We start from the raw sequence: 60948 nt of genomic DNA on the forward strand, positions 1-60948 counted from the left end.
CGGAGCCAAAGCGAGCAACAATGCCCAGGCCGTAGAAACACATCCTGCAGGCTCGGGGGTAGTTCTGGTCCCTGGAGCTCACGCCCGCAGGCAGGACAAACTGGACAGGCTGCTCCTCCAAAGCTGCAGCCCCGGACTCCCCGACACGGGGCTGCGCAGGGCTCAGCCAGCCATGGCCCTCGCCGTCCTCAGTCCCGTCTTCTTGCTGCTGCTGCTGCTGCTGCTCCTGGATCACCTGCTCGTGAACCTCCTGGACCAGGCGGGAGTACTTGTTGAAGTTGCTGAAGATATCATCGGGCAGCTGGATGCGGCGGCTGAGGTGGATGTCTATCATCTGCTGCCCAGCAGGGACGTGGTGGTCACCCGTGATCTTCGTGGCCCTGGCATGCTTCCCATGGAAGCTGAGCATGACAACCTCTAGGCTGTTGTAGGCATTGTGGGTGCCTTTGAATAGGCCTGGCCTGATGAGGTCCTCCGGGTGGCTCGGGGAGAGGTAGATGCGGCGGTAGTTCCGGCAGTCGTCATACTGATGGTCGATGAGCTTCATCAGGACGAACCGCAGCCTGTCCTCCAGGAAAATGTGCTCGAGCGTCTGCCCCCATTCTTCCCGCAGCCACGCGCGTAAATCCTCTCGGCTCCCACCAGGCATCCTGTGGTGGTGCGTCAGGTTGCACTGGGTGGAGAGCCCGTCCGAATCTGCACGTGGCAGCTGTGGGGCCCTCGGCAGCTGTACGTGCACTCCACTGTGGGCGATTTCCCCCCTGCCAGGCGAATTCTAAACGCGGGCTTGAACTGCATGGAGTCATCCACACGGGGGTCATGGAGAGGCAGGTACGTGCGACCCACAATGCATGGGCCGTCCACCACTACATACAGCAGTCCTCCATAGGGCCAGTTATCTGGCTGCCACAATCCCAAAATGTGCCTGCATGGGTGGAGCAAGTTGGCATAGAGTTCTCGACAAGACACAGCCATCGTCCCTGGGCTCCTCAAGTTTTCAACGGCGCCGTACTCCTCCTGGCAGCGCCGTCTCCAGAGGCTGTCGGTGTGCAGGATGCTGCGGAATCTGGTGCAGGCCTGGGCCAGGCTGGGCAGGTCGGTGCCGGGGAGCGAGGCGAAGATCTCCACCAGCAGCTCGGGAGGCAGGTGCTGCAGGGAGCAGCGTGGGGGCAGCCGGGGTGGCATGGGGCTCCTGATCCCTCCACTCCCCGCGGAGGACCGAGCCGCCCTGTCCGCCTCCACGTGCTGCCCTTCAGGGACCGGGGCTGGCTTGCTGTCGGCCGCCACCATCGCAGCTGGTCCCAGGCTCTGCTGGCGACACTGGCATCCTCGAGAAGGGCCCGGGCTGCAGAGGCAAGCGCACTCCTCCTCCATGCCTGGCGCAGTAAGCAGCGCGGACCTCTGCAGTCCTGCTTTAAGCTGGCACCTTCCCGCCCAAGAGCCCAGCCACGCCCCCTCAGAGAGGAGCCGATTATAGGATTTGAGCAACACTGGAGACACCCATCCCATTAATATTCGCCTCCTGCCAGAAGCAGGTCTATCCTTGCTGCATGACACAGTCGCTGCAGGGAAGAAACATCTGCACAGCATATGTTTCAAGGGACCTGGCATATATGGCATACTGTCCTTAATATGTTTGCTCCCCTTCTTAATGCTATGTGTTTTAACCAAGGTTACCTCTCTGAGAAAGGTTGTTTCCCCAGGTAGGGATTTTTCCCTGAAGTTAGGGTGGGAATAAAACCCCTTAACTAAATGCCAGGCGGGTAGTTAATCACTTTAACTACAAACAATCACGCTTAAGCTACATAATCTTTACTCCCTGGAATGGAGATAAGAAACCCCCTAACCTTTGGAATAGAAATTGACAGGATTAAAATCAACTGGTATAAATACAGATGTAACAAGACAATAACACACAGAACTTGGCTGGAGATCCTGGCTAGGCTGCTGATCAACTGAACGCTGTCTCCCTGTCATTCCTTCTTCGCCGACTCCGTCCACACCTTTGGGAACCCCTGGACCTGCTGGGGCTGGACTCCAACAGCCTCCCTTTCCCAGGGCTCCCTCCCTGTCCTCCCACCCTAGCCTTAGGCCCGTGCAGTCACTAATCTGCTTTCTGTATGGATATGCCTCCAGGGATATGGCAATGGGGACATTGCACATAAATGCAGTTATAATATCCTGTCATTTGTGACTGGTTTCTTTCACTTAACATAACATTTTATTTTATTTTTTTATTAAATCTTTATTGTTCAGATTATTATATTTGTTCCTCTTTCCCCCCCCCCCCATACTCCCCTAGTTCCCGCCCCACCCTCAGCCCTCACTCCCCACCCACTGTCCTCATCCATAGAGGCACGATTTTTGTCCAGTCTCTTCCCCCATCTCCCACACCCCTTTCCCCCCAAGAATAGTCAGTCCAATCCCTTTCTATGTCCCTGATTCTATTATGATCACCAGATTATTTATTCACTTGATTCTTAGATTCAATTGTTGATAGATGCATGTTTGTTGTTCATAATTTGTATCTTTACCTTTTTCTTCTTCTTCCTCTTCTTAAAGGATACCTTTCAGCATTTCATATAATCCTGGTTTGGTGGTGATGAACTCCTTTAGCTTTTCCTTATCTGTGAAGCTCTTTATCTGACCTTCAATTCTGAATGATAGCTTTGCTGGATAAAGTAATCTTGGTTGTAGGTTCTTGGTATTCATCACTTTGAATATTTCTTGCCACTCCCTTCTGGCCTGCAAAGTTTCTGTTGAGAAATCAGCTGACAGTCGTATGGGTATTCCCTTGTAGGTAACTGATTTTCTTTCTCTTGCTGCTTTTAAGATTCTCTCTTTGTCTTTTGCTCTTGGCATTTTAATTATGATGTGCCTTGGTGTGGTCCTCTTTGGATTCCTTTTGTTTGGGGTTCTGTGCGCTTCCTGGACTTGTAAGTCTATTTCTTTCACCAGGTGGGGGAAGTTTTCTGTCATTATTTCTTCAAATAGGTTTTCAATATCTTGCTCTCTCTCTTCTTCTGGCACCCCTATAATTCTGATGTTGGTACACTTGAAGCTGTCCCAGAGGCTCCTTACACTATCTTCGTATTTTTGGATTCTTTTTTCATTTTGCTTTTCCAGTTGGGTGTTTTTTGCTTCTTCGCACTTCAAATCATTGACTTGATTCTTGCGCTCCTCTGGTCTGCTGTTGGGAGTCTGTATAATATTCTTTATTTCAGTCGGTGTATGTTTAGTTTCTAGTTGGTTCTTTATCATAGCATCGAGGGTCTCATTAGATTTCTTGTAGATCTCATTAAGTTTATCGGTGGCTTCTAGACAGTTCTTGAGAGCCCTTAAAAGTGTGGTTCTGAACTCTATATCCTCCATGGACAATTTTGTCCTGTTTCTTTGTCTCCGCATTTTTTATGTTTTCTTGGTGTACCCCCTAGTGGTCTTTGTGTGCAGTCTTGTTGTAGTTAAGCCTTGATTGTTGTCGTTGATACTGGGGGGATTTGACCTCCAGGCCAATTGGCTGTGAGAATCAGCTGTGTCTGCAGTGGGAAAACTTCTGTCCTCTGGGGAGGTGCTAATCTAGCCTTTGCCCGAGGCTATCCGGCAAATGGCTCTGGGCAGGGCTTGGGCGGGGCGGGTCGCACGGGATCAAACAGGGCGGTTGGAGTGAGCAGTTATGGCTGCTCTCAGTTCCGTCCCTAGGTGCTCTGCCTCACCGAGTCCCAGCAACCGCTGCAAACCTCGGAGAGAAAGCTGCCTTCGAGTTCCGACCGAAGCCAGACAGTCCCGCTTCTTCCGTTTGAGTCTGGGTCCCTAAAGACTCGCCTGCATCTGGAGCTCAGAGTCTGAAGCTCCCTCCCAATTGAAAACAACAACTGCGCCCTCCGCCGCCAGCCCGCTCTGCGAGCACTCCGCACCTGAGAATTTCACTTCAGCACTGCGCCTCCTCTGAGTATGGGTATGATATTCTCTTTCCTCCTAGTTGTAGAATTTCCACTCAGCCAGCCTTCCTGTGGTTCTGGATGATGTCCATTCTGTCTTTTAGGTGTAATTTGAATTGGTTGTTCGAGGCAGCAATCTCCGGCGTTAACCTATGCCGCCATCTTGGTTCTCCAGCATGGTTTTTATTGATTCAGTTTTGTATCAAGGTAAAAGATCTTGCAGAAGATCATGAGTTCAGGTTTGGCTTATTGAGGATGAGATATGTTGTGACATCCAAGAAGCAATGTCAAATAAACAATTGACATCCGGATCTTAGGGCTAGACGTGTAAAATTAGTGTCATTTCTGGATAGATGGTAATTGATGGCATGAGTGGGGGTGAGACTACAGACAGATAAAAATAGAGAAAATAGTTAAAGGAGAGGGTATTGAGCCTTGGAGGAAGAACTTAAACTAGTCAGTCAGGGAAAGCCTTTTAGGGAGGGAGCTATAAATCTTGGCCATGAGTTGACCAAGGTAATACAGGATGCAAAACTAGGATTTTTTGTTTTGTTGCAACTTCTTCTGTAATCATTGCTATCATAAGTGAATTATAAGTATCATGTCAATCCTCGCCACAATACTATATGATAGACTTTATTATATCCTAATTTATTGAAACTGAAAGATGGCACAGCTAAACTTCAAGCTCAGATCACTTCATATTTGTTCCACAGCTACTTACTCAATGCTACAAGATTCAGAGGATTATTGGTAAGATATGACAGAATGGTGGAACGATGTGTGCCATGAATTGTTTGTGAAGGGATTGGAAGTTTGAAAATCCTATATAATAAAAGGCTAATATGCAAATTGTCCTCTCGGGAGTTCGACTGCCCGCTATGATGTGTGCTGACCACCAGGGGGCGGTGCGGAACGAAGGAAGGCCCTGGCCGGCCCTGGTGGCTGGCCAGGCCTAGGGACCCTACTGTGCATGAATTTTGTGCACCGGGCTTCTAGTCATATATAACTAGCTAGGTATAATAAAAAATTTAACTTGGAAGTATTGTCATTAAATATGCTCAAACATGGTCTTCAGCCAATTAAGAGTGCATGGAAATGAAAAATGCAATAAATACAAGTGTGAATACCAGCCTTCCTTTCATACCTCTGGTAGGTATGAAATTTCTTACCATGTTTTCAAAGGTCCAAGGAAACCCATACATTGCTCTCTAACTCAGTGGTTCTCAACCTGTGGGTTGCAACCCCTTTGGGGGTCCAATGACCCTTTCACAGGGGTGGCCTAAGACCATCAGAAAACACATATATAATTACATATTGTTTTTATGATTAATCACTATGCTTTAATTATGTTCAATTTGTAACAATGAAATTGGGGGTCACCACAACATGAGGAACTGTATTAAAGGGTCGCGGCATTAGGAAGGTTGAGAACCACTGCAACTGAACAAGGGTCATTTTCAGGTTTCAGTCAATTCACTGAAGGTCCAGCTATTTTTATGGCACAACTTTACAAGTTTTCTATTTTTTAAAAAAAGGTATAATTTATTAAGATTTTAATGTCTGTGGCTTTTCTCATGAGAAACAATAGAGGCCAGAAGACAGTGAAATATCACCTTTAACATGCTGAAGGAAATAAATTCTTATCAAGCCAGAATTGGTGTAACGTTAACTCTAAGCAGGTTGAAAATGTTAAAGCTGTTTATTGTAATCTCTAGAGAACCACTAAAAAAGATATGGTTGTCACTGTGAAGATAAAGGACTCCCAACCCTTCTGGAACTAGATCCTTACGATGCACAGACTTGTTTGTTACAAACTCCATTCCCTTCTATCATCATGAAATTCAGCTTCTCTGATTTATTGATTCACTTATTATTAACTAACCTGTCTGTATTTTTTAATTACTTAAGCCAACACTTTTTTCTAGACCACTTCTATATTCATTCAGCAAACTTACATAGAGAATCTGATATGTGGCAGATACTGTACCAGCAATTGGGAATATACTAGTAAACACAGTCAGATGAGGACTACCTTAATATCCTCTCCTTCTCCCTCACCCTCTGCCTCTCCTGCTCCCTGGTCCTGCACTGATCGTCTTGGCAGTGTGAAGTGTGCCATCTAGTGCTGAGTAGCAGTACTGTGAGATGGTTTGGGTCTATGATTGTGGCTGCAGGACAAGAATTACATTCATTTCAATATTAGTTCTTTTAGTTTTTATCATGCATAGTCAGTTTTTGTTACTTGAAATTAAGGCCCATGAGAGACACATCATATTAATTATTATCTTGGGGGGAGTTTACTAAATATTTTTTTCTTTAGGAGCTTTCTGGCCCTTTATTGCCTTTCTCCCTCCATAGACTGAGAAGTAGTAGTTTCAAGCAGACAGCTCTTCACTGGTAGTGAAAAAGGCCCACTGGCATCTGTTTTGATGGAATAAACGGGAGCATGATTCTCTTAGGGATTCAGTTATCCATTGCTGCATAACAAACCATCTTAAAACGTAGTGCCTTAAAACAGTAAGCATTTCATTTTGTTCAGGATTCGGTGGGTTCAGAATTTGGACAGTGGGGATAGCAGTTATGTTAGATAAAGGAATCTTAAAAAGTGGGTGGTTGTGTGATAACTAATTTGGGGTAAATATACTAGTAGAAACTAGTATATTTAGTGAGTTGTGGTATGGAAGGATAATAAAAATGTTTAGGAGTAAAACTAGAAAAAGTGGGTTGAAGATTCAAGAAAGTTGGTTTTAACCTGCCATGAAGAACATATTTATAATAGAAAAACTATCTATATATGAAGGAGGATAATCCAAGAGAGTAACTAACTATATCATTCTTGTTTAGGCAAATGCTAGGCAGTTGATTCAATAAAGATATTATGGGGTGGTTTAAGCCTCAGACATATGGTTGGATTAGATGACTGTTGAATTTTTTTTACTCTGATACCCATGATTATATGAAATGTGGATTGATGATATAAAAATCTTTTTTTTTTTGGAGCTTTCAGAGAGAACATTATGAATTAGAAAATATTATTGCTGCTAGTACCTTTCTACAAGCTGAAATCCTCTTGTCCATCATCCCAGTATTAAAGACTTCCAGATATTTTTAATGTTTTAATTAGAGCCTATTCCTAGGTTTGCATTCCTGGGACATCCAAATTTGATATTAGAATATTCTTTGATATTAGAATCATGCATGCAATTCATATTAGAGATTATTTCAACATAGTTCAATTTGGATCATGCTTAAAACATCTTCATGTTAGATGAATTAACCACAAGCTCCTTTTAAATAACACGATGCGATGCCCTGCCGATGTAGCTCAGCGGCTGAGCCTTGACCCAGGAACCGAGAAGTAGCCAGTTTGATTCCAGTCAGGACACATGGCAGGGTTGCAGGCTCCACACCCTCCCCCCAGTACAGGAGGCAGCCAATCCATGAATGTTTCTATCTATCCCTCTCCCTTCCTCTCTCTCTAAAAAATCAATAAATAAACATATTAAAATAACACAAGGGTTCTCATATTCAGGATGTAACCTAACTGTTCATCCTTTCACTTCTTCCCTATGTCCTAGCTTAGGGTGCAGTGTTCACAGTTCCTAGAACATGTCCTTCACGTTCATGCTTCTCCCTGAAATGACCTAATTCATAGCTGCCTATCGAAGTCCTGCTCCTTCTGTAAGGATGTTACCAGAGCTCTAAAAGTCACACCCAGAGGTCACTCCCTCTGAGAAAGAGACTTTCTTCCAATTAGTTTCCCGAGAGCCCCTTTGACATCCTTGTTTCTCAGGCTATAAATTATGGGGTTCAACATTGGTGTGACCACTGTATAGAACACAGATATCATCTTATCCCGCTCTTTTATGGTCTTGGAGTTTGGCCGCATGTAGGTGAATATTCCGGATCCATAGAAGAGGACAACGACAATGAGATGGGAGCCACAGGTGGAGAAGGCCTTGAGCCTCCCCTCCCCAGACTGCATCTGGACCACAGTGGCGATAATATGCCAGTAGGAGACAAGGATCAGGGAGACAGGCGCCAGGAGGATGACCACGCCCATGGCAAAGATGGCCATTTCCGTGCTGTAGGTATCTGCTGACGCCAGCTTCAGGAGCGCAGGAGGCTCGCAAAAGTAGTGATTGATAATGTTCTGTCCTCGATAGGGGAGTTGGAAAGTAAAGGTGGTGTCCACCAGAGACACTAATGCCCCGCTGGCCCAGGATGCCACCGCCAGCTGGAGACACACCTGTTGCGTCATGATGGTGGAGTAGTGCAGGGGCTTGCAGACAGCCACGTACCGGTCATAGGACATCACTGCCAGCAGAGCACACTCTGTACACCCAACCAGAAGGAAGACAATTACCTGTGTCATACACCCCAGGAAAGAAATCGCCTTCCTATTTACCAGGAAGTGGACCAACACCTGGGGGACAATGCTAGTAGAAAAACAAAGGTCTGCGAAAGAGAGGTTTCTAAGAAAAAAGTACATGGGCGTGTGCAGTCGAGAGTCCACGAAGATGAGAATGATAATCAGCAAATTGCCAAGCACGGTCAACAGATAGATGATGAGAAAAAGAATAAACAGCAGGATCTGGGTCTGCAAATCCCTTGAAAGGCCAAGGAGGATGAACTCAGTCACAAAGGTTTGGTTTTCTTCTCCCATTGAGAGTTATGCCTGTTAACCTGTTTGGCACCAACAAAAAGAAAAACTTTGGGTTCGTGATTTGAAGTCCTGTAGAAGAGGCTCATTTAAAACTGACACCTAATTGGATAGTATTACCTTTTTTCTTATCAAATTTATTCTAATTAATACTAAATATAATATTTTTATTCTTATTATTTGGTGATAATTTAAATCCAATTTCCCCCAAAAATCTTCTCCCCATTGTCCCCTTTAAAAAATACACAGAACCTTTATTAAAGCCTTCCTGACTAGTTTTGATGTGAGGGTATTAGAGTTCGTGGGGTTTTTACTAAATGGTTATACCCATATTGTTAGGAAATGACTCTGTATGTTGTTAGGACTATTGCCATGCATAAAACTATATACTAACTGTTCAAAAATACTACATATTTACTTATTACATATCCTCAAAAAACATGAAATAGTTTTCAGGCATCAAATTTAATTTGACCTCTTAAAAAACAGCAAACTGTACTTGTGTTTAAAAATAACCTTTAGCATATCACACACTAAGGGCCATTCTATTTTGATTAAAGCGTAAAATATTAAAACTAGAACAATAAAAAAGAAAAAATAAGCCTAACCCTAACCCTAACCCAAATTGTTGTGATATCTGGATAGGACCAGGTTGAAAAACATAAAAGCTTTCTAAGAAAACATGCAGAGTTTACAACATAAATCAAGGACTATAATGAGATAATATCAAAGACAAATTTAAAAGATAACTATGAGCTGAGGAAAGTATTCAAGGGAGATGACAGACAAAAGTTAAAGTACTTCATTACATTAAGATTCCTTATTTTTAAAACACTATGAAAATTGTTGAGTCCAAGGATATAGATTACTTAAAAAGAAGTGCAATGTCTACTAATAAGAAAAATATTCCATATTATTATAAGTCAATAAGTATAACAACAATGAGAGATAAATATTTTTCACTTGGACAATTAGGTAAGATTTTAATAGTAATGACCACCACAAAAATAATAACTAGTATTTTATTGAGCATTTAACCTATGACAGGCATTAATTTAAGAACCTCAACTTTTTTCAGCATATTACCTTTCGGCTGGCAACATGAGTAATATAATTACACTAGGGGCCCGGTGCACGAAATTCGTGCACTGGGTGTGGTGGTGGTGGTGGGGGGGAGAGTGTCCCTCAGCCCAGCCTGCCCCCTCTCACATACTGGGAGCCCTCAGGCGTTGACCCCCATCACCATCCGATCGCCTGATTGGCCCCTTGCCCAGGCCTGACGCCTCCGCCAGAGGTGTCAGGCTTGGACACGGGACCCCCATCTCCCTCTGATCACTTGCTCCACCCCCCGCCCAAGCCTGATGCCTCTGACCCAGGCTTCAGGCCTGGGCAAGGGGACCATCATATCCCCCCAATCCCCGGCTCCGCCCCCGACCCAGGCCTGATGCCTCGGCCAGAGGAGTTGACCCTCATCACCCTCCGATCACCAATCACTGGATCGGCCCCTTGACCAGGCCTGAGGCCTCCGGCAGAGGTGTCAGGCCTGGGCAGGGGACCCCCAGCTCCCCGTGGTTGCAGGCTCCGCCCCTGCCCAGGCCTAACGCCTCTGGCCTAGGCGCCCGGCCCGGGCAGCGGGGACCTGCAGTGGCAGCGGGGGGCGCCGCGATCGTGGGATTCGCTTTAGGCCCAGGCAAGGGACCCCTAGCTCCTGGGACTGCCAGCTTCGACGGTGCCCAGCTCCCATCGCTGGCTCCACCCCTACTTCCTGCTATCACTGGCCAGGGCGGAAAAGGCACCTGATTCCCCCCTGGGTTTCCGGTCACTGTCAGTGGCAGGGGGCTTCTTCCTGCTTTCCCTTTCGCCTCCCTGCATTGTGCCTACATATGCAAATTAGCCGCCATTTTGTTGGCAGTTAACTGCCAATCTTAGTTGGCAGTTAATTTGCATATAGCCCTGATTAGCCAATGAAAACGGTATTGCCGTACGCCAATTACCATTTTTCTCTTTTATTAGTGTAGATTATGAGGTAGACACTATTATCTTATTTTGCAGATGAGGAAATAGGCATAGAGAGATTAAGCTACTTTCCCCAAATCACATAATTCATAAGTGGCAGAATTCATTAGCTGTAAAATGAAGGTTTAGACATTTTTGTACAATGCAAGTGGTTAAAAAATTAGTGCAATCTCTCTGGAAAATCATTTTGTCAAATACATTAAAAAGTTAAATATTCACATGCTTTGACCAGTTCTCAATGGTGTCAGGAAGGGAAAAATAACCTTTTTATTAGTCTTTGCTTCCGCCATGAGAAGTGAAAACCTAGTTTGTAATATTCTAGGGTATTGGTTGGCCCATGTTTACTACTATGTAAAGTTACTATGCCCATTTTTATTCCTGTCTTCTTCTTGGTACTAAACTTATAAGTTGAACGAGGTCCCTCTTAAGAACTTTACTTGCTCTATTCTCTTGTTTTTGATTGGTGTCTAGGTGTATCCTTTGTTTTTTGGTATCATGCATGTTTCCAGCTAGAGGTAATATGATGATATAATATGGATTTAATTTGTAAGAGAAGTTGAGGTCCTTGAAGGACTTTAGACTAGATTGGGTATCTGAACTCAAGCCTACCAGAACTCCGAACTTGATGACATTAGGGACTAGTCCAATTAATACAAGAGTAGTGCCTTTTTTTTTTATTATTATTTCTTATTTCTTTTGTAGAACTCTAAGGGGGAAATAACCAGGACTAAAGTAGTATTAGGAGTTCCTGAGTCCCCTAGACTGAATATCATCTAATACTCTGAAACATTATTCCAATGTCTAAATCCTATTCTATGAGTCTATTCTAAAGAAATACTATAAGTTGCAGAAAATATTCACAAGAAAATAAGTTTATCACATCATATAATAAAATAATGGTTTAAAACAGACATATAGACCAATGAAACATAATAGAGAGCCCCCAAATAAGCCACACAGATATGGTAAGCTGATCATCAACCAGGATGCCAACAATACACAAGAGGGAAATAATAGTCTTTTCAATAAATGGTGTTGGGAAAATTGGATATCCACATGCAAAACAATGAAATTGGACTCTTATCTCACATTGTATACAAAAATGAACTCAAAATGGATTAAAGACTCAAACATAAAACCTGAAACCATAGAACACCTAGAAGAAAGGACAGGGGGAAAGCTTCTGGGCATTAGTCTTAGCAATGATTCCTTGGCTATAACACCAAAAGCACAAGCAACAACATAAAAAAATAGACAAGTCAGACTACATCAAACTAAAGAGCTTCTGCACAGAAAAGGGGATAATCAACAAAATGAAAAAGCAACCCATGAAATGGGAAAAATATTTGCAAACCATATATATTATAAGGGGTTAATATCTGAAATATATAAGGAACTCATAAAACTCAATGGCAAATAATCTAATTTTAAAATGAACAAAGGAACTAATTAGACATTTCTTCAGAGAAGACATACAAATGGCCAACAGGTACATGGAAAGGGACCCAACATCACTAACATCATAGAAATGGAAATCAAGACCACAATGAGATACTCCTCCCCCTGGCAGGATGGCTGTTATTTAACAAACAAACACCCCAGAAGAGAGCAAGTGTTGACAAGAATGTAGAGAAAAGGAAATGCTTGCACAGTGTTGATAGAAATGTAAATTGGTGCAGCCACTATGGAAAATAGTTCTGGAAATTTCTAAAAAAATTATAAATAGAACTACCATATGACCCAACAATCCTACTTCTGAGTACATATACAGAGGAACTGAAATCAAGATCTCGAGATAGCTTTGCTCTCACACTTCTTGCAGCATTATTCACAATAGTCAAGACTACTATGAATGGATAAAAACAATGTTGAGCATACACTCAATAGAATATTACTAACCTTTTAAAAAGGAGGAATTCCTCCTATTTGTGACAATATGTATGTTTCTGGAGAACATTATGCGAAGTGAAATAAATAAGATACAGAAGGACTATATGATGTCACTTACATGAGGAATCCAATATGGTCAAAGCCATAGAAGCAGAGAGTGATATGGTGGTTTCCAGGGTCAGGGGGGAGGAAGAAACAGGGTGCTAAGTTTTAGTTATGCAAGATGAATAAATCTTAGAGATGTACTGTACAGCATGGTGCCCTTCATTATTCAAAGAACCACTTCCTCTCCCACAATTATTTCTGAAATTCCACAGGGAAGAACTTACCTGTTCTCAGCAGTGTCAGCCCCAAAGTAATGGCTGTCATTTTCTTTCCCCCTGTTTCTTGTTATCTAGGTGTTATCTGAGCACTGCTGTTTCCTCTGTACCCTACAGATAATAATTATTGATACCATTAATAATGACAATCTTCTTCCATTTATATTTACCAAATATGTGTTTGCTAATGCCTTAGGGACCAAAGCTAAAAATACAGTATATTTTCAAAATGCACAGAAAACATTGGAAAAAAAAAAAAACTTTCCAAAATGTTGAAAGTGGTTGACTGGATACTGAATTTATGGGTGAGTTATTTTTCTTCTTTTCTAATGTTTTTGTATTTAAAGTTATTCTTTAAAAGGCCATCTATTGCTAATAAAGAAAAAATATAAATATAGGAAAATCTCAACAGTACTTAATTGAGGATGCTCTAAACTATTACTTTATTGCTTCTACTTTGAGACTTGATCAAGTAACTGGGAAGCAAATAAAAAACAAAATCTGGAACAATCATTTTCAGATACTGGAGAATAGCCAGCTCAAAAATCAGCAACTTAATGGAATAAAACAGAATTTAGAATCAAACTCTAATATATAAAGGAATTAATGATAAACATATCTAATTCAATAGGGGAAAGGTATATTATTTTAAAATGGTGTTAAGTATCTAGCAATCTGTTTAGAAATAAAGCAATCACATTCTTCTCATAAATCCAGATGGGTTAATGTAAAACAAAATGAAAAACACACCATAATATTACTAGAAGAAAATGTAGGTGAGTATTCTCTGCAATCTTAGCATTGGAAAGGACCTCCTAAGAATACTATTGAAACCACAACCATTAAGCTAAGTTGGCATATTTTATTATAAAAAATGTAAATGGATGATTAAATGAAGAACACATACATTTAAAATATAAACAACAAATAGGAAAACTCTTTTAACATCAAAGAGCTTTTAAAAATAAAAAATAAAATGGAAATGATGGAGACAGTACTATAAACAGGTAATTCACAGGAGAGACAGGATGTTAAATAGGCAATTTACAAAGGAAATACAAATGCCTAAAATCTACCCATGTAAAGAATGTTCATCCTCAGTTGGAATCAAAGAAATGAAAATGAAATAATAGTTATTAATATTTTGTCTCACATTAAATTAGCAAAATATTGAAATCACTGTATTTTTGAGAGTGGGGAAAAGAGATATGAAAAATGTAAACATGTACATTTATAAAATCTCAAAGGCAATCTGAAAATATTTTAAAAATTACAAATTAATTTAATCATTTTTTCCTAAACCATGCTATTTTTAGGTCTTTATATTTTGAAAATAATTATAGGTGTGCAGAAAGCTTTGTTTCAAAGGATATTTATATATAGAATTATTCCCAGAAAAGAGAAATATACAGCCTAACAGGTGATATGTTAAATAAATTATAGTTTTTCTACACAATATAATCATATAGTAGATACTTGGGTAAAAGTGAAGAGGTCTGAGTCACATGGACATGGGTTAGATCCTTGTTCCCCCATTTCTTAGCTTTGTGATCATGAACAATTTGTTTAGCTCCCTTATGCCTCAACTTTTTGACATAAAATGGATATAACATCATGACTTGATAAGACAGAATTAAGAACTTAATGAAAAATAATTTAAACAATGTCTGGCAACTACATTAAGAAATGGCTGCTTGGGGTAGTGAACACACAATACAATATACAGATGATATATTACAGAATTGTATACCTGAAACCTACATAATTTTGTTAAACATTGTCACCCCAATAAATTTTTAAAAATCACTGTTATGATGGCGCAATAACCTTACATCATTAAAAGGTAAGTAGATCTATATTTTACAGTATATAGAAGGATGTCCAATACACCATTGGGTTACAAAAATGCAAAAATAACATGGATGGTATGATTCATATAAATGATGTGTGTGTGTGCAACTTTTTCTTTCTCTTTCAATGATTCCATTAAATAATACTTTTATCACAGTGATAAACTCTTAACACTCAACACAAATTAGAATCCAGGTAGAGACTGTACGGTATATTTATAAAGAATAGTTGTCTATCTCTCAAAGGTAGGATTTGTACATTTATGTACATATGTGTATATATGTGGAATGGGGAAGAATACAGTTTAATCTCCAAAAGGAAAGGAGAATACTAAATGAGTGAAAAAGGAGGTAAAAGGATGAACTATTGTGTCATTTACATTCCAAGAAAAACTAGGAATAATTGTTCTTTAACACTCTAAAGATTTGATATAATTATCAGCTTACTAATTAATTCAACAGTGATGTCTCTTTATCATTGTTGGAAGAAAAATCAAGAGTGGTTAAAATAGAATAAAGGGGATAGAAGTGAGAAGAAAGCAGGGAGGGGAAGCTTAACATAGAGAACAGGATCCAGAGATGTGGACAAAAGCAGAAGGAAGAAGGGATAGAGGGCTCAATAAGCCTGGCTATTTCCCCCAAACTGGAGATGGGTAATGAATATTTTATCCCCCTGAGGCCCTAACAACATCATAACTAATATGGCCTTTCCAGAAGTCTCATTATGATGCTGATGCACAAAAATGCATACATGCGGATTATTGCACACACACCACACAACGTGCTACATAGACCTATTCAGTCAGCTTCACAAACAATATCTCACACAGTCATAGACATCCACATGTCACAGATATACTCGCATAAGTATTTCTTATTATTTTTTGTTTGTTTCTTAATTCTCACCAGAGGATATTGTCCTCTATTGATTTTTAGAGAGAGTGAAAGGGAGGGAGGAAGGGAGGGAGGGAGAGAGAGAGAGAGAGAGAAAGAGAGAGAGAGAGAGAGAGAGAGAGAGAGAGAGAGAGAGAGAGAGATGAGAGAGACACATCGATAGGTTGCCTCCTACATGCATCCTTACCAGGGCTGGGGAATGAACCTGAAACCAAGCTACATTCCCTTGACCAGGAATTGAACTTGAGACCCTTTGGTGTGTGGGCCAATGCTCTACCACTGAACCACACTGGCCAGGGCAATATTTCATATTCTTATGTATAAACCCTCATGGTCACCAAATCTTTCACCATAACAAAAGGAGTAACTGTATACTGAGCCAATTGGATACTGACCAAGGCTGGGCTAGGTATAGGGGGACTCCCCATGCATGGCTTGTATGGGGAGGATGTTGGAGTGTTGGAGTATAGGTGGGGTGGCACCAGCAGTGGGAGTCAGTGCCCTCCTCTGGACTAGATGGACAGCGCTGATTGTAATTGCACCCACTCTCCCCCATCTGCTGTTACTCACCAAGGGGGTCAGAAGCAGCAATGCCACAGTGTCCTAGAACAGTGTCCCATATGATCCTGGTTCCTTCACATCCCCTAGACTCAGTGTGCTCCAGATCAAGAGGCTTTTGATGGGATTTTTCAAAGCAAGGTTCCTGTTTCCTTCAGTTTTCTACCTGTTCAGTAGGAGATGGTGGAACAAATGCAAGCTGAGGGAAGCAATGAAAACTGAAGGGCTGACATCAGAGGGCAGGGGAGGGAGAGCCAGGCAGTAGCTCTTCAACAGCAAGAGGAAAGTAATGTGGGAGGGTGCAGCCTCCGGGGTCTCTCTAGAAACAGCCTCATCCCTGAAGGAGAAAGTCTGGAAGAGGATTTGGGGGTTAAGTTTCTAAAGAAGAAGAGTGGGAATAGAACTGTGGTCTCTGCGAGTCTAGCAGGGAAAACGAGGTATAAGAGAATAAATGACAAAGTTAATCTTTCCCAACACCATGCGCACCTCCTCATCCCCTCAACCAGGACTTCAGAATCCCACAAACTGAGCTTGGCAGCAGTTTCCCCACGCTCACCTGAGGGCAGAGACCAGGCAGAACCAGGGCTGAGGAGTCATTGGTTTAAGGATCCAGGATCAAGTGTGGGAGGGAGTGATTTCTGCAGCCTGCAGACCCACTCTTGAAGAACAGCACCAACTGTGGGTTGGTGCCTGAGCACTAGAGTCATCCTATCAGTGTGACTTCATCCCAAGCCTTTTTGCCTTATTTGATTCAAGGTACAAACTCCAATTCTCCTAGGTCCCAGTTCTGAACAAAGAAATTTCCTTCACAGAAATATTTAAAGCTGAGGTCCTGAGAGTGATGTAAATAAGCATTCCCTGGAGCTTTAAGAGCCCTCAACTTTATTATCTTTCCACCCTCTGAGACACCCTAAGGCCCTTAGTGTTACATTTGAAATCACAGACTAAAGCCTTCAGAGCATGCTCACCCATCTTTCAAATTCCACACTAGTGTCATTCAAAAAGCATCCGTTGATCTATTTCTAAGAGGTTTACAAGTTACCAAACTTGTGTTTTAATTTATATGGTGATTACATAGAAAGGACAATGAGCAGATATTGGGTTATCTGGATGCCAACTTTCTATTTGAGTAACGCAACTTGATTGAAGAGTTGCACTCCCATTTCTGTTTATGGTTGTTTTGGTGCCCTGTGATCACCATAAGGGATAGAGTTTAACTTGGTTAATACTGTCGTAATATCAACATGACAAGAGGAGTCTTGAAAGTGCTGTTATATTAAAGTTACTAGAGGCCTGGTGCATGAAACTCTTGTACTTGTGGTGGGGCGGATGGTCCCTCAGCCTGGCCTGCACCCTCTTGCAGTCTGGGAGCCCTCGGAGGATGTCTGACTCACCGCTTAGGCCCGCTCTCCCTGGGGACATTCTTAGTGCTGCTGTGAGGCTGGAGAGGCTCCTGCCACCACCCATGAGCCTGGCTTCTGGCTGAGAGGCGCTCCCCCTGTGGGAGTGCACTCACCACCAGGGGGCAGCTCCTGCATTGAGCGTCTGCCCCCTGGTGGTCAGTGCACGTCACAGCGATCAGTTGTTCCATCATTAGGGCCGAAACTGGCTTTCCGACATCCCCCAAGGGGTCCCGGATTGTGTGAGGGCACAAGCCATGCAGAGGTACCAGGGAGGGATGCACGATTGGGGGGTGGGGAGGGTCTGGGGGAGGGCTCCAGGGTGTGTCCGGCCTGTCTTGCTCAGTCCTGGTAGGCCGGACCCCAGGAGCAAGCTAACCTACCAGTTGGAGCATCTGCCCCCTGGTGGTCAGTGCACCACGTCATAGCGAGCAGTTGAGAGGCCTTAGCATATCATTAGCATATTACACTTTGATTGGTTGAATGGCCGACTGGACGACTGAACACTTAGCATATTAGGCTTTTATTATATAGGATACTCTTTTAGTGGACATAAAGTCAAAGCATTTCTTTTGTGAGGATAATTATCAGTTAAAAGATCATTTTGTATACAACTGTTTCTTTAACTACTTGTTTCTTTTTTTTAATATATATTTTTATTGTTTTTTTTACAGAGAGGAAGGGAGAGGGATAGAGAGTTAGAAACAGCGATGAGAGAGAAACATTGATCAGCTGCCTCCTGCACACCCCCTACTGGGGACGTGCCTGCAACCAAGGTACATGCCCTTGACCAGAATCAAACCCAGGACCTTACAGTCCGCAGGCCGAAACTCTATCCACTGAGCCAAACCAGTCAGGGCAAACTACTTGTTTCTTAAACTATTAATTTACAATAGCCAAGACATGGAAACAACCTAAATGTCCTTCCACCAATGATTGGATAAAGAAGATCTAGAACACATACATACAATGGAATACTACTTAGTCATTAAAAAGATGAAATATTGCCATTTGCAACAACATGGATGGATTTTGAGAATATCATGTGAAGTGAAATAAGTTAGAAAAAGACAAGAACCATATGATTTCACTCATATGTGGGATATAAAATAAAAAGCAACAAAGGAACAAAAAAAAATCATAGACACAGACAACCCTATGGTGGTTACCAAAGGGGAAGGGGTTAGGGAGAGGATGAAGAGTGTAAAGGGGGTCTAATATATGGTGACAAGAGGAGACCAAACTTTGGGTGGTGGGCACACAATGGAATACACAGATGATGTATTATAAAATTGTAAACCTGAAACTTATATAATGTTATCAACCCAATACATTTAATTTCAAAACATAAACTCCTATGAGAATTGGTCCATTTTTATAGTCTCTAGTCCAGTGATGGCGAACCTTTTGAGCTCAGCGTGTCAGCATTTTGAAAACCCTAACTTAACTCTGGTGCCGTGTCACATATAGAAATTTTTTGATATTTGCAACCATAGTAAAACAAAGATGTATATTTTTGATATTTATTTTATATATTTAAATACCATTTAACAAGGAAAAATCAACTAAAAAATTGAGTTTGCGTGTCACACCTCTGACACGCGTCTCATAGGTTCGCCATCACTGCTTTAGTCTGTTCTTTTTCTGACTTTCTATTTCTGTACAAGTATCCTGCAATCTTAATTCCTCCTATTGCTTGTTTGTGTATTTGTTTGAGTCTTAGGTGTGGGAATTTAATTAATTACAATCCTCAGTGACATATTACAGTGATTAGTGATTTTAAAGCCCCTCTCTTGTTTATTTATCTATACATTTATTTTATTTGTTTAATATATGTATACATCCATGCATCATTCCCATTGACCTCATAACCTTCTATTATGCAGTGCTTTTCATCTGGTCTCACAAAGTGATTGTTTTCTGTATATGTATTTATAATTTATATAAATGATATTGTGTTATATGCCCCTTTGTTTCTTACTTTCCTCACTCAGTTCTAAGTCTTTAAGATCATTCATGTTGGTACATATACATCCAAACTCTTCTGACTGTGGAATATCCTTGGTGTTCATCCATCGCATTTTCATTTGTATCCTCTCCTAGGGAGGGATATCCCAATTACACACCATATCACCAACGCAAATAACAGAACCACACATATCCCAAGACTGAGTCTGTGTGAGAATATTTTGGCTCAATAATTGCTATATCATAGAATATGCATAAGCATAAGATGACCAAGTAATACTGGATTTCCCCCCAGAATGACTGTACTTCATCCCAATGCAAGTGTGCTCCCCTATTTTCTACTGTTTTTCCAGTACATTATTACTAACACAGGTAAATAAATATCTCTGTTGTTTTACTTTGTAGATATTTCTTTACTAATGAATTTGAGCATTGCTTTATATTCATGTAGCCCTTTGAAGTTACTTTTTTTTTTTTTTTGGTAAATTCCCTTTTTATATTCTCTGCTATTTTTTTTGGGGGGGGGTGTCTTTATTTTTCTTGTTGATTTGTATAATTCATTGTGAATCCATTTTTATTTATCTTTTAACTTTGTTCTTAATGTTCTTTATTAAACACAAATTTCAGATTTTATAAAATCAAATTCATCAAATTTTTCTTTATTGGTTGTGCTTCGGAATTTTTTTACTCTAAGTCAGTGAGGTGTACTGCTATGTTTTCTTCTATAATGTCATTGTTCTATTTTAACTTTTAGGTATCTAATCCTGTTGGAGACTACCTCCTTATGTCATGTTAGGTAGAAATTCAGTTTTATTTTTCTCATTGTAGTCAACTCATTTTACCAACAACATTTACTGAACTATTTGTCCTTTCCCTAGTGATTTTTGGAGTTAACTTTGTTTTACATGAAATTTACATATGGGTCTATCTATGAGCTCTCAGTTTGGCTCCATTTGTTTATTAGTTCTTTTTTGCACCAGTACCACCTGGATTTTATTTTTGTGGCTTGGCAATATGTCTTAATATCTGGTAGGGCATTCCTACATGACCTCTTTCAGTATTCTGACTAAGTATGGATTGTTATTTCTCCACATAAATGTAAGAGTAAATCTTTTGGGTTACTAAAAATATCCAACTGGAATGGTAATTGGTATTACCCTAAACTTACAGATCAATTTAGGCAGAAATTATATCTTTATAATATTAAAGTCATCTGATCCAAGAGATGAAATATTTCTTCATTTATTCAAATGATCTACTTCACGAGAGCTAATTTTTTACCACCATGGAGAGCTTGTGTATTCTTGATTTGTTTCCATATACTTCATAATTTTTGCTGCTATTGTGAAATTATACCATTTTAAAAATTATATTCCAATTGGTTATTGCTGGTAGAGACGTAAAGAAAGCTGTTTTTTTTTAGTTTTTTTTTAGGTTCAACTTTGATACAGGAAACTTGCATATCTTTATTACTTCTAGCAGTTTGTTCATTGAATTTTTTTAGGCTGGTAATCATATGATCAGCAAATAGTAACTTTTTATTTTTTTCTCTTGCATTTCTTATGCCTTATATCATTTCCTTTTATCTTTTTTCTTTCTTTATTGTGTTCTTCATGACTCCCAGTACTCTGCTAAACAGTAATGGTGTGGGCACCATTTTTTGTCTATCTTAAAGACTGCACCAATAATTTCTCTATTAAATATGAGATGTGTTGTTGGGTTTTGGTGCATAACCAACCAGGTAAAAAAAACCCTTTATCTTATTCATGATTTACAAAGATTAAAACATAATAAATAGGTGTTTTTTTCTTAACACATGTGTTTTCTACATCACTGAGATTTTTATCTGATTTTATTTTTCAGTGTAATAATTTGTGAATTTCTTTGTTGGGTTTCTGTTGTTGAAACATTAGCATCCCAGAGATAAGTCATATTTGATCATGCTGTATAATTTTAAAATACACCTGTGGATTGAATTAACTCTACATTGTTTGCATCTACATTCTCCCCCAAATGGAGATGTGAGTGCTGACATCTGTCCTCACAACCATTTGGGAACCTTCTGAGAGGAAATGCAGCTCAGGATCCACCCTAATGATTCAGAATTCTCCTGAGCACGTTTGCTGCCCCAGAGACTGCTCATGTATTCCTCTGCTCACTTAAATGGAACTATTGTTGCCCTGAAGTCAATGCTAAGACCTCTGGACATGGGGGATGTGGGGATTCCCCTCCTGCCTTGTCCTTGATCTTACTGAGCCCTTTGACTTCATAACAAGATGCTCCCAGTCTCCACTCTGCCCCTTCTGCAGCCAATGCATTTGCTGCACCTGCAGCAGTTTCCTCCTCAACTGTGAGATGTCTTTGCTGGTTTGAACGTTTTTCTCCCAGGTATGAGAAAATGTTGGTAAGTGTATTGGAGGGAGGGAAAGACAAGGCACGAGTTGAACAAAGGGGATAACTTGGCATATATTGGGAGTGAATTGGTTTCAATCCCTTCATAGATTTGATTTTTTTGAATTCAACTAATTTGTCCAAACAATGTGATTCTTAGGGCTAAATCTTCTGTAATAAATCTAGCCAAGGTTTTTTTCCCCACAGCAGATCTATCTTATCAAACCATGGTCTTCACCTGATGGAGACATAAGCAGAGCTTCCATGGACTCATTATTGGTCCTCTGGGTGTGAATTCTTATGTGTGTGTGGGGCTGTGGAGAAGGTAAAGGACATGGATATGGAAGGTAGGGGGTAGGTGATTTTGAGGATGAAAGATTTTGGAATCTGAAGAGAAATTTCATATGTTCTCTTGGTTCCTATGGATTTCCTCAGTATCCTCTTTCTAAAAGAAATGCCAATTAGACAATGCTTGGCTCTGTGACCTTACCATCCCATTCCACACCAAGTAATACGTGCCATTTTTAGAGAAATGCACTTAAAATTTAATGTTAAATCTGGAAGACAGAATAACACGAAATACCGACAGCAGACATGGTTCTCTTAGAGAAGCTTCCTGACCCTGAGGTTGCCCAGGGAGCATTTTATCCTTCACATTCGCATGGGAGAATAACATGCTTTAAAAAAACAAATTGGGAGCAGTCAGGGATGTAGACTTCTAATATTGTACCCCTGGGTCAGTGAGCACTCCTGCCATCTGACAGGTCACAAGTCACACTTATCTCTGACTCATTCACTGTCTTCTGCTATTTTGGTTCAGGTCAAATCAGCTCAAAAACATGTGCTAGACACTTATTCCATGCCAGGATTTATCATATTTGCTGTGAATAAAGATGAGTGAGGTATGGTTGCTGCTCTTGAATATCTTATAGTGACAGAAAAAGAAATAATTTCAACGTAATTTGTTAAGAGCTATGATGGAGGTAAGCACATCCTGCTGTAAATACATTTATGTGTCTAGGATATATTTGCTTTTTGTGAATGTGTGTACTTGTGTGTGTCTATTTCTACGTGTGTTGGAGATAGGTGGGAATGGGGAATGGCTAAGAAGTCTTAGAAATCAGCAACATCGTGTAGTTGCCCTTCCACTAAGTTAACCACCGACTTGGGCATCACTTAGAACTTCGGGACAAGCGTTTAGTGTTATCCTCTATATCTTTTCATCAAAAGTGAGAACCATTATTTGCTTACCATTTAATTTTCTCTCAGATCTAGACACATAATTGATACTATTGCACTAAATTCTACTCTGGGGAGGGTGTGAACTGTGGCAGGAGAAGTAAGTGTAAGGGACCTGAGCTGAACCATAACCTGGAGACTTTATGCACTAACCAGACAGTACCTTCCACTAGGTGGATGATAATTTCAAAAGTACCTATCTTAAAATTACTTGTGTTCTCAAAATTTATTTTTATATCAGCTATTTAAAAATAGACTATTGCCGAAACCGGTTTGGCTCAGTGGATAGAGCGTCGGCCTGTGGACTGAAAGGTCCCAGGTTCGATTCCGGTCAAGGGCATGTACCTGGGTTGCGGGCACATCCCCAGTAGGAGATGTGCAGGAGGCAGCTGATCGATGTTTCTCGCTCATCGATGTTTCTAACTCTCTATCTCTCTCCCTTCCTCTCTGTAAAAAATCAATAAAATGTATTAAAAAAATAAAATAAAATAAAAATAGACTATATTTCCCACTAGACACAATTCTAAATTACTTTTATTTGTAACTGTTAGATCATACAGACTCACTTGGTCCAGTACATTCATTCATTAAACCAATATTTTCTGGGAATCTATGATGTTCCAGAGAACACACTGGCACTGGGGATAAACTGTGACTATAGTTTGTCCTTCCTATCTGAGAGTCTTTGGCCTCAGTGGCTAGGTCTTCTGTTTGTATCTTAAGGAAATGCTTGGCCAAATACTTTTACTCAACAAATAAAGTGATTGAATATTCAAAGTGTGATGTATGTTCAATGAAAATGATGTTAACACTATGCAGAGATGTGATTGTTCATATTAACATTTTATTTATTCATTTACTATTTCAATGATAAATTGAAATCTCTCATCATTTTGACCCACAGACCCATCCAAATGCCTAAGACTTCATTATCAGATTATATAGAGTGTAACTGTATTTTTTTTTTTGAGAAAATTCCTGGCAATTCCATGAGCCCAATAGTTCTTAACTTGGAATTCAGAGACTTCTTTAATTTAGCTGTGAATGCTATTTACATTAAAGTGAATCTAAAATGTCCTTCTTGTTTTATAGTATCCAGCATTGTAATATCCATGGCTTCATCACCAGTGGAAATCAGAGGTACCTTTATATCAAATTGCAGTTGTTGAAGATATCTCAAAATATCATTTAAGTTCATCACTTTTAAATTAAAGTGGTTATTAGATCCATCACAACATTTAAAAAATTTAATGATTTGAAGAAGCACATGTATTATCATATCACATATTTGTTTTCTAAAATTATTTTCATGACTATATTTTGATGTAATGGTTTCCTTGACAATCCTATACATTCTACTTTTATATGTATGTACATGTGTGTATGTATATATGCATTTTATGTATTTAAAACATAATTTGAAGTATTTTATCAGAAAGATAAAGAGTTGATAGCCCTCATGTACAGCCTTAAAATTTAGACTTTAAATTAAATTTCCTTTTACTCTTGTTGGAGAGGCCCTATGATATTTTATTTTTATTCCCAAATTCTTAATTTTTAGGCAGGCTTTTTAAAAACCTTTTTATTTGATTTATTTAATTAATGATAACTTATTGAACAAAGCTCTATGTTATGTCTAATAAAGTACACAAAAATGAAAGACATAGCCGCACTGACTTGTTTGGCTCAGTGGATAGAGCGTCGGCCTGCGGACTCAGGGGCCCCGGTTTTGATTCCGGTCAAGGGCATGCACCTTGGTTGCGGGCACATCCCCGGTGGGGGTGTGCCGGAGGCAGCTGATCGATGTTCCTCTCTCATCAATGTTTCTAACTCTCTTTCTCCCTTCCTCTCTGTAAAAAATCAATAAAATATATATATTTTTAAAAGAATGAAAGACATAGAAACAACTTTCAAAGGAGTTTGTCATTTCTGGGAGGAGTAGACAGATAACATCAGGCAGGGAGAGATGGTGGGCTGCAGATTGCAGATCAGTGCCAGGTAGTCTGAAAAATAGCCATGCTGGTGGCTTAGCATGGAAATTATGTCATGATGGTGTGTGTCTGTTATTTTGGAAGTTCACTGATATTTGGGAGCTCTAGCTGAAGCGGAGGAAAGAATTTCCAAAGAGACTATGGTACACTATCCAGAGTTACCTCTTGGTTTCCCAGCTCCTTCAGAATGGGTCATTTTCTCTAAGACAAAAGTCAGTTCTGCAGGGTACTTTGGCTCTGTTTGATTTCTTATGCCTTCGTGACCACCCATTCAAGAAGGAGACAACAGAAACAGTTGTATATCCAAAGACTTAAAAATATTTGCACCAACATGAGATGGGAGAGGTGTGGCAAGAGCAACACAAGACTCAGAGGCTTTAGTTAATAACAAAGCGAAATTAAATGGCATGAATTTACACATGAATTTAATCTGTCTTTTTATTATTAGATATGTGATATTCAGAATAAAGAAGATGATTTTGGATAGAGTCTACACTTTCCAGATGACACTAAAAATGAATGCACCAACTTATAAAGTATTAAATCTTGCAAAATTGAAAATATTCCAACTAAAGCAGCATGACCATCTTCTAAAAACCTTAAAAAGGGGATTCTTGAAATGGTTGGTAGTGATTGGAGGCAACATTTAATTATATATTTTATAGGTTACACACACCAACTCTGACTTACATAATTTTATAGGTGACACACACCTATGTTTAGTGTGTAGTGACTTGGTACTGAAAAAAGAGACAAACCATGAGACAGACAAATCAGACACAGGTGACAGAATTCTTCCTCCTGGGACTCTCTGACAACCCGCACACCCAGCAGCTGCTCTTCATCTTATTCTTGGGTGTCTATCTGGTCACTGTGCTTGGAAACGTGCTTCTCCTGACCCTTGTTCAGGTTGATGTCCGGCTTCACACACCCATGTATTTTTTTCTCTGCAATTTATCTCTGGCTGACCTCTGTTTCTCTACCAACATCGTTCCCCAGGCCCTAGTCCACCTGCTATCCAGGAAAAAAGTCATTTCATTCACACGTTGTGCAGCTCAGCTTCTACTCTTCTTTATTTTTGGTTGTACACAGTGTGCCCTTCTGGCAGTGATGTCTTATGACCGGTATGTGGCCATCTGTAAGCCTATGCATTACCCCACCATCATGACTTGGAAGGTATGTGTCCAGCTAGCTGCGGGATCATGGGCCAGTGGCATTCTGGTATCTGTGGTGGATGCCACCTTTACTCTAAGGCTACCCTACAGAGGCAGCAATAGTATTGCTCATTTCTTTTGTGAGGCACCTGCACTATTGATCCTAGCAACCACAGATGCCCGGACTTCAGAGATGGCCATTTTCCTCATGGGGGTTGTGATTCTCCTCATGCCTGTTTCCCTAATTCTGGTATCCTATGGCCACATCATAGTGACTGTGGTCAGGATGAAGTCAGCAGCAGGGCGGCTCAAGGCATTCTCTACCTGTGGCTCCCACCTCATTGTGGTCATCCTTTTTTATGGGTCAGCAATTGTCACCTACATGACACCAAAGTTTTCCAAAGAACAGGAAAAACTGGTGTCTGTGTTCTACGCTATGGTCACCCCCATGCTTAATCCCCTCATCTACAGCCTGAGGAACAAGGACGTGAAGGGAGCTCTGAGGAAAGTGACCACAAGGAATCTCCCATGCAGGCTTGGTGTTTGCCACTGGCAGTGAGACCCTCCTGGCTACCTATTTGGAAGACTTGCTGAGTAGTTTCCTTAGCAAGACTAGAACATGGTATGAGTCTCATCATTGGGCCTTATCCAGGGACCTACCCTCCATCCTTCACCCAGCACTTCCTCCGTAGAAGAAGGACAGTAATTCATGGAGCAATAGGAAGGAGGGCCTTCCTTCTGGTTAGTTTTTTTAGCATCTAAGAGTTAGGAACTCCTTTGAGAAATATCCGCATTTTTATAAACCATGGAACTGAAAGGGGGCAGCAATAGAATTTGGGGAACCAGCTAGTATTGTAAGAAATATTAATCATACTCTGTTAACCATGATTGTTTTATTTTGATTAAAGACGGCACATTCTCCCCTAACTGGTTTGGCTCAGTGGATAGAGCGTTGGCCTGTGGACCCAAGGGTCCCAGGTTCGATTCCGGTCAAGGGCATGTACCTTGGTTACGGGCACATCCCCAGTGGGAAGTGTGCAGGAGGCAGCTGATCGATGTTTCTCTCTCATCGATGTTTCTAACTCTCTATCTTTCTCCCTTTCTCTCTGTAAAAAATCAATAAAATATATTTTTTTAAAAAAAGAAGAAGAAGGCACATTCTACCCTGGCTGGAGCTGACCTGGAGATGCAGCTCTTCCTCCCCATTTGGAGCTGCGGATTATCATGGAAAGATAACAATTATGCTGCAGAAACCAGAATCACCAGCCCTTTAAAGATCTCCAGCCTTTCTGCATACCTGCAGGCCTTTGCAAACCTCCAGCCTGCTTACCTGTTAATTGCCCATCTGGCACTCCCTTGGGCTATTTCCGCATATAACCCCAGCCCTTGCATATAACTAAGCTCTTTGAAGACCCCTAGTCTAGCGGTTCTCAACCTGTGGGTCGCGACCCCTTTGGGGGTTGAATGACCCTTTCGCAGGTGTCGCCTAAGACCATCGGAAAACACATATATAATTACATATTGTTTACAGTAGCAAAATTACAGTTATGAAGTAGCAATGAAAATAATTTTATGGTTGGGGGTCACCACAACATGAGGAACTGTATTAAAGGGTTGTGGCATTAGGAAGGTTGAGAATCACTGCCCTAGTCCTTTTGCATATCTGTAAACTGCCCTTTTGCCTACTCTTCCTTTGTAGTTCTACCTATATAAACTGTTGGCTTATGGGGAGCTGCAGAGCAGATTTTTGTGGCTAATCTGCTGCTCTCCCATACTGCTGGCAGTATTGGAATAAATGCTCATATTTGATTCAACCCTGTCTCTTGTTTATTTGGATCAAGTAGTGATAAGCAGCACAGACCCATTGTTTATCCATTTACAGAACCCATAAAATCTATCTTATTAAATTATGCTATATATTAATATTTATCTTATCCCAGAACCTACTGCAATACTTTTGTATTTTAATATTTCTGAGCCTCATTAAATAATCAATAAATTAACAAAAATTATTTAATCATTTACTATGAGCTAGGTGCTACATATATGTGTTCATGCACTTGTACCTGTGAAAGAATGTAGGGGGGCTAGCAGCCTGACTCTGTAATTAGATAATTAGATAATTAGTATCCTAATGCACATTTTTGTTAGTCTATAATCAAGTCACTGCCCCTTCCTTAGTTATCTGGGTCTTGCAAGACCTATTTACTTAAATACTCCCAATTTACAAGGGCCATAAACCAAGATGTAACAGCTTAGCTAGTGGAAGTTCACCAGGCGCCATCCAGGTTAGGCATTTAGATACTGAAAGGGTGAGGGCTACGCCCTCCATCTTACCCTAGCAGCCATGTGCTCGGCAAGGCTTCTTCCCAGAAGCCCAAGCCTCTGCTAGCCACGCCCAGGATTTCTTTAAACTAACCAATGACAATCAAGGAACGTGCACGCCATAGATATGACCACATCCTGTGTAACAAGACCTGACTTGCACCTGGCCAATCGGCAGGGCCCACAGTCATCTCTCTTCCCCTCACTCCACCCCCCTATTAAAACCCCTTTTTCCCACAGGGCAGGCACTCTCATCTCGCTGTTGCGTCGGTAGAGGCTGGGAGCCAGACCCGGGTCTATAATAATAATAAAGACTCTCTGCTTTTGCATTGTACTCGGCTGGCTCCCTATTGGTCTATTGGGGATCTTGAAATATGGGCATAACATTTGGGGGCTCATCCGGGATTCCCAAGACCATCGAGGGACCCCGATCCGGAGAGTCTGACTGACCGTGGTAGGTGTCTGTGTCGTTGTGTGTTCTGTTCTGTGCGAGCTCATTTCTGAAATCTGTAAATGCTCGTAATGATCTAGGTGGACGCACTGGGGGATCACAGGCGGGAGGAGTTGGGGGACGTTCCAATCCTCCATCTGGAGGGGTGTAGTTTTGCTTCCACGGAGTCGGAAGGTCTGTAGAAACCCCTCAATCTGAGACGAGGTGGGTCGCTCCCGCCAGTTGGTGCATGGCTATCGTCTAATCTGTAGTTTGCTTCCGCGGAGTCGGAAGGTTGTTTTGTTTTTGCTTCCATGGAGTTGGAAGACTGTATTTGTCTGTGTTTGTGTTTTTTTTTCCTGTTTTCTGTGGACTTACTGGACGGACGTTATGGGACTAACTCAGACTGCTCCTTTGGGTATTGTGATTGATCATTTCAAGGAGATTGGGGGAGGCTGTAGAGCTCCCTCAGGAGTTGGGAAGTTGTTATTGTTTAAACTCTGAATGAATGTCTGGTGAAAGTGTGTGAGTGTGGAGGGAAGGGGCCTGCCCTCTCCCCTCCTTTGTGTGGCGGTCGGGCGAGCGTCTGAGTGAGGATCTGTGAAAACAGGTCACCCCCTCCCCAAGTAAATGCGTCTGGGATTTCTGTGCACGTGTAGAGAGAAAAGCTGGCTTAAAACTAATGCGCGCATAGTCCGATTTTGGATAGAGTTTTGAGCTGGAGTTCTCTTTGCAAATGTGCAGGATGGAGCCCAAGACTGATTATTTACCAAAGGGGGGAAAAGATGCTAGCTAGATTATAGCAGCAGGATTGGCATTTCCATAATAAAGAACAGTTTTTCCAAGGGGAAAAAAAAAACTGGTCCTTTGTTAATTAAGAAAGCTTTTCTTAATGGAGGAAGGGGATAGTCACCTCCTGCCTGTAGCAAAATCTTAAAGAATGTGGTCAATTTACATCTGAAAAGACCAGGTAGGCCAGAACCTGTTTTGCAAGGCTCAAATGTGGTTTTCCAGAGCCACTTGATAGTAAAAAGTAAAGTTTACTGAATCAAATTATAAAAACTGCTCAATAATTTGGATTTGAATCTCAAGAAAAAACTAAGTAGCCCAGGTAAAAGATGGCTACACCTTTTAATTAAGGCTGGCTTCCCCAGGCAATTTCTAATGGATGAAGGGCTAGCCTCCCTTCCCCCAGCAGAACAAGCAGGTAGGCAAAAATTTCCCGCCAGTGGCAACTTATAAAGACAGGTTTGCTTCCCAGTTTCTCATCCTTGGGAGAAAGAATATAACTAATTTGCATTTTAATGGTTACCTGTTTCTAGTCAAAGGCAGCCCAAGGCTTTGGGAATTTGCTAAATTGAACAAATGCTAAAATGTCTTGCATTTTTGAAGTTTATTCTTAAAAATGTTACTGATTGAGAAATACTGAATATTTGACTTGCCAGCTAAAAGTTTAAGGTTCTGATTGAATTGGGAAAAATTGTGTAATTGTGGTAACTAAATGCCTTTGCTTATCGGTCTGATTCTAATAAAATTTCTGTTTGTCTACAATGCAGCCACATGACTTGCCGCCCCCCTGGGGGCCGCCATCTTGAAACAGCAAAGGCCCCTTCCTCTGATTTAGCAATGTCTCACTGAGGCAGGATGGAATTTCAGGGGTGGAGCTTTAAGGCAGAGTTTTATGGGGCAGGAAGTGTGCTTGCCTCTCGGATTTATTTTTAAGCTAATCTCTTAAATCTAGAAAACCCTGCTTTCCTTAAACTAAGGACAATTAAAGGTTATGTCAAAGTCTTTAAAAGGGACTGATAGCAATAATCCAATTTCTAAAGTAAAGTAGGATTATTTCAGATAGAAACTGGTTTCATACTGATCTTAGAGGGCACATTTTTCCTTTGCCTAGGAGGGACAGCGAAGCTGTCCCAGGGTCGGAGGGCTCCAGTTCAGTGTTCTGGAGACCCAGGACATGCCTAAGTATAACCTATGTTACCCAAGGACTCTAGATAATGTGTTTACCCAAAGCTGTGGTTTAGATTGTATGCTGTCTCTGCTTCTGTAAATTGATCTGTCCTTATTGCTTAAATATGTATCTTTGTTGTTTAAAATTGTTTAACTAGTGAAATTTCTGTGTCTCTTAAAAAAATTTGAATGTACTGCTAATCTGAGGAATGTTAATTATTTACATGTCACCTAAAAATTAAGACCAAGAGTTCTAACTAACTGGAAAGCATGGCTTTGGTGTGATGGGAAGAAAGAGAAATGTTGAATGAATGATAGACCAATGAGCTGGGACTGGTCACTGATGGTGGATTGTGAGAAGGGCTGGACGCGGCCTAACTTCTCCTTCCTTGGTACCCCTGAAACGTCAAAAGGTACTTCTGGCCTTGGTTTTCTTGGTTTTTGGTTTTGGATTTATTTGTTTGTTTGTGAGCCTTTTTGGTTTTGGTTTTTGTTTGTGAGTCCAATGTGTTTACTCTGTTGATTTTGTTGCTTCGCCGAAACCCCCTTGAAGCACATTGAATGGTTCTTTCCTTCCTCTTTAACTTTTGGGAATTGTGTGAATGGATTACTGATATAGATTATCAAGGATCTCTATTCAGGGACTTGTTCTGTATCTCGACACAACTGAAACTGATTTGTTGGTATTTTGTGGTATAAATGTGGCGTGCTCCTCAGTATGAGTACCGTTTCTATCTGGATGAGACATAGGTCAAGAATCCTGTCTTGGGATGTGGGAAAGGGAGGCCCCCACATCTGTTCCTGTCAGGCCCCCATCAGGGGACTTGGGCAGTGTTCCTGTTATTTGCTCAAGATCCCAAGACTGTAAAAGTACTTGTTCACTGAAAGGGTGTAAGTGTAAATGTTTATTTGATGTTTGTATGTCTACTTGGATATAATTATTTGTTCATGTAAGTGTGGAAGTCTGTGGAAAAAAAAAAAGCACATGCTTGATTTCTTTAAGGCTGACTGATAGCAAAGCGCCCTGAGTGGCCACTGCTTTGAATAAAGGTTCTCTTTCCTGATACCTCCGAGTGTTCAGCTGTCCCTTCTTCTGCACCAATTCCACAACATACCTATGTGTGCATGTACATATGGGGGAAGGGAAAAGTAGGTTTACAGTTGTGAATGCAAGAAATGGAGTTTATTCATTATTAATTGTTGTATTATTTATTTGTAGTACTTATAAACCTACTTTCCCCCATCTTTTCTACCTGTTCAGTAAGAGATGGTGGAACAAATGCAAGCTGAGGGAAGCAATGAAAACTGAAGGGCTGACATCAGAGGGCAGGGGAGGGAGAGCCAGGCAGTAGCTCTTCAACAGCAAGAGGAAAGTAATGTGGGAGGGTGCAGCCTCCGGGGTCTCTCTAGAAACAGCCTCATCCCTGAAGGAGAAAGTCTGGAAGAGGATTTGGGGGTTAAGTTTCTAAAGAAGAAGAGTGGGAATAGAACTGTGGTCTCTGTGAGTCTAGCAGGGAAAACGAGGTATAAGAGAATAAATGACAAAGTTAATCTTTCCCAACACCATGCGCACCTCCCCACCCTCTCAACCAGTCCTTCAGAATCCCACAAACTGAGCTTGGCAGCAGTTTCCCCACGCTCACCTGAGGGCAGAGACCAGGCAGAACCAGGGCTAAGGAGTCATTGGTTTAAGGATCCAGGATCAAGTGTGGGAGGGAGTGATTTCTGCAGCCTGCAGACCCACTCTTGAAGAACAGCACCAACTGTGGGTTGGTGCCTGAGCACTAGAGTCATCCTATCAGTGTGACTTCATCCCAAGCCTTTTTGCCTTATTTGATTCAAGGTACAAACTCCAATTCTCCTAGGTCCCAGTTCTGAACAGAGAATTTTCCTTCACGGAAATATTTAAAGCTGAGGTCCTGAGAGTGATGTAAATAAGCATTCCCTGGAGCTTTAAGAGCCCTCAACTTTATTATCTTTCCACCCTCTGAGACACCCTAAGGCACTTAGTGTTTCATTTGAAATCACAGACTAAAGCCTTCAGAGCATGCTCACCGCTCTTTCAAATTCCACACTAGTGTCATTCAAAAAGCATCCGTTGATCTATTTCTAAGAGGTTTACAAGTTACCAAACTTGTGTTTTAATTTATATGGTGATTACATAGAAAGGACAATGAGCAGATATTGGATTATCTGGATGCCAACTTTCTATTTGAGTAATGCAACTTGATTGAAGAGTTGCACTCCCATTTCAGTTTATGGTTGTTTTGGTGCCCTGTGATCACCATAAGGGATAGAGTTTAACTTGGTTAATACTGTCGTAATATCAACATGACAAGAGGAGTCTTGAAAGTGCTGTTATATTAAAGTTACTAGAGGCCTGGTGCATGAAACTTGTGCACTCGTGGGGGTGCGGGGGGTCCCTCAGCCTGGCCTGCACCCTCTTGCAGTCTGGGAGTCCTCGGAGGATGTCTGACTCACCGCTTCGGCCTGCTCTCCATGGGGACATTCTTAGTGCTGCTGTGAGGCAGGAGAGGCTCCTGCCACCACCCATGAGCCTGGCTTCTGGCTGAGAGGCGCTCCCCCTGTGGGAGTGCACTGACCACCAGAGGGCAGCTCCTGCATTGCACGTCATAGCGATCAGTTTTTCCATCATTAGGGCCGAAACTGGCTTTCCGACATCCCCCAAGGGGTCCCGGATTGTGTGAGGGCACAGGCCATGCAGAGGGACCAGGGAGGGATGCACGATTGGGAGGTGGGGAGGGTCTGGGGGAGGGCTCCAGGGTGTGTCCGGCCTGTCTTGCTTAGTCCCGGTAGGCCGGACCCCAGGAGCAAGCTAACCTACCGGTTGGAGCATCTGCCTCCTGGTTCAGTGCACCACGTCATAGCGAGCAGTTGCGAGGCCTTAGCATATAATTAGCATATTACACTTTGATTGGTTGAATGGCTGACTGGACAACTGAACACTTAGCATATTAGGCTTTTATTATATAGGATACGCTTTTAGTGGACATAAAGTCAAAGCATTTCTTTTGTGAGGATAATTACCAGTTAAAAGATCATTTTGTGTACAACTGTTTCTTTAACTACTTGTTTCTTTTTAAAAAATATATATTTTTATTGATTTTTTACAGAGAGGAAAGGAGAAGGATAGAGAGTTAGAAACATTGATGAGAGAGAAACATTGATCAGCTGCCTCCTGCACACCCCCTACTGGGGACGTGCCTGCAACCAAGATACATGCCCTTGACTAGAATCAAACCCAGGACCCTGCAGTCCGCAGGCCGACGCTCTATCCACGGAGCCAAACCAGTCAGGGCAAACTACTTGTTTCTTAAACTATTAATTTACAATAGCCAAGACATGGAAACAACCTGAATGTCCTTCCACCAATGATTGGATAAAGAAGATCTAGAACACATACATACAATGGAATACTACTTAGTCATTAAAAAGATGAAATATTGCCATTTGCAACAACATGGATGGATTTTGAGAATATCATGTGAAGTGAAATAAGTTAGAAAAAGACAAGAACCATATGATTTCACTCATATGTGGGATATAAAATAAAAAGCAACAAAGGAACAAAAAAAAATCATAGACAACCCTATGGTGGTTACCAAAGGGGAAGGGGTTAGGAAGAGGATGAAGAGTGTAAAGGGGGTCTAATATAAGGTGACAAGAGGAGACCAAACTTTGGGTGGTGGGCACACAATGGAATACACAGATGATGTATTATAAAATAGTAAACCTGAAACTTATATAATGTTATCAACCCAATACATTTAATTTCAAAACATAAACTCCTATGAGATTTGGTCCATTTTTATAGTCTCTAGTCCAGTGATGACGAACCTGTTGAGCTCGGCATGTCAGCATTTTGAAAACCCTAACTTAACTCTGGTGCCGTGTCACATATAGAAATTTTTTGATATTTGCAACCATAGTAAAACAAAGATGTATATTTTTGATATTTATTTTACATATTTAAATGCCACTTAATAAAGAAAAATAAACCAAAAAAATGAGTTCGCGTGTCACCTCTGACACGCGTCTCATAGGTTCGCCATCACTGCTCTAGTCTGTTCTTTTTCTGACTTTCTATTTCTGTACAAGTATCCTGCAATCTTAATTCCTCCTATTGCTTGTTTGTGTATTTGTTTGAGTCTTAGGTGTGGGGAATTTAATTAATTACAATCCTCAGTGACATATTACAGTGATTAGTGATTTTAAAGCCCCTCTCTTGTTTATTTATCTATACATTTATTTTATTTGTTTAATATATATATTTATCCATGCATCATTCCCATTGACCTCATAACCTTCTATTGTATGCAGTGCTTTTCATCTGGTCTCACAAAATGATTATTTTCTGTATATGTATTTATAATTTATATAAATGATATTGTGTTATATGCCCCTTTGTTTCTTACTTTCCTCACTCAGTTCTAAGTCTTTATGTTGGTACATATACATCCAAACTCTTCTGACTGTGGAATATCCTTGGTGTTCATCCATCGCATTTTCATTTGTATCCTCTCCCAGGGAGGGATATCCCAATTACACACCATATCACCAACGCAAATAACAGAACCACACATATCCCAAGACTGAGTCTGTGTGAGAATATTTTGGCTCAATAATTGCTATATCATAGATTATGCATAAGCATAAGATGACCAAGTAATACTGGATTTCCCCCCAGAATGACTGTACTTCATCCCAATGTAAGTGTGCTTCCCTATTTTCTACCGTTTTTCCAGTACATTATTACTAACACAGGTAAATAAATATCTCTGTTGTTTTACTTTGTAGATATTTCTTTACTAATGAATTTGAGCATTGCTTTATATTCATGTAGCCCTTTGGAGTTACTTTTTTTTTTTTGGTAAATTCCCTTTTTATATTCTCTGCTATTTTTTTTTTTTTGGGGGGGGTGTTCTTTATTTTTCTTGTTGATTTGTATAATTCACTGTGAATCCCTGGTAGTAAGTTCTTATTTCTTAGATTTTAGATAAATCAAAAAATTCATCCATTTTTATTTATCTTTTAACTTTGTTCTTAATGTTCTTTATTAAACACAAATTTCAGATTTTATAAAATCAAATTCATCAAATTTTTCTTTATTGGTTGTGCTTCGGAATTTTTTTACTCTAAGTCAGTGAGGTGTACTGCTATGTTTTCTTCTATAATGTCATTGTTCTATTTTAACTTTTAGGTATCTAATCCTGTTGGAGACTACCCCCTTATGTCATGTTAGGTAGAAATTCAGTTTTATTTTTCTCATTGTAGTCAACTCATTTTACCAACAACATTTACTGAACTATTTGTCCTTTCCCTAGTGATTTTTGGAATTAACTTTGTTTTACATGAAATTTACATATGGGTCTATCTATGAGCTCTCAGTTTGGCTCCATTTGTTTATTAGTTCTTTTTTGCACCAGTACCACCTGGATTTTATTTTTGTGGCTTGGCAGTATGTCTTAATATCTGGTAGGGCATTCCTACATGATCTCTTTCAATATTCTAAGTTTGGATTGTTATTTCTCCACATAAATGTAAGAGTAAATCTTTTGGGTTACTAAAAATATCCAACTGGAATGGTAATTGGTATTACCCTAAACTTATAGATCAATTTAGGTAGAAATTATATCTTTATAATATTAAAGTCATCTGATCCAAGAGATGAAATATTTCTTCATTTATTCAAATGATCTACTTCACGGGAGCTAATTTTTTACCACCATGGAGATCTTGTGTATTCTTGATTTGTTTCCATATACTTCATAATTTTTGCTGCTATTGTGAAATTGTACCATTTTAAAAATTATATTCCAATTGGTTATTGCTGGTAGAGAGGTAAAGAAAGCTGTTTTTTTTTAAAATTTTTTTTTAGGTTGAACTCTGATACAGGAAACTTGCATATCTTTATTACTTCTAGCAGTTTGTTCATTGAATTTTTTTAGGCTGGTAATCATATGATCAGCAAATAGTAAATTTTTATTTTTTTCTCTTCCATTTCTTATGCCTTATATCTTTTCCTTTTATCTTTTTTCTTTCTTCATTGTGTTCTTTATGACTCCCAGTACTCTGCTAAACAGTAATGGTGTGGGCAGCATTTTTTGTCTATCTTAGAGACTGCACCAATAATTTCTCTATTAAATATGAGATGTGTTGTTGGGTTTTGGTGCATAACCAACCAGGTAAAAAAAACCCTTTATCTTATTCATGATTTACAAAGATTAAAACATAATAAATAGGTGTTTTTTTTCTTAACACATGTGTTTTCTACATCACTGAGATTTTTATCTGATTTTATTTTTCAGTGTAATAATTTGTGAATTTCTTTGTTGGGTTTCTGTTGTTGAAACATTAGCATCCCAGAGATAAGTCATATTTGATCATGCTGTATTATTTTAAAATACACCTGTGGATTGAATTAACTCTACATTGTTTGCATCTACATTCTCCCCCAAATGGAGATGTGAGTGCTGACATCTGTCCTCACAACCATTTGGGAACCTTCTGAGAGGAAATGCAGCTCAGGATCCACCCTAATGATTCAGAATTCTCCTGAGCACGTTTGCTGCCCCAGAGACTGCTCATGTATTCCTCTGCTCACTTAAATGGAACTATTGTTGCCCTGGGGTCAATGCTAAGACCTCTGGACATGGGGGATGTGGGGATTCCCCTCCTGCCTTGTCCTTGATCTTACTGAGCCCTTTGACTTCATAACAAGATGCTCCCAGTCTCCACTCTGCCCCTTCTGCAGCCAATGCATTTGCTGCACCTGCAGCAGTTTCCCCCTCAACTGTGAGATGTCTTTGCTGGTTTGAACGTTTTTCTCCCAGGTATGAGAAAATGTTGGTAAGTGTATTGGAGGGAGGGAAAGACAAGGCACGAGTTGAACAAAGGGGATAACTTGGCATATATTGGGAGTGAATTGGTTTCAATCCCTTCATAGATTTGATTTTTTTAATTCAACTAATTTGTCCAAACAATGTGATTCTTAGGGCTAAATCTTCTGTAATAAATCTAGCCAAGGTTTTTTTCCCCACAGCAGATCTATCTTATCAAACCATGGTCTTCACCTGATGGAGACATAAGCAGAGCTTCCATGGACTCATTATTGGTCCTCTGGGTGTGAATTCTTATGTGTGTGTGGGGCTGTGGAGAAGGTAAAGGACATGGATATGTAAGGTAGGGGTAAGTGATTTTGAGGATGAAAGATTTTGGAATCTGAAGAGAAATTTCATATGTTCTCTTGGTTCCTATGGATTTCCTCAGTATCCTCTTTCTAAAAGAAATGCCAATTAGACAATGCTTGGCTCTGTGACCTTACCATCCCATTCCACACCAAGTAATACATGCCATTTTTAGAGAAATGCACTTAAAATTTAATGTTAAATCTGGAAGACAGAGAATAACACGAAATACCGACAGCAGACATGGTTCTCTTAGAGAAGCTTCCTGACCCTGAGGTTGCCCAGGGAGCATTTTATCCTTCACATTCGCATGGGAGAATAACATGCTTTAAAAAAACAAATTGGGAGCAGTCAGGGATGTAGACTTCTAATATTGTACTCCCAGGGTCAGTGAGCATTCCTGCCATGTGACAGGTCACAAGTCACACTTATCTCTGACTCATTCACTGTCTTCTGCTATTTTGGTTCAGGTCAAATCAGCTCAAAAACATGTGCTAGACACTTATTCCATGCCAGGATTTATCATATTTGCTGTGAATAAAGATGAGTGAGGTATGGTTGCTGCTCTTGAATATCTTATAGTGACAGAAAAAGAAAATAATTTCAACGTAATTTGTTAAGAGCTATGATGGAGGTAAGTTCATCCTGCTGTAAATACATTTATGTGTCTAGGATATATTTGCTTTTTGGGAACGTGTGTACTTTTGTGTGTCTATTTCTACGTGTTTTGGAGATAGGTGGGAGTGGGGAATGGGTAAGAAGTCTTAGAAATCAGCAATATCGTGTAGTTGCCCTTCCACTAAGTTAACCACCGACTTGGGCATCACTTAGAACTTCGGGACAAGTGTTTAATGTTATCCTCTATATCTTTTCATCAAAAGCGAGGACCATTATTTGCTTACCATTTAATTTTCTCTGAGGTATAGACATGTAGTTGATACTATTGCACTAAATTCTACTCTGGGAAGGGTATGAACTGTGGCAGGAGAAGTAAGTCTAAGGCACCTGAGCTGAACCATAACCTGGAGACTTTACGAACTAACCAGACAGTACCTTCCACTAGGTGGATGATAATTCCAAAAGTACCTATCTTAAATGCTGGGGGCCAGCCCCAGCTGGTCCAGGGGTTCCCAAAGGGTGGACGGAGTCGGCGAAGAATGTTTTACATGGAGACAGCATTCAAAACTCTCTAGCTTTCCTTAGTCTCCGTGGATCTTCCTGTGCCTGGCTGAGGCCACAGAGAGAGATCCCAAGGGAAGCTGAGCCTTTATTTTATAGTTTGAGGTAAACAAGGTAGTGGTTACCAAAGTTACACTGTTCTTGTGAGTTTCACTTGTTTACACCATGGTTATACTTCCGGCACTTCCTCAGCCCGTTAGCTTCCCAGATAAGATCTAGGGAGCCTCATAAGGTCAAGCCTAATTATACTAAGAGGACTGTGCCCTCTAAGCTGGGAATTGTTTGTGACTTTGCCCACAGGTCAGTCCGAGGCTTAACCCTATATCAGCTCCCTACACTTAAAATTACTTGTGTTCTCAAAATTTATTTTTATATCAGCTATTTAAAAATAGACTATATTTCCCACTAGTAACAATTCTATATTACTTTTATTTGTAATTGTTAGATCATACAGACTCACTTGGTCCAGTACATTCATTCATTAAACTAATATTTGTGCCGAAACCGGTTTGGCTCAGTTGATAGAGCGTCGGCCTGTGGACTGAAAGGTCCCAGGTTCGATTCTGGTCAAGGGCATATACCTGGGTTGCGGGCACATCCCCAGTGGGGGATGTGCAGGAAGTGGCTGATCGATGTTTCTCTCTCATCGATGTTTCTGACTCTCTATCTCTCTCCCTTCCTCTCGGTAAAAATCAATAAAATATATTTTAAAAAAACAAAACAAAAAACTAATATTTGCTGGGAATCTATGATGTTCCAGAGAACACACTGGCACTGGGGATAAACTGTGACTATAGTTTGTCCTTCCTATCTGAGAGTCTTTGGCCTCAGAAGCTAGGTCTTCTGTTTGTATTTTAAGGAAATGCTGGCCAAATACATTTACTCAACAAATAAGGTGACTGAATATTCAAAGTGTGATGTATGTTCAATGAAAATGATGCTAACACTATGCAGAGATGTGATTGTTCATATTAACATTTTATTTATTCATTTACTATTTCAATGATAAATTGAAATCTCTCATCATTTTGACCCACAGATCCATCCAAATGCCTAAGACTCCATATCAGATTATATAGAGTGTAACTGTGTCTTTTTTTGAGAAAATTCCTGGCAATTCCATGAGCCTAATAGTTCGTAACTTGAAATTCAGGGAATTCTTTAATTTAGCTGTGAATGCTATTTACATTAAAGTGAATCTAAAATTTCTTTCTTGTTTTATAGTATCCAGCATTGTAGTATCCATGGCTTCATCACCAATGGAAATCAGAGGTACATTTATATCACACTGCAGTTGTTGAACATATCTCAAAATATCATTTAAGTTCATAATTTTTAAATTAAGGTGGTTATTAGATCCATCACAACATTTAAAAAATTTAATGATTTGAAGAAGCACATGTATTATTATATCACATATTTGTTTTCTAAAACTATTTTGACTATATTTTGATGTAATGGTTTCCTTACAATCCTATACATCCTATTTTTATATGTATGTGCATGTGTATGTATGTATGCATTTTATGTATTTAAACATAATTTGAAGTATTTTATCAGAAAGATAAAGAGTTGATAGCTCTCATGTAGAGCCTTAAAATTTAGACTTTAAATTAAATTTCCTTTTACTCTTGTTGGAGAAGCCCTATGATATTTTATTATTATTCCCGAATTCTTAATTTTTAGGCAGGCTTTTTAAACAACTTTTTATTTGATTTATTTAATTAATGATAACTTATTGAACAAAGCTCTATGTTATGTCTAATAAAGTACACAAAAATGAAAGACATAGAAACAACTTTCAAAGGAGTTTGTCATTTCTGGGAGGAGTAGACAGATAACATCAGTCAGTGAGAGATGATGGGCTGGAGGTTGCAGATCAGTGCCAGGTAGTCTGAAAAATAGCCATGCTGGTGGCTTAGCATGGAAATTATGTCATGATGGTGTGTGTCTGTTATTTTGGAAGTTCACTGATATTTGGGAGCTCTAGCTGAAGGGGAGGAAAGAATTTCCAAAGATATTATGGCACACTATCCAGAGTTACCTCTTGGTTTCCCAGCTCCTTCAGAATGGGTCATTTTCTCTGACACAAAAGTCAGTTCTGCAGGGTACTTTGGCTCTGTTTGATTTCTTATGCCTTCGTGACCACCCATTCAAGAAGGAGACAACAGAAACAGTTGTATATCCAAAGACTTAAAAATATTTGCACCAACATGAGATGGGAGAGGTGTGGCAAGAGCAACACAAGACTCAAAGGCTTTAGTTCAGGGGTCCTCAAACTATGGCCCGGGGGCCACATGCAAATACAAATATTGTATTTGTTCCCGTTTTGTTTTTTTTACTTCAAAATAAGATATGTGCAGTGTGCATAGGAATTTGTTCATACTTTTTTTTTTAAAACTATAGTCCGGCCCTCCAACGGTCTGAGGGACAGTGAACTGGCCCCCTATTTAAAAAGCTTGAGGACCCCTGCTTTAGTTAATAACAAAGTGAAATTAAATTGCATGAATTTACACATGAATTTAATCTGTCTTTTTATTATTAGATATCTGATATTCAGAATAAAGAAGATGATTTTGGATCTAGTCTACATTTGCCAGATGACACTAAAAATGAACGCACCAACTTATAAAGTATTAAGTCTTGCAAAATTGAAATGTTCCAAGTAAAGCAGCATGACCATCTTCTAAAAACCTTAAAAAGGGGATTTTGAAATGGTTGGTAGTGATTGGAGGCAACATTTAATTATATATTTTATAGGTTACACACACCAACTCTGACTTACATAATTTTATAGGTGACACACACCTGTTTAGCGTGTAGTGATTTGGTACTGAAAAAGGAGACAAACCATGAGACAGACCAATCAGACACAGGTGACAGAATTCTTCCTCCTGGGACTCTCTGACAACCCGCACACCCAGCAGCTGCTCTTCATCTTATTCCTGGGTGTCTATCTCGTCACTGTGCTTGGAAATGTGCTTCTCCTGACCCTTGTTCAGGTTGACGTCCGGCTTCACACACCCATGTATTTTTTTCTCTGCAATTTATCTCTGGCTGACCTCTGTTTCTCTACCAACATCGTTCCTCAGGCCCTAGTCCACCTGCTATCCAGGAAAAAAGTCATTTCATTCACACGTTGTGCAGCTCAGCTTCTATTCTTCTTGATTTTCGGGGGTACACAGTGTGCCCTTCTGGCAGTGATGTCCTATGACCGGTATGTGGCCATCTGTAAGCCTATGCATTACCCCACCATCATGACTTGGAAGTTGTGTGCCCAGCTAGCTGTGGGATCATGGGCCAGTGGCATTCTGGTATCTGTGGTGGATGCCACCTTCACCCTAAGGCTACCCTACAGAGGCAGCAATAGTATTGCTCATTTCTTTTGTGAGGCACCTGCACTATTGATCCTAGCAACCACAGATGCCCAGACTTCAGAGATGGCCATTTTCCTCGTGGGGGTTGTGATTCTCCTCATGCCTGTTTCCCTCATTCTGGTATCCTATGGCCACATCATAGTGACTGTGGTCAGGATGAAGTCAGCAGCAGGGCGGCTCAAGGCATTCTCTACCTGTGGCTCCCACCTCATCGTGGTCATCCTTTTTTATGGGTCTGCAATTGTCACCTACATGACACCAAAGTCTTCCAAAGAACTGAAAAAACTGGTGTCTGTGTTCTACACAATGGTCACCCCCATGCTTAATCCCCTCATCTACAGCCTGAGGAACAAGGACGTGAAGGGAGCTCTGAGGAAAGTGACCACAAGGAATTTCCCCTGCAGGCTTGGAGTTTGCCACTGGCAGTGAGACCCTCCTGGCCACCTATTTGGAAGACTTGCTGAGTAGTTTCCTTAGCAAGACTAGAACATGGTATGAGTCTCATCCTTGGGCCTTATCCAGGGACCCACCCTCTATCCTTCACCCAGCACTTCCTCTGTAGAAGAAGGACAGTAATTCATGGAGCAATAGGAAGGAGGGCCTTCCTTCTGGTTAGTTTTTTAGCATTTAAGAGTTAGGAACGCCTTTGAGAAATATCCGCATTTTTATAAACCATGGAACTGAAAGAGGGCAGCAATAGAATTTGGGGAACCAGCTAGTATTGTAAGAAATATTAATCATGCTCTGTTAACCATGACTGTTTTATTTTGATTAAAGAAGGCACATTCTACCCTGGCTGGAGCTGACCTGGAGATGCAGCCCTTCCTCCCCATTTGGAGCTGCCTATAATCATGGGAAGATTAACAATTATGCTGCAGAAACCAGAATCGCCAGCCCTTGAAGAACCCCAGCCCTTTTTGCATACCTGCAGGCCTTTGCAAACCTCCAGCCTTCTTACCTGTTAATTGCCCATCTGGCACTTCCTTTGGCTAATTCCGCATGTAACCCAAGCCTTTGCATATCACTAAACCCTCTGAAGACCCCCTAGTCCTTTTTGCATATTTGTAAACTTCCCTTTTGCCTACTCTTCCTTTGTAGTTCTACCTATATAAACAGTTGGCTTATGGGGAGCTGCAGAGCAGATTTTTGTGGCTAATCTGCTGCTCTCCCATACTGCTGGCAGTATTGGAATAAATGCTCATATATGATTCAACCCTGTCTCTGTTTATTTGGCTCAAGTAGTGACAGGGAGCACAGACCCATTGTTTGTCTGGTTACAGAACCTGTAAAATCTAAAATTATGCTATATATTAATATTTATCTTATCCCAGAACCTACTCCAATACTTTTACATTTTGATATTTCTGTGCCTCATCAAATAATCAATAAATTAACAAACATTACTTAATCATTTACTATGAACTAGGTGCTACATGTATGTGTCCATGCACTTGTGCACTTGTACCTGTGAAAGAATGTAGGGGGGCTGGCAGCCTGACTCTGTACCTAGCTAATTAGTATCCTAATGCACATTTTTGTTAGCCTATAATCAAGTCACTGCCCCTTCCTTAATTATCTAGGTCTTGCAAGACTTATTTACTTAAATACTCCCAATTTACAAGGGCCATAAACCAAGGATGTAACAGTTTAGCTAGAGGGAGGTCATCTCACCATCCAGGTTAGGCATTTAGATACAATCTAAATTCCCCATTCTAACTGACTCAGGAGGGGCTGTGAATGTCCACCACAGAAGCCAGGTAGTTAGAAAACAAAGAAACTCAGGAATATACTAATATTTAAGGAGAAATCTCATTGTATAAGTTGTGCAGGCTTTGGATTTTTGAATCCCCCGAACCAGCAGCACTGCTTTGAATAAAGGTTCTCTTTCCTGATACCTCCGAGTGTTCAGCTGTCCCTTCTTCTGCGCCCATTCCACAGCATACCTACATGTGCACGTACATATGCGGGAGGGCAAAAGTAGGTTTACAGTTGTGAATACAAGAAATGGAGTTTATTCATTATTTATTTATTGTTGTATTACTTATTTGTAGTACTTATAAACCTACTTTCCCCCATCTTTGTATATGTTTGAGGTGGGTAGAGCATAGGCACAATGAAGCAGAATTTATGAGCTCTGCTGTACTTCTCATACTCTCATTAAAGAGTTGAGTACTGTAATCTATTAGGACACACCTTTAAAAGGTAAAGATGGGGTTTTGAAAACCAAAAAGAAATTGTGACATCTGAGGGAAGCAAGAGTGAGAAGCTATTACAAATCTTGGGCCTGAAGGACCAGAAGGAGGAAACTAGAACTTGGAGAGGGAAGCTGTGTATAGAAGGCCACTGGGCAGCACCCATGGACTTAGGTATAAGAGGTTGAGGAAGCGATGGGACTAAATGTTTCACGGTCATTCTCGACCCATCTTCTGATTTCCCGTTACTGTATTAAAAAAAATACAGGCTAACCTCCCTGTGGGAATACCCTTAATGTAATCACATCTACAAAGTCAATGTAAGGTAACGGATTGGGGACTAGGACATGGACATCTTTGTGGACCCATTATTCTACCTACCATATAAAGTTCAAGTAAAACTAATGTGAGGCAGTGATAAAAGCTTGGCTAAACTTGGAGATGACAAATTTATAAGGGTACCAATCTGCTTAGTTGTGTGATTGCCATCATGCAAATAGAACCCTGCAATCTGCCTTTTTATTTGCAAATTCCTATGGTGATATTCAGAATGTGCTGCCCTCCAGGAGCCCTTGATACATGCGAGCTAAAGGACACCTTGTGTGGCAGATTGATCTGGTCCCGGTACTTCCATGGCACACAGAGTTATAGTTGTTTTAGGTTTTGTGAAGAGGTCTTGCTTATGCAATAAGTGCTATTTTACTTTGTTAATTATCAATACATTCTTATGAATAGATTACACAAAGCTATGGTGTCCATGTCTCAATTCTGTTATTTGCCAAGAATATAGAGTTGGGCAATGTTCACTGGACAAAATCATAGAATGGCTGCTACATTGGTTGAGTGATATGCAAGCTTAGAAGGGACAGTTGACTTCATTCAATCACAGTAAGATTGCCCCCAAAATATAGAAAACAAAGAAACTCTGGGTTATTCCCAGCAGTTTCCTCAAATTTGTCCACTTATACTTGACTGGTGATTCCTTAAACCCTTTATGTCAACCAACTCTCATATCCAAGGTGGATAATTTGATTGAGGCAGTAGTGTGGAATTGTCTTTCTCCAGATGAAGCACAGACCAATTATAGAAGCAGAGGAAGATTTATTAGTACTCAATTGCTAGCACTTTAAACATGTGTACTTTATAAATCAGCAGAGTTTTAGAGTATCTTTTTGTTCTCTCCCAATTATAAGTTTCGTGAGACAACACATTTATCTGTTTTGTTCACCAACATGTCTTTTGGGCCTAAACAGGGTCGAACACATGCTGAGTACTGCATAACAATTTGCTGGGGGGAAAAAAAAGAATGAAACAGAACTCTACTATTTATTATTATTACTTTACCTTATAAACAAAAATGTCCTAAAAAGTTGCTGGTAGAGTTTTTGGACAAACAGAAGAAAGTAAAGCAGAAAATTATAACATGACATGGATGAAGAAGTTAAAGAAAAAGTTAAAACACAACTAAAAAAGTTAGAACAAATGAAAAAGAGCAAATTTTAGTGAAGTTATCAACCTTCAGATGGGCGCCTAATCCGTGTAAACTAGTGGCATCTTCAGAGACATTGATATCACAGTCCTATAGAACCCTGAGCGTACTGCAGTTTCTTCTTCCACCACTCAAGTTCTTTTCGTAAATGGATCCCAGTGGAAAGTCTAAGATCCCAGTGGGTATACTGTGGCTCCTGAAAAGAGCGGAGTCCAAAAAACTATTTGAGAACTCTGTTTTCCTTCCTTCCTTCCTTTCTTCCTTCCTTCCTTCCTTCCTTCCTTCCTTCCTTCCTTCCTTCCTTCCTTCCTCCCTCCCTCCCTCCCTCCCTCCCTCCCTCCCTCCCTCCCTTCCTTCCTTCCTTCCTTCCTTCCTTCCTTCCTTCCTTCTTTCCTTCCTTCGTTTTGTTAATCTTCACCTAAGGATATTTTTCCATTGATTTTTGGAGAGAGCGGAAGGGAAAGGAGAAACAGAGAGAGGGAAACATCCATGTGAGAAAGACACATTGATTGGTTGCCTCCCGCATGCGCTCTGGGGCTTGAGCCTGCAACCAAGGTACATGTTCTTGACTGGAATTGAATCTGGGGCCCTTCAGTCAATGGGTTGATGCTCTATCCACGGAGCAAAACTGTTTTCTTTCTTTTGTCCTTGCATTCTACCCCTTCAGTTTCCATCTAAACCAGTCACAGTTTCTTTGGGCCCAGGGTCCTGTGGGTGACCCGCTTCAGTGCAGCCTTCACTTCACTATTTCTTAAGCTGTAGATGATGGGGTTCAACATGGGAGTCACCACTGTATAGGAGAGGGACAGCAGCTTCTTGCTCTCAGGAGAGGTGCTGGACCGAGGTCGGAAGTATGTGAGGATGGCAGTGCTGTAGAAAAGGGAGACAACCAGGAGGTGGGAGGAACAGGTGGAGAAGGCCTTGCGTTTCCCCTCAGCTGAGGGCATCCTGAAGATAGTGGAGAGGATGCGAACATAGGACCCCAGGATCAGCAAGAAAGGGAAGAGGATGAACAGGACTGTGGCTGTCAGAGCCTCCAGTTCAAACAGAGAGGTATCAGCACAGACCAGTGCAATGACAGGGGGACTGTCGCAGAAGAAGTGGTTCACCCTGTTGGGGCCACAGAAAGGGAAGCTGAAAATCCATGTGGTTTGCACAGTGGCCACCGGAAACCCTGAGAACCAAGAAGCAGCTGCCAGCTGGGCACAGGCCCTGCGGCCCATGATGACTGGGTAGCGCAAAGGGTCACAGATGGCCACATAGCGGTCATATGCCATTGTGGCCAGGAGGCAGCACTCAGCAGCCCCAAAGAAGAAGAAGAAATACATCTGAGTAGCACAGCCGAGGAAGGAAATGGTTGTGTCTTGGATGATCAGGGTCCCCAGCATCTTGGGCACAATGACCAAGTTGAAACCTATCTCCAGGAAGGACAAGTTCCTGAGGAAGAAATACATAGGACTTTGTAGGGCAGAGTCAACTGTAGTGACCAGGATGATGAGGACATTTCCCGTTAGGGTAACCAGGTAAATGATCAAAAAAAGGAGAAACAGTAGAGCTTGTAGCTCGGAAGACAAGGTTGAGAAGCTCACAAGAACAAACTCACTGACAATGGTCCAGTTTCCCCACATCATTCTTCTGCCCAGGATCTCATTGAGCAGTCACACTCTGGGAAGAAGTCTCCATCTGTTATACAGACTTCTGTTACACCCTTGGAAAAGGAACATCCTGTGGCTTCATTTTCTACCTCTTTTGTTATAGTTGTTGAAGATAAAACAGATGTACTTTCAAAAATGTAAAAACCAAGTCTTGACTATAGGCTTCACAATTTTTTTTTTTTTGGAAGAATACTAACCTTTTTCAGACTGAACTGAGGCACGCCATATATATTTATACATCTCCTGAGTTATCTCTACTTTTCTGTTTTTTGGGGTTTTTTTAGTTATTGTTGTTGTTTGTTTTTGTTTTTAGCACCAGTCAGTGATGCTGACAAGAAGCCAGGCCAAGCATTTCTGAAGAGAAGGGTCTTGAGGCACAATGAAAGATGTTAACATGAGTCTGGATATGTTTTCTACAAAATAAAAAATGTGGGAAGGAGAAAAGCAAAAGAAGTGAGCCAACATTTACCAATGATCCCTGAGGAGGAAACCTGCATGTTTCCTAGTCTCCAGCAGCCATGCTCAGAAAGATTTCAGCATATTGGAGGAATCTTCATTTCAAACTCAGATAATTTCAATTTAAATAAGAAGACACACAATATAGAAACTGTGGGTTATTTTGATCCCTGGGCTAAATATTCTCCATGTGGCTATATGTGATCAGACAAAGGAAAGACAGACTCAAGATAGTATCAGACTGCAGTGTTATGTATAAACCCTTGCATCATTTTCTATTGGTCCATTTATGTCTTCATTCTCACGAAATATGAAACTCAAGTGTCATGTTAGTGAAGACCAACTTAAAATATGCAGGTGTGGTTAATAACATTAACCCCTTTGGAAAAAGGAAACAAGTTTTCATCATTATATCAATAACTAAGCTTCAAAATTGGGACTCTGAAATTCTTTCTGATAAGCATACACTTACAGGAATAAATCTAAAGCACATAGCATGGTAACTGGTGCATAATACATATGCAATAAATGCTAACCGTTATAATTGTTAGGATATAATATTAGATCTACTTTTTAAAATCCAGTTCTTATCTAACCCATTGCTCAAACTCATTGTAGCCCTTGCTTTTCTTTTCTTTAATAAATATTTACTAATTTAAATTGATTGGAGTGACATTGGTCAACATGAACATATAGGTTTTAGGTGTGGATTTCTATGTTACAAGACCTGTATATTCCAAAGTGTGCCCTTGCTTTTTATCTCTGATAAAATAATAATTTATTCAATAGATATTAGACACTGTTTTAGATACTGAAGATAATATATCAGTAAGTAAAGCAAATAAAAATACCTGACCTCATAGAACTCACCTTCCAGTAGGGAAGACAGATTTTAAACAAATTATGTAAGTAGAAGGTATAGTGTGTTAGATAGCAACAAGAATAATGGAGAACAACACAGTGGGGAAGCAAATGGGCATCTGGGGGTGTGGGGAGTGTCAAACAAAGAAGGCTCCACTGAGAAGATCATACCGGAGTAAAGTCCTGAGCAGTACAAGATGTGAAGTCAGGGTGGCGAAGGAAGGAGGGAGGTAAAGAGCAAAAAACAATAAAAAAATGTTCTTTAAAAATTTTTTGCTGAACCCTATTCATTTAAAAGACTTCAAACTAGGCATCACTTCTTCTATGAAAACTTTTTTTGATACCTTATCTATTTTCACAGTAAGAAGTAACATTTATTGAGCACCAAGTAAGTGCCGGGCACTAATCCAAATGTTTTGTATGTGTTATGTTTGTCTCAAAACAACCTAAAGGTATAGAAACTATTATTCATCCCACTTTACAGCCAAGGAATACGAGGAGCAGAGAAGTTGCGTGGTTTTTCTAAGGTTAGGCAGCCAGCAAGTGTTGTGTCAGCATATGCATCCTGGGCAGCCTGACTCCAAATCATGGACTTAACCATCAGGCAACACTTTCACCCACTCTCTGAAAACCTGAACGAATTTGAATTCACAGGTGAGGGCAAGTCGGGGCGTTTGTTATTGGACCGCAGTAGGAGAGCAAGGAGTAAGACAGTTTCTAGAGAGGACCAGGAAGTTTCAAGATATTAACAACACTAGAATACCACTTGCATAGTCTTTATCTTAGAGTAATCATTAATTTCTGTCTTTAACTCATATTCTAGATGGTATACTCCTTGAGAGTAAAAATTATACTATTTTACTTTTTATTACAGTTCCTAGCAAGGTTGATGTTCAGTATTGTTGAATGAATGGATAAATAATGAAGAAAATATGAAAAAAACCAAGGAAATACCTATATAAACAGAATGTAGGCACAGTGAGCTCCAAGCATAAGGAATTTAGATACAAAAGACTGTATACATCAGCACTACAGCCTCAAACTATATACACAGATTTAAACAGTGATGAGTTATAAATTATATTCATTATCTCCCTCCACCTCAAGACTTCTCCTTATATCTACCCCATTGCAGAAAATGACAACACCCACTTTGTAACACAGGAACTGGGATAAAAATCCTTCATCCCCCAAACTTTATTATTTTTCCTTCTAAATACTGGTTTAGTGTCACCTTCTCCATGCCTTCCACACTGCCTTTAATTTCTGGCTCTTATTTTCTCTGGCCTGGAATATTGTAGGAACCTGATTCCAGTTTGTTCTCTTCAACCCATCGTTGACTTGTGTGTGATCCGGCAGCAACTCTGATTAAGTTACCTACCTGCTTAATGTCTTTCAGTCACTCTTTATTGTCCCCGGGATATGGACAAACCCTTTAACAAGGACTTTTTCTCTGATACCTGCTTAATTTTCCAGTTTGTAGTTACAGTTCTGGTTATCATTATTTTTATCTGTGAGACACAGAGCTACTGACATCATGATTTCTGAGTTATGGTTTTCTCAACTATAAAAGGATTATTATTATAAATGCCCTACCCACTAGACAGGATGGTTGTAGGTGTGAAATGAGAACATTTGTGCAAAAACTTTGAGCATTTCAAAGCACAATACATATATTACCATTGTTTTCTATCCTTTTCCAGGTCCCCTAAGTTGTCAAATCTTATAAAACTCTAAGTTTTGTTACTTGAGACCACTGACTTTTCTTGCCTCTCAGAAACATGTCAAAGAAGACACACTGTTTTGGTGGTGAACCATTATCCTCTTTACAAGAGATTTTAAGCCTGGGCCCTGTCCTCTCACCCTTTACTTACCTCCTGTCAGTGAGACTTGTCTGTGTCACAATTCCAGAGAAGCCCTGGTTTGTGTCAGTGGCTCTGGACCAGCCTTAGACTATGTCTGAATGACTGAGTCCAAGGGAGTTCCTAAATTATGCTGTGTCTGTGCAAGTCATCTCAGAAAAGCCCAGGAATGTGTCTATGCCAGTCATCCCAAAGACACTCTTGGTTGTGCTTGTCTTGGTCCACATTGCTGGTGAACCTTGAGGTCTGTCTTGTCACATTCTCAAAGAAGTGTTGTCCCCGGGCTGTGTCAGACATCCCAGGTAAATCCTGGGCTGTTGCTGGGCCAATCCTCGTAGTAAAAACACTCTGAGTTGTGCAGCATAAGTCACACCAGGGAAGCTCTGAGCAGAGCCTGTGTCAATCACTCTAGAGGATTCCAGGCGGGGTCTCAGGACTATTTTGGTCCCTGCTGTTTACTGTAGGGAAGTGATTTCTCCCAAAGAAGCTTCTTCTTTCTCAGGTGAAGTCACAGATTCACTTTCTGACAGGTGTGAGTTTTGAGGAGCTCCCAGGAGTGCAGAAATTCATGGAGATTCTGCAACCCCCTAATTGGAGGAGGTCTACAGCAGCTCTGATGTTTCCTGCACTTGTGAGGCTGCAGAGCAAAGGGACAAAACTCAGTGGTCCATCCTCCAAGGTTTCCACCTGAAAAAGATCAGAGGAGAATGCCAGTATTCTCTTTAAACTTAAGTTTTCATTTTTTCCAGTTTTATTAAGATATAATCGACATAACATTGTGTACATTTAAGTTGTATGAAGTAATGATTTGATTCATATATATAGCTGCAAAATGATGACCACAGTAGGGTTATTTAACACCTCCATCATCTCACATAATTACTTTTTAGTCATGGAAACAATTAAGAGATAATTCTTTGTTAACTATAGTTACCATGCTATACATTAAATTCTCAGAACTTATTCATCTTATAACTGAGTTTGTACCCTTTGGCCAATGTCTTCCAATTTCCCCCACCCTACCCAGCAACCATCATTCAACTCTGTTTCTGAAAATTTGTGGTGTTTATTTATTTTTTTCAGATTCCACATATAAGTGAGATTATACAGTATTTGTCTTTTTCTGCCTTCAAGGTCCATCCATGTTGTGGCAAATAGCAGAATTATTTCAAATGGCTGATAAATATTCACAGTTTCTTGATTTTTTAAATATACTCTTATTGATTTCAGAGAGGAAGGGAGATGGAGAGAGACATAGAAACACCAATGATGAAAGAGAATCATTGATCAGCTGCTTCCTGCAGGCCTCACACTGGGGACTGAGCCTGCAACTCAGGCATGTGCCCTGACCGGGATTTGAACCATGACCTCCTGGTTCATAGGTCGATGTTCAACCACCGGCTGGGCTCTCACAGTTACTTTTGTTTTTTTTCTCATAGTTTCTTTATTCATTCATCTGTTGTTTCCATGTCTTGCCTATAGTAAATGATTCAAAAAATATGGCAGTAAAGAGATCTCTTCGAGACAGTGATTTTATTTCCTTTGTCCAGTGTTCTTTTACATTTCCCCTCACTTTTGATTCTTATTGGGCTGGTTCCCAGGAGTGTTTCTGACCTGGACTCAAGAGAAGTTTTCAGGTATAGAAAAGAAACCTATTAATCATTATCTAAGCCAAGTGGAGAATATTAATGAAAACTGTGAGCACTTGGTTGGCAATGTTGTTGGTTGAAGTGGCTATTAGCTCCTGATTAAGAGAAGGAGAAGAAATTCCGACTGGCAGTTTCAAAATCCTAATCCTTCTGGAAGAGGAATTGAGGTTGAGAGAGTCCATGGTTTGAGATAAAATTTCCCCCAGCTGATTAGGGCTTCATCCAAAGGCTAATGCATATCTATCTAAACATTTCTTACAGTGCCGCTGAGACAGACATTTGCCTGAACACTTCTTACTGAAAGCTGTCACCATAACTGACTTGTTCACTATCCTTCGTTTAGTATCCAGTATGATGCCTGCACATATGTCCCAGCAATCCCAAAGGGACCCCTTGCAAAAGTGGAAGATGAAGAAAAAGAACTGTCACTGATCTATATAATGATGTGTTTTTCTGAATCTATTATGAAAAACAAAAATACCTTAAAAATGATGAATTAAATAATAAAATATTTATTTCATAGTTATGTGTTTGTCTCTATTGTTTCTAATAATGAATATATATCCTTGGGATATGACTTTGAATATTTGTGTGTTTAAATTATAGCAGCCCTCCCTTGTCCATCAGGGATATTTACCAAGACCTCCAGTGGATGCTGGAAACCTCAGATAGTAACAAACCTTACATATACTAGGTTTTTTCCTATACATACATACATTTTATGGCTTCTGTTTGGCACACCTAAATCACCAGCATCACTATTCTTGGGCTTTGGGGCCATTAAGTAAAATAATGATTATCTATAATAATAAAAATGTAATATGCTAATTAGACTGGACAGCCAAACGACCTTCTGGATGTCCTTCCAGACGACCTTCCAGACAAAGCCATGGGGGCCAGAGGTGGTTGGGGGTGATCAAGCAGGCAGGTGAGCAGATAGGGGCAATCAAGCAGGAAGGCAGAGTGGTTATGGGCAATCAGGCAGGCAGGTGACTGGTTAAAGGTGATCAAGCAGGCAGGCAAAAGCAGTTAGGGGTGATCAGGCAGGCGGGTGACTGGTTAAAGGTGATTAAGCAGGCTGGCAAAGGCAGTTAGGGGTGATCAGGCAGGCAGGTGAGCAGTTAGGGGCGATCAGTCAGGCAGGCGAGTGGTTAGGGGCGATCAGTCAGGCAGGTGAGTGGTTAGGGGTGATCCAGCAGGCAGGTGAGCGGTTAGGGACGATTAGGCAGTCAGGCGACTGGTTAAAGGTGATCAAGCAGGCAAGCAGAGGCAGTTAGGGGTGATCAGGCAGGTGGGTCAGTGGTTAGGGGCGATCAGGCAGGCATGTGAGCAGTTAGGGACGATTAGGCAGTCAGGTGACTGGTTAAAGGTGATCAAGAGGGCAGGCAGAGGCAGTTAGAGGTGATCAGGCAGGTGGGTCAGTGGTTAGGGGTGATCAGGAAGGTGGGTGAGTGGTTCAGGACAATCAGGCAGTCAGAAAGAGTAGTTAGGGGCGATCAGTCAGGCAGGCGAGTGGTTAGGGACGATCAGGCAGGCAGGTGAGCAGTTAGAGGTGATCAGGCTGGCAGGTGAGCAGTTACGGGCGATCAGGCAGGCAGATGAGCAGTTAGGGGTGATCAGTCAGGCAGGCGAGTGGTTAGGGGTGATCAGGCAGGCAGTTGAGCAGTTATGGGCGATCAGGCAGGCAAGTGAGCAGTTAGGGGTGATCAGTCAGGCAGGCGAGTGGGTAGGGGTGATCAGGCAGGCAGGTGAGCAGTTATGGGCAATCAGTCAGGCAGGTGAGTGGTTAGGGGCGATCAGGCAGGCAGGTGAACAGTTAGGGATGATTAGGCAGTCAGGCGACTGGTTAAAGGTGATCAAGCAGGCAGGCAGAGGCGGTTAGGGGTGATCAGGCAGGTGGGCAAGTGTTGGGGTGATTAGGCAGGCAGGTGAGCAGTTAGGGGCGATCAGGCAGGCAGGCGAGCAGTTAGGGGCCATCAGGCAGGCAGGCAGAGTGGTTAGGGGTGATCAGGCAGGCAGGCAGGCAGGCAGGCAGGCGAGCTGGTAGGAGCCAGCAGTTCCAGATTGTGAGAAGGATCCCAGATCATGAGAGGGGGATGCTGGCCAGGCTGAGGGACCCCTCGCTCCCCTCATCCCTCCCCCCATGCATGAATTTCATGCACTGGGCCTCTAGTTTTAACATAAGAACTGTGGTACCATGACAGTTGATCTGATAACCAACACACCACTAAGTGACTAATGGGTGGGTAGTGTATACATGGTGGTTCCACTGGACAAAGGAATGATTCACGTCCCAGGTGGAATGTAGCAGGATGGTGTAAGATTTCATAATGCTACTCAGAATGGCATGTAATTTAAAACTAATGAATTGCTGATATTTGGAATTTCCCATTTAATATTTTCAGACTGCAGTTGATTATGGGTAGCTAAAACTGTGGAACACAAAAACCATGGATAGAAGGGGACTACTGTACTCATCTGGAAAAGAGTAGATGTAATAGCAACTCACACCAGTGGGTAGATGTTGAACTTGGAAAAGGACACCATACACTGAATTGAGTTCTAGGTTTAGGATTTTGGTGATCACTTAAAAATAATAAATTAAATATTTACTGTTGAAAGTGTTACATATGTCCCCTTTTTCTTCCCATTGACCCCTTCTAGCCCCCCTGTCCCCTGCCTTCACCACCCTATTGTCTGTGTCCATAGGTTATACCTATATGCATACAAGTTCTTTGGTTGATCTCCTTCTAACCACCCACCCTCCCACACCTTTCCTCTGAGATTCTGCAGGCATTCTATGCTTCTGTGTCTCTGGATTGGTGACCACTTTTTAATGGTCATTTTTTAATGTTCTTACTTTCAGAAGAGTGCCCCTGGGCACGGGGGAGCCTCTCCAGGAGACAGAAGTGCCTGGGAGTTTTAATTCTCCCTTTTCCCTACCCCATGTTTCACCAGCAGGCAATGGATAACTGAAGTGGGAGTACAAAAGCCTACTTCCTGTGACCTGAAGCAGAACAAACTCTGAGTTTTATTTAAGCTCTGCAGTTTCCTGCTGAATCAGGCTGAGTCTGGGATTTCACCTGAAATTACTTTTTATTTCTTGCTTAGTTTCTTTTCCTAGTCTGCTTTCCCTACTCATTTAATGCTTCTTTTTAATAACTCCCTTGCACTTGAATCCTTAGCTCCTCCATATCTGATTCTGGGAGGACATGGCCTATGATAAAAGCCTTTGGCCTAAGGAATGACCAGTTACTGCAGGTTTTGGGTAAATGTTTCTAAAATGTGACAGGGGATTCATAACAGGGATATGAAAGAAAAAGAAAGTCCTCCAGACTTTCAGAACACCTATTCTCTACCACAGCAATTGGTCTTGTTGTAGACTCAACCCGCCTTTCATCAGCAGTGCTTTTCCCACATGCAATCCACCACCAAGTAAAATAAATGATTCCTCCAAAGTGTTTAGGATCACTTGCTACTGAAAGCACTCTACTCCAAGTCACCACCACTTCTCAGCTGGGTTCCCATTCCTTTGTTCATCTTTCTCATACTGTAGACAAATTGGAGAATGATTTCATTGTAAGATGAAAGGTTTTATTGGACAAAGCAAACCAGAATAGGTGGAATAAAGTGATAACCTTCAACACTGAAATGAATGTCCTTGGGCCTTAACCAGGATCCCTCTTAACTGTTTTTTTTGAAGAAAAAAAAAATCTATATATTTTTATTGATTTCAGAAAGGGAGAGGGAGAGAGAGATAGAAACATCAATGATGAAAGGGAATCATTGATTGGCTGCCTCCTGCATGCCCCCTACTAGGAATTGAGCCGGAAACCTGGGCATGTGACCTCCTGGTTCATAAGTTGATGCTCAACCACTGAGCCACACCAGCTGGGCTCCTCTTAATGGTTTTAAGAAAATGTTGAAAGTGTGCCCGAGGCTCCATCCTTGGAGAGAGGCACTTCTTGCTTTTGTAGCTTTTGGCTCCTGGAAAGTGGCAGTGACTCCATGACCACCTTAGGGCTGCTCCACTGGGTCAGAACATCACACTCATTTGCTTTGTCTCAGCACCATATGTCTTAAGTAAATCATTGTCACAATTTTCATTCTACTGTTATTTTGCATGTTAAATATCTATCGTGGCAACCTCCAGCCTTGCTGAGCTGCATGCTGAGCCAGCTGTGTTGTCTCTCCAAGTACCAACTCTTGTTTCTGTTAATGCTCTGGCTTCAAAGTTGCATATATTTTGAGTGGACTTCCCTAACCCCATTTACATATAATCTTTTTAGTACAGAGTTCTGCAGAACATATAGCTTTTAGGGATGCCTGTGTCATATTAATATGGAAACAAGTGTGCCACTCACATTTTCAAAGAGTTACAGGTACATTGGGGAGAAAACAAACGTGGAAAGTATAGTGCATACAAAATTTAACTTATCTACAGATAAACTTGGAATGAATACAAATAGGAGAGCATAATTTATGCTGCTAGAGTGATCACTGAAGGACCTTGAAGAATGAGGTGTATTTGGCTAAAATAAAGGTAAAGAAGATTTCAAGTAGAGAAAATAGAGTACCAATATATCACCAACTCCTAATCATCTAAACCTGTGGTCGGCAGACCGCGGCTCGCGAGCCACCTGCGGCTCTTTGGCCCCTTGAGTGTGGGTCTTCCACAAAATACCACGTGTGTGCGTGCACATACAGTGTGATTGAAACTTCGTGGCCCATGCGCAGAAGTCGGTATTTTGTGGAAGAGCCGGTATTTTGTGGAAGAGCCACACTCAAGGGGCCAAAGAGCCACATGTGGCTTGTGAGCCGTGGTTTGCCGAGCCAAAGTTTGCCAACCACTGATCTAAACTATTAACTCAGAAGTCTGAATGAAAAGCATGTCTTTTCTCTAATTTACTCACCTGTTTGTTCCATTTTCCTTAAAATTTATTTTTTCCAATTAAAATGTAATTGATCTTTTTTACTTATTATATAAGAAAAATTCAAATGTGTGGTGACAAATATTGTTGACAGGACTGTGTGGAAAATAAGTTGTTGGGAGTGTAAAATGATAAAATCACTTTGGAAGGGAATTTGCCAACATATAGCAATATTACATATGTATTTGCCCAAGAAATCTAATTCCTAGATTTCCATCTATAAGATATACTGGCAAAAATATTAAAAGGCATAGTCATAAAACTATTCTTTACAGTATGATTTGTAATAATAAAAGACTCAAATGATGGTAAATCTACAAAATAGAGACTATCATATATAATAAAAGCCTAATGTGCAAATTGTCCCCTCAACCGGGAGTTCAGCTGGGAGTTCAACCACTCGCTATGATGTGCGCTGACCACCAGGGGGCAGTGCGGAACATGGCGGGCGTCGGCGCTGGCAGCGGGCGGTAGTGGAGGCGCTGCCAGCCCCGATGGACCCCTACGAGGGCAGGACCACAGCGGGATGGTGGAGCAGGTGAACGGGCAGTGCCAGGCCAAGGCCGGTGGGACCCGCCAAAGGACAGCTGGGACCCTCCTTTCCATGTCACACACTTGCACTTTGATTGCTGGCCAGGCCTAGGGACCGCACCTGTGCATGAATTTCATGCACTGGGCCTCTAGTGAAGTTATAAAAAGAATGAGAAATATTTTTGTGGTTAATGAAGAGCTATGTTGTAATCATCTTGGATCCATTTTAAACTTTGACGAAAGCAGTGTCATGACTGATATTTATGATGTCACTTCACCAAGGCATCTGAATGTAAGTATGGGATAGAGAGAGATGTAAGTTCAAATCCTTCTTCCTGGGAAAACTAGAATAAGGAAGAAAATGATTACTGGGTTTATAAAGGTGTGTGTATGAGGACTATTCATCCACTTTCCAATATCTATACTACATACCAGTGAGTTTAATGGGCCTGAGAACTGAAACAACACAGTGAGGAGAGTTATGCATTGGGAGAAATCATGGGTTTTATATCTTGTAAATGGAGTCATATTTGCCCTCATAAATGAAGAGAAAGTGACAAGATAAATTTTTATTGGTTTTCTCTCTTTATGTGTGTCCCTAAATTAAGATTACAAGCAGGACACAGGAATGTAAATATCTGGAATTACTTGATACAGAAGTGTTGAAGTACCAATAAGAAAAAGAATGTAAGTCTACAGTGGGCAGGCAGAGGATTTTTCCAGATGGTAGTGCTGTTTTCTGTCTACCGAGCTTCCCAGCAGTCATTTCAACAGCTGGGTTTCATCCCAGCGGAGATATAAAGAGAGTAATCCCAAATATAAAATTGATTGTTTGCCATTCAATAAACTTTACTCTTATCTCTTAATGCCTACAGGATGTAGTTTCTAAGTCCCAGAGCCTTGCGGAAGGTCCGGCTGAGGGCATTCTTCACCTCATTATTTCTCAGGCTGTAGATGATGGGGTTCAACATGGGAGTCACAACAGTGTAGAACAATGATAGCAGCTTCTTGCTCTCAGGAGAATTATTGGACTTAGGCCGGAAGTAGGTGAGGCTTGAAGATACATAGAAAAGAGAGACAACAAGAAGGTGGGAGGAGCATGTAGAAAAAGCTTTATGCTTCCCTTTAGCTGATGGAATCTTGAAGATGGCAGCAGCGATTCGAGAGTAGGAACATAAGACCAGCAAGCAGGGTATCATGATGACCAGAATGGTTCCAACAATCGCATAGACCTCAAACAGTGCTGTGTCTGCACAGACCAGCCTCAGCACAGGTGGGCTGTCACAAAAGAAGTGGTTCACCTTATTGGTGCCACAGAATGGGAAGCTAAAGAGCCAAGTGGTCTGCACAGTAGCTACGGGAAAGCCTGGAAACCAGGAGGCAACAGCCAGTTTGGCACGTGTCCTTTGGTTCATGATGACTGGGTAAAGCAAGGGATTGCAGATGGCTACATAGCGGTCGTATGCCATGATGGCCAGAAGGAAGCATTCAGCAACCCCAAAGAAGAAGAAGAAATACATCTGTATGGCACACCCAGGGAAAGAGATGGTTGTGTTCTGAGCCAGTAGGGTTCCCAGCATCTTGGGCACAGTGACTAGGTTGAAGCCAATCTCCAAGAAGGACAAGTTCCTGAGGAAGAAGTACATGGGACTGTGCAGCATGGGGTCCGCCAAGGTAACCAGAATGATGAGGCTGTTTCCCATCAGGGTGACCAGGTAGATGATTAGAAATGTCAGGAAGAGTAACAACTGCAGTTCAGTAGGTAAGGAGGAGAAGCTCACGAGAATAAACTCAGTTACTCTTGTCCAATTTCCTCCAACCATAATTACAGAAATGAATTCCCAGCTGGAGTCAGGGAGAGAGAGAGTCTTGATTAGAAAATTCAGATTCTAGATTTGTAATTAAGATTCCTTCTTAGTATCAGGGACAGAGGCACAGTCAGGTTTTCAGTTAGATGAGGAAGGGCCTTGCATTGTCTAAGAATAAAGACACAAAGGAAAATGGCTAGAGCTTAAGCTCTGAGACAGGCCTGCGTTATTTTTTGGAGCTGATATTTCCTTATTTGTACATCAACATATACATAAAGGTCACGCCCTTTTAGAACCATGAGTCCCTGAAGGGGCCACCGAAGGGGCCATTTTAGGGGATAGTGATATTCCTGCAAACACCTAAACTTTGGAGAATATAAACCAACATTCATGATTTCATTAAGCACATACAATTTATCAAGATTTTAGAAATATATTTATAATTATAATATAGAACAATGCATTTAATAATTTTTCTACTCTTCATTAATCTTTCTTGCTTGGCTAGAATTTGAGAGATAAAGATGAGCTAGCATATATTGAAGACAGTTAACATTTGCATGTGTTTTGCCCTCGTATATGTGCATTTAATAGGTATGGACACTGATAATAGAAAAGTTAAGGAATAGCAATTAAAATGATAAATCTGAAATTCAAACCACATCTATTGGATTCTAAAGTCCTCTGATTTCTACTGAACCATTCTTCATTGATTATTCTGCTGTGATCTGAGGACTAACTCATTAATGCTTAAGAGAATTAGA

General features: G+C 40.9%; 6 protein-coding genes across 6 annotated transcripts in view; 2 read left to right on the plus strand and 4 right to left on the minus strand.

The window, feature by feature from the left end:
* Positions 1-1374, minus strand: part of LOC308525427 (F-box only protein 31-like) — a gene marked incomplete at both ends in the record, with an annotated part of 1640 nt that extends 266 nt beyond the window's left edge. The window contains 2 exon segments of the mRNA XM_081100250.1: positions 1-693; positions 696-1374. The exon segment at positions 1-693 is cut by the window's left edge and continues 266 nt beyond it. Coding sequence (XP_080956376.1) covers positions 1-693; positions 696-1374 — 1372 coding nt within the window.
* Positions 1375-7662: 6288 nt separating this feature from the next.
* OR2D3 (olfactory receptor family 2 subfamily D member 3) lies at positions 7663-8607 on the minus strand (the record flags this gene model as incomplete). Its single annotated transcript, XM_081099116.1, has 1 exon — positions 7663-8607. The coding sequence occupies one exon, from the start codon at positions 8605-8607 to the stop codon at positions 7663-7665; it is 945 nt and encodes a 314-aa protein (XP_080955242.1).
* A 17273-nt stretch (positions 8608-25880) lies between these two features.
* On the plus strand, positions 25881-26834 carry LOC308525428 (olfactory receptor 2D2; the record flags this gene model as incomplete). The annotated part of the gene is made up of 1 exon (XM_081100251.1): positions 25881-26834. The coding sequence occupies one exon, from the start codon at positions 25881-25883 to the stop codon at positions 26832-26834; it is 954 nt and encodes a 317-aa protein (XP_080956377.1).
* A 15391-nt stretch (positions 26835-42225) lies between these two features.
* Positions 42226-43179, plus strand: LOC308525429 (olfactory receptor 2D2-like; the record flags this gene model as incomplete). Its single annotated transcript, XM_081100252.1, has 1 exon — positions 42226-43179. The coding sequence occupies one exon, from the start codon at positions 42226-42228 to the stop codon at positions 43177-43179; it is 954 nt and encodes a 317-aa protein (XP_080956378.1).
* A 3935-nt stretch (positions 43180-47114) lies between these two features.
* Positions 47115-48062, minus strand: OR10A4 (olfactory receptor family 10 subfamily A member 4; the record flags this gene model as incomplete). Its single annotated transcript, XM_081099111.1, has 1 exon — positions 47115-48062. One exon carries the CDS (start codon positions 48060-48062, stop codon positions 47115-47117), a length of 948 nt encoding a protein of 315 aa, XP_080955237.1.
* Positions 48063-59245: 11183 nt separating this feature from the next.
* Positions 59246-60199, minus strand: OR10A5 (olfactory receptor family 10 subfamily A member 5; the record flags this gene model as incomplete). The annotated part of the gene is made up of 1 exon (XM_081099110.1): positions 59246-60199. The coding sequence occupies one exon, from the start codon at positions 60197-60199 to the stop codon at positions 59246-59248; it is 954 nt and encodes a 317-aa protein (XP_080955236.1).
* Positions 60200-60948: the final 749 nt, after the last annotated feature.

This window comes from Myotis nattereri, assembly GCF_964212035.1.
Source record: "Myotis nattereri genome assembly, chromosome: 9".
Classification (NCBI taxonomy): domain Eukaryota; kingdom Metazoa; phylum Chordata; class Mammalia; order Chiroptera; family Vespertilionidae; genus Myotis; species Myotis nattereri.